Source organism: Thamnophis sirtalis, unplaced genomic scaffold (genome assembly GCF_051295495.1).
Source record: "Thamnophis sirtalis isolate CommonGarterSnake01/CBP01778 unplaced genomic scaffold, rThaSir2_p1.2 scaffold_15, whole genome shotgun sequence".
NCBI lineage: Eukaryota > Metazoa > Chordata > Lepidosauria > Squamata > Natricidae > Thamnophis > Thamnophis sirtalis.
In genome coordinates, this window is record NW_028261395.1 from 15,644,825 (window position 1) to 15,710,007 (window position 65,183).

At 42.1% G+C, this 65,183-nt stretch overlaps 1 protein-coding gene and 1 long non-coding RNA gene across 2 annotated transcripts; both read right to left on the minus strand.

Annotated features, from left to right (window-relative positions):
- Positions 1 to 2,959: 2,959 nt before the first annotated feature.
- CDHR1 (cadherin related family member 1) lies at positions 2,960 to 47,757 on the minus strand. Its single transcript, XM_014060069.2, has 17 exons — positions 47,647 to 47,757; positions 46,799 to 46,894; positions 40,588 to 40,733; positions 39,087 to 39,137; positions 37,211 to 37,300; positions 36,408 to 36,494; positions 33,983 to 34,099; positions 33,670 to 33,813; positions 29,311 to 29,389; positions 26,766 to 26,866; positions 25,031 to 25,234; positions 22,221 to 22,373; positions 21,070 to 21,234; positions 20,062 to 20,129; positions 16,992 to 17,220; positions 15,551 to 15,805; positions 2,960 to 5,245 (listed from the first exon to the last, which is right to left on the minus strand). Exons 1-17 carry the CDS (start codon positions 47,705 to 47,707, stop codon positions 4,685 to 4,687), a joined length of 2,607 nt encoding a protein of 868 aa, XP_013915544.2. The 5' UTR covers positions 47,708 to 47,757; the 3' UTR covers positions 2,960 to 4,684.
- Positions 47,758 to 51,489: 3,732 nt separating this feature from the next.
- On the minus strand, positions 51,490 to 56,423 carry LOC148042507 (uncharacterized). The gene is made up of 3 exons (XR_015695132.1): positions 56,233 to 56,423; positions 53,457 to 53,519; positions 51,490 to 51,628 (listed from the first exon to the last, which is right to left on the minus strand). It is a non-coding gene; the product is annotated as an uncharacterized LOC148042507 (long non-coding RNA).
- Between the last annotated feature and the right edge of the window lie 8,760 nt (positions 56,424 to 65,183).

The window sequence follows — 65,183 nt, forward strand, 5'->3', positions numbered from 1 at the left end:
GCACAATACCCGTCTGATAGAGAGTTGATTCAAGAAATAGCTGACAGGATGAATGAAGGGAGGGGGGCTGCACAATGGAAAGTGGAGCTTTATGAGGAGGAGGCTCCTGAGCTAGATGATGCAAGTGGGTTCATCCAACTGATGCGCATCCGATTTAGCGATGTGGCCCAACACGTGGACACAGAAGAGCAGATCCAGGGATTGTGACAGTCTGGTCGCCCCGTGAAGAAGTTAGTTTGGGAGTTCTGGAGAATAGTTGGAAGACTACGATACTGGCCAGAAAGATTCTTGGTCTACATGTTCAAAAATGCCTTAGATCCCAAACTGAGAGAAGATTGCGGCATAAGGGGGTTCCCAGAACGTATCCAAGATTGATACACCACTGCAATCATATTGGACCATGAGATTAACCCTCACCGGAAGTCTGCTGCTAGAACTCCTGCTAGGAAACCACTGAATGCAGATGCAGTGAGCTGAGAAGCCTCCACCCCCCCATCCCTTGGGGGCCCCAATAAAATGATACCGATGTGATCAGCTTGGCCACAGAGCATCAGAATGCCTGGCTCCAGCCCCTGTTCCTCAACTGCATCAACCACCCGTCACCACAATGAAAAAACCCCAAAAGCCACCAGAAAAAGAGTCATCTGGTACATCAGCCAATGGAGTCAGAGAGTCCTGCCATTGGGGAAGCCCCTGCCACTACAGAGGAGGAGGAAAAGGCCAAAGACGAGCCAATGGTGAGTGCACCCATCCACCCCTTTATGATAAAATTCATCTCCAAGTGCCAGAAACGGGGTGGAAGGGGAAGTTGGGGCAATTGTGGACACCAAATATATACACAGCATATATTTGGCACAGCAGGAGCTTTGACGATGCCAAGCACTTGGATTGTCAGTGAAGTCAGTGGAGCCTTTCACTGGTGCCACTTTCTTCTTCTTCTTCTTCAACCTGCAACAAAATTGTATGGAAAAACATATTTTCTTCTTCTTCTCAGATATACAGATTTTAACTGCATGGCTTAGTAAGACCACATTTGGAATGTTGCATCCAGTTTTGGTCAGCACAATATAAGAAAGTTGTTGAGACTCTGGAAAGAGTGCAGAGAAGAATGAAGGGTGGGCTGAAGGCTAAAAACATATGGAGAACAATTGCAGGAACTGGGCATGGCTAGTCTAGTGAAGAGAAGGACCAGGGGAGACATGATAGCAGTCTTTCAATATCTCAGGGGCTTCCACAAAGAAGAGAGGGGGAGGAGTCAACTATTCTCCAAAGCACCTGAAGAAACAACAGATGGAAATTAATCAAGGAGAGAAGCAAACTGAAACTAAGGAGAAATTTTCTGACAGTTACAACAATTAATCAGTGAAACAACTTGTCTCCAGAAGTTGTGAATATTCCAACACTGGAAGTTTTAAAGAAGAGATTGGACAACCATTTGTCTGAAATGGTGTAGGGTGTCTTGCCTGAGCAGAGGATAGGACTAGAAGACCTCCAAGGTCCCTTCCAACTCTGTATTTAAGACTCCACTCTAAGTCAACCACTTCTACTAATGCTTTTCCAACAGAACTGCCCCATTTGTAGTGGTTTAGCATTAGAGAACCTTTTGAGCCCTTTCTGTAAAATACCTTAAATTTCTACTTCCAGGCCCAATTAATAAAATAAATTGAATAATTCCCTAAGTAGGATTTTAATAAAAACTATTCATAGCTGGTTTTCTGACACAGACATTTGTGGGTGGGAAGTTGGAACGACTACTGTTCTTTCAATGGGTTGGGCTATAATCTCCCTTTTGCTGATATGTACGGGGAAGAAGCATTTTTTTTTTTAAAGAAAGACAAAGAATTTGGTTTTGCAAACACTTTATGTCACTTGTTTGGAGCAACACTATGGATAGAAACAAGTCTGCACTGAAATGTTTGGAGTACATCAGCCAAAACAGAATTTTCTTTGGCAATAATCTGTGATCCACCCAGAGTCACTTTCTTGGGGTGGGCATATAAATTTAATCCATAAATAACATTGTTTATGAACAAGTAGCTAAGGACTCTGCTGAAAATGTATACTACCTCTACCAATGAATAACAAGTCCCTGTCTCTCCCCAGGGAGTAACAGTGGAGAGAGGGGGGGGGGAAGAGAGGGGAGAGAGGGAAGGAGAAGGGAGGGGGGAGAGAGGGATCGAGGGAGAGAGGGGGAGGGGGAGAGAGGGGGAGAAAGAGGGAGGGAGAGAGAGGGAGGGAGGAGGGAGGGAGATCAATCTAAGGAAGTTCACTTAGGATGGCAGATAAATCATCTGCTAAATCCACTTTAGTAGAACCTGCAACACCAGCCGCCATTTATGGAAATACTGCCATTTCTCTAGGATTATAGACCCATCTCTTTGGCAGGTTATCTTTTCTTGCACTGAAATGACAGTCTTGCTTTGAAATGGAGGTTTTTTTCTCATCTGGTCACCTCCCGATGAACTCTAGTCCTCCTGTCCCTTTAATGTGAGCAGATACAGATGGTCTAGAATACAGTGGTGTGGTTGTTTCAATGGTGGAGATGCCTTGTGATGAGACACTACCGCTCTGGGATTTGTTCTGTTTACTGTTTAGTTTTCTGGTGCAGTTCATAGTATAAAGTCCTTTGTGGCATAAAGCCTTGTTTTAATTTGAGGGATCATCTCTCTCCAAATATCCCTGCCCATCTGGTGAGATCGGACACATCTCACATGAGCATGTTTTGGGTCCCAATAATGAAACAGGTGCATCTTGTCAGACCCAGGATGAAGGCCTCAGTTGGGATCCCTGCTTTCTCCTTCCAGAGGTCTGGATGGTTCTCACCCTGAGGATGTTCAGGAAGTTCCAAGAGAAGAGAATATAGTTTCAGCTGTGGAGCCTTTGTGTTGTCTGAGCTTGTTTGCTTGCTTTAGATTATATTGTTTAGGACTTTGTTTTCAACCAAGAAACAATGGTTTTCAACCAAGAAACAATCAAGAACCTACCAAGGATGCCCCAAAGCAATTAGGCAATTAGACTTTCTGGTTTTTCTTTGAAGATGAGCTGAAGAAGCTTCTTGGATGAGAAACAAAACATCTTCAAAGAAAAACCAGAAAGTCCACTTGCCTCTTGAAAAGTCACCTTTGGAACAACCAGTGGTGGGATTCAAATAATTTAACAACCGGTTCTCTGCCCTAATGATTTCTTCCAACACTAGTCCATCAAACTGCTCAGAAAGTTAACAACCGGTTTTCCCAAAGTGGTGCGAACTAGCTGAAGCCCACCACTGGGAACAACCATGACCTGGATGATTCAGAATCTCCATAGAAACCTACCAGGAAGTTATGAAAGACCTGGCTATTGTCCAAGACTTTGGGGCAGATTGAAGGTTGCATCTGGATGGATTTATTTTTAATCTTTGGGCTGCTTATGGTTTCTTGTATGTTTTCTTTCTTTCCATTTTACTTTTGAACCATAAGCTGCCCAAAGCCATTAGGGGTCAGGTGGCTTCTGAGCTGTATAAATCATCACCATCTTCATCTTCTTCACCATTTCTGTAAACACCACCATCTCCTGCTCTTCAAATCATCATCACATCCTATTCCATTTTATATGGTCCATGATGATGTATCTCGTGGCTTTTATTCTGGCTCTATCACTGCTTCTCACTTTCTGTAGTGGTTCCTCACCTTCTACATTCAAAACTTATCTTAGAGAACTTGGGGGAAAGCAGATCACCCCAGAGCTGCTTTTTCCAAAAGGCAACTGGACTTGGTTTTTCCCCCTTTAAAAACCTTTTTGCTTTTCATCCAAGAAGCTTCTTCTGCAAATGTTTTCAAAGAAAAAAATCAAGGAAGTCCAGTTGCCTTTTGGAAAAAACACCTATGGAAGAAGCATAACAATTGAGAATCTATACAGATGTTCACACTTTACTATGTGGTAAATTAAACACACAAACAAACCCACACACCTTTGATGTAGTCATTAGGCTAGAAACTTGGAAATCATGACTTGTTGTAGCTCTGTTTTAGGCATAAAGCTAAGTCAGGTGACCTTGGGCCAGTCATTTTCCCTCAGACCTAGGAAGTAGGCAATGGGGAATCACTTCTGAAAAACCTTGTCAAGAAAACTTCAGGGACTTTTCCAGGCAGTCTCTGAGAATTGTGTGAACAGAAAAAATAAATGTATGGTGTATGCAAGTATATTTCTTGACATGCACATAATTATGGATAGTGCCAAATCATGCCCCAATCTGACTGGGTCAGGCCAATCACACAAAGGGACTCAGGAGTCACCAAATTTCAGAGGAAGTCAACTAGCATGCAAGACATTCTTAAGATGAAATTAGTTTTTATGCATCTTTAAAATTGATTTTTTTACATCACTGGAAAATCCTAAACACGATTGGCCAGAATCTGCATACATTTCTCTGGGTGCAGCAAAAAAAAAAAACTTTTTTTATTGGATAATTTGGATTGAAAAAGGTAACAAGTCTGCATGAGACACTATCACAACGTTAAAAAGGAGAAACAATTGCAAAGCAAAAAGGATAAGGCATGGCATGCAATCCAATAAGATCAAAGTGAAACATCACCAGGGCTTAGAGCTTCCAGGTCAGTGGGAAAACAGTACAGAATACAAAGTAACAGGTCACACCATGGTCTTGGAATAATACACAAAGTTGTATGTCCCACACCACTTTGTGTTAAATGTGAGGCTGGCTGATCACTGAATTTCTCATCTCCAATCTCTGCTTGAGCTCAGATACCAGAGCTGTGTCAGCTGCGTGGAGAGCTCCCTTTTTCCTTGCCTGCTTATTTAAGAACTTAGGGCTCAGGGATCCTGAAACTGTGGACAATTTCCAGGTGGGTTCCTGGATCTTGAAGAGAGAGGCTTGCGATGGGATTGGCACGGAGGGTGGTGGGGGCGGCAGAGACGGAATCTGCGAACTGTTATTGCTGTTCTCATTCTGCAAGCTGATGTTGTCTTCATTGACTGTAAATTTCTCTGCCGCATGGCTAGAGGACTTCTTGAAGCTCAACCACTGCATCCTAAAGGTACGAGGTTGATAATTCGGCCTCTTTTTGATGATCCGTCGTGCTGGCATGATCCTGGGGGACCTTTTATTGCGCCAGAACATGGCAGTGGAGATGAAAAGGATGACCATCACCATGATCCCAATCAGGCCTGCCAGGACTCCTATGGCCTTCATTGGGTTGTCTTTGGTCTTCATCAGAAAGGCAGCCATTGGGCCTGTGTGAAGAGTCTGCAAAAAAGCACAAAGGGAAGAAATGACATCCTCCAGACCAGGATGGAGATTCCACTTTCATTGGTCCTAAACATCTGACAACTAGAATGGACCAACAATCAAAACCAGGAGTGTCAAACTGGTGGCCCGCGGGCTGAATGTCTCATGACCCACATCCACCCCAGCTCTGTGAAGGGAAGAATGTTGTAATATGTTATGTGGCAAAGTGACGTGGCGAGTTTGACAGCTATGATCTAAACCATTTTGATTTTTGACAGTCAGATTTAAAGATTTAAAAGCCTGTCAGAAGAATTAATTTGGGTTTCCAACTTGAGCTGGAAAAACTAAAAATGAAATCCAGACAGCTGTGAGGAAAGGTGAAATATTCCTTCCCTAAAGCCAAGAGTTTGCCTTTAGGGGCAGCTGCAAAGATCATGAGGATGGAGACATCATTTCATAGGGGAGCTTGTCCTGCATGTGGAAGTGATAGAAAACTTCCCACAAGCCCACAGAGAATCCTGACAGCATTAGAGTAGCAATTATACAATGAAGCAATTCATCCAGGATGCAATTGTAGCGCTCTGTTCTTTGCCATGCAATGCTGGTAGGTTTTGTTAATTGCAAATGGAAATATTCCAGGGAAATTCTTGAAAGGGGTGACCACCTGGCCACTTATGGTACTCTGCACATTAGCCTAAAGAAGCTGGAATTTTGAGGGGCAGGGGAATGATATTCCACAAAAATGGTTCAATATCAATCCATTATATTTCCTTGGACTCTTGGTGGAATTCCATCACAAACCAGGCTCAAAGTGAGATAATTTTATATCTAGAAGGTACTCATCCTCTCAAAAGTTTTAAATCTCCAGAAAACAAAATAATGTTTTAAAAGCAACAGTGAAGAGGATTTGCTAAGCACATTGCTGAATTTTCTGTATCAATTATACTTAGAGAGTCTCAAATCAATTTTCAGTGGCTGAAATTGAGCATGTTCTGTTTTCCTAGCAGTCTTTTATAGATCCTGACAAATCTAAAACAATGCACCTTCACACTGAGATAATCCATTTTAGTTGAAGAGGCAGAGCTTTTTCCTATGGCAAACACCCAAGTCAAGTAATAGGCACTACAGTCTCTCAAGATATTGTATTAAACACAAATGAATGAACTGTTTGTTTAGCAATTTAACACAGACAGTGTTGTGGTGCTCTCTGAATCATTTCCTGGATTTGGCTCTCAGGATGTAGCCTGGAGGCTTTCAGTCTTTTCCTGTAGATGGCAGCAGAGATCATCACGATTTGAGAAACGGTAGAAAGGAAGTCATTCATGCAGATTGCACACGCTCCCTCCACAGACATTTCTACAGGTCTAAAATTTAGATTTTATGCTTCATTTGGTTTGAGAGCAAAACACAGGTAGTCCTCAATTTATGACCACAACTGAGCCCCAAATTTCTGTTACTAAATAAAACATTTGCCCCATTTTATGACTTTTCTTGTCTCAGTTGTTAAGTGAATCACTGCAATTGTTAAGTTATAACCAGGTTGTTAAGTGAATCTGGCTTCCCCATTGACTTTGCTGGTCAGAAGGTTGCAAAAGGGGATCACATGACCCTTTTGCAATCATCATAAATAAGAGTCAATTGCCAAGCGTCCAAATCTTGACCATGTGACCATTGGGATGCTGCAATGGTTGTAAGTGTCAAAAATGGTCATTTTTTTCAGTGCTGCTGTAACTTCAAATGGTCACTAAACTAATTGTTGTAAGTTGAGGATTACCTGTAAGATGGTTCAGTGTATAAAGTCTGGGCATATTCACAAATGGGATAAAGTCTCACCATAGAAATAAGGATATAAACAAGAGAAAATAAATCCTTATCAGCAATAGTGGAGATAAAGGTTGAAGGTTCCCAGCCCCAGAAATGGCCCAAATAGGAATAAGAAAATCCCTTAGACTTATCACAAAGCCATTTCACAGGGCTTTGCAGCCCCCACTAAGCAGTTTTCAGAGACATTGCCCCCAACAATCTGGGTCCTCGTTTTACTGACCTCAGAAGGATGGAAGGCTGAGTCAACCCTTGAGCCAGTCAGCATCATCAAAAAAAAAAGAAAGGGGAAAAAAAACAGACCCAGGAAACTACAGACCAATCAGCCTAACATCAATACCAGGGAAGATACTGGAAAAGTTAATAAAAAAATAGATCTGCCAACATCTAGAAACAAGTAAAGTAATAACTAGCAGCCAGCATGGGTGTGAAGTTCCCAAAAGATGCCCTAATTAATTTACGAGACTCGAGACAAAGAAACATACCTGTGTCTCCCCTCCCCTCAGTCTGTGTCATAAATCATATCCACTAACGAGGTTCTGCAGCAGGCTGTGAACTTTTGCACTTCACACATTTGCTGTAGAAATCTGAGATCTGACCCTGGTCGAAGGTATGCATGGAATTCTCCCTCCCTTTTCCATGTCAACTTGATAATAGTCATGGAAACATTTTATAAGTTGACCATAGGCTCCCCTCACTTCCTGAAAATGACCTGTGTGAAAACAATTTTTTTTGAGTGCAGGTATATAATTTAGGGATGCATCCCTCCCCCAGGCTTGCCTGGATTTTCTGCATGGAATTTTGCTATAAGGTGATCAGCCTGGATATTTCTACTTTTTACCCAAGTGCTAAGGGGTAGCACTTCCACTTGAATAAGTATTGGAGTCTCCTGTGCCACCTTGAATCAAGGACTCATTGAACCTCATAATGGTTTGGCCCCCTATGACCACAGGCCTGGGGGCTCCTGGGGTAGTGGTCTCAGAGTGGATCCGATCACAAGTTTTAAGAGGCTACTATGGAATGCCAGGTGTATCTTCCCCAGCAATCAAGGCAGTTTCAATTGCACTGTGACTGGGTTGATGATCTTTGCTATGGTGAATGGTCCCATAAACTTTGGCCCAAGTTTCTTGCTAGGCAGTTTTAATCTCAAATATTTTGTGGAGAGGTAAACCTTCTCACCCACCTGGAATGGCCATTGCGGAGCCTGGTGTTTATCTGCCTGTTTCTTGTAGGTTTGTGCCACTTTAGCTAGCACTTTTTTGACATTTTCCTAGGTTGATTTCAGCATCGACATCCAATCAGTCAACTGAGGAGGAGGGATCCCTTGGATACTCAGGCATTGGGACAAAGTCCATGCCACTCACTAATACTGTGAACAGCATTATTTTATGTGACTTCAGCAAAAGATAAGAGGTCTGCCCAATTGGATTGCTGATAGTTCAAGTAGAGCTCAGGTACTGCTCTACCATAGCGTTCAGTCTCTCTGCTGCCCCATTGGTGCTCGGATGAAAATCTGAGCTAAGACCCTGGGATGACCCAATGGCCCGCAGGAACTCCCTCCAGAACTTAGCTGTGAACTGGACCCCTCTGTCTGAGATAATTCTTTGAGGTACTCCATGAAAGCAATAGATGTGCTTCATGAACAGTTTGGCCAGCTTGTGAGTTGAGGGTAGTCCGCTGCAGGGTAGGAAGTGTGCCTGTTTGGAGAACAGGTCTACTACAGCCCAAATCACCATGTTTCCCCAACTTTTCGGCAACTCTACTATAAAGTCCATTGCAATCTCCTCCCAAGGCCTTGTTGGTTCTGCTACTGGTTGCAGCAGTCCGGGGGATGGGTGGGTTCCTGGTCATCGTTTCATTGTGGCACAGATGGTGCAACTTTTCACATAACTATCCACATCTTTCTTTATGCCAGGCCACCAGAACTGCCTTTGGGCTAAGTGTAAAGTCTTTAGGAACCCAAAGTGGCCTGCTGGTTTGGCATCGTAGCTTTTCTGGAGAGTTAGGGTGTGTAGGGATAACAGGACATAGAGTTTCATCCCCTTCCATGTGAGGTCATCTCTTTTTGTCAAGTTGCGTTAGTTGTTTTGGAACCAGGGGTCTGCTAGCAGTTTGGTTTTGAGTTTTGTGGTTAGGTTGTTTGTGGTTTGGTCTTGCCGATCACGTCATTGCCACCTGGTGGTCACTTGGGCAGCTATTTGAGTAGAGGGAATAACGCTGTCCACCACCTGCTCCTGTTTGCATTTGTACTGGGGCATGCGGGAGGGGGTGTCAGCTAGAAAGTTCCTCCCCTCTGGGATGTGCTTTAAAATAAAATTGAAATGGTTGAAGTATTGAGCCCATCGGACTTGTTTGGGTTAGCGCCTCTAGATTTTTGTGGTCGGTCCAGACTTCGAACGGTTTCTGGCTCCCTTCCAACAGGTGTCTCCAGGTTAGCAGTGCCCATCTCACTGCAAAAGCCTCTTTTTCTCATGTGGCCCATTGTCTCTCTGTGTCTGTGAGCTTGCAGGTGGGGGAGGTACAGGGTTGTAAGTTTCCTTGGTTGTTTCTTTGGAGTAGTTCCACTCCCACTGCCATATCGCTGGCATCTGCCTGGATCATGAAGGATTGCTCGGGGTCGGGATGCTTCAGTACCGTCTCCTTTGCAAACATTTCTTTTAGTGTTTCAAATGCCTCTTGGCAGATTAGGTCCCACTATAGAGGTTGTCCCAGGCTAGGTTTCATTCCTGGGCTCCCTGTTTTCAGGAGGTCTGTCAGGAGTTTGGCAATCTTCACAAAGGAAGGAATGAATTGCCTATAAAAGTTTGTGAACCCTAGGAAGTTTTGTAGCTGTCTGCAGGTGCGAGGGGGTTGCCAGCCTAAGATGGCTTGTACTTTGTCTGGGTCCATCTCTATTCCCTCATTTGACACTCTGTAACCCAGGCAGTCTAATTGTGCATGGTGGAATTCATATTTTGATACCTTGACGTACAGGTTGGCTTCCAGAAGTTTTTCCAGTACTTGGTGAACAAGGGGTATGTGGTCGTTCATGGTCTCGGTGTAGATAAGAAAGTCATTCAGGTAGACAAGGACCCCCTTGTAGAGGTGCTCATGCAGCACCTCGTCTATTAGCTGCATGAATATTGCTGGGGGGCCCTGCAGTCCAAAAGGCGCTTTGAATTGAAAGTTCCCTAGGGAGCAGTTGAATGCTGTTTTACACTCATCTCCCTCTCTGATACGGTAGTATGCTTCTCTGAGGTCTAGTTTGGTGAAGACTTTTCCCTTGGCTAGATGAGATAGCATGTCCTTCATGAGGGGGAGTAGGTATAGGTTGTGTATGCATACCCATTTATCCCTTGAAGGTCCACCCATAATTTCATAGTTCAATCTTTTTTCTCTTGAAGAGGACTGGCTTGGCTGGCTCAATGAACCCCCTTGATAGGTTTTTGTCTATGTATTTGTGCATCTCTTGCATTTCCCAGGGCATCATGGTGTACAGTTTGGGCTTGGGTAGTTTTGCCCCGGGGATGATTTTGATGGCACAGTCTGCCTCACAGTGGGGAAGCAGAATATCGCACTCAGTCTCACTGAATACTTCTGCGAGGTCCTGATATTCCCTCAGAATCTGTTCAGTCTTTGGGGTTTTGTCGGATATGGTTGCCAGTTGTTCTGGTGGGCTCTTTTGGGGGGTTTCCTGTGTGGGTAGTATTTCTGCTTGCTGGCATGGGAGGGGTTGTGGGCCCCTTGCTATCCTAAGTCTGTGGGTACTCCCTTGCCACCAGATGGTCGGTCCCCACTTGTCTAGCCATGAAAGTCCCAGTACGACTGCGTCTGTCATTTTGGGGGCTATTATGAATTGAATTACTTCCCAGTGATCCGCTAGCTCTAACATCACTGGTTCAGTCAGGTGGGTGGCATAGGCTCCTCCCATTAGGGACCCGTTGACCTGTTTGAACTAAATCAGGTGGGCCAGTCTTTTTGTTCTGATCCCCAGTTTCAGGACCGTGGTTAGGTTGATCAAGCAGCTAGTGCAGCCTGAGTATATTAAGGCTTGAAAATCCTCCTGGTTTCCTGTTTTTGGGGCTGTGAGGCGTATTGGGAAAAGGAAAGGCTGAATTGGTTCACTCACCATTGGGTTATTTTGTCCCTCATAGGTCATTGTTGCCTGGGATTCCACCCCTTTTGCCTGAGGAGGAAGGGGCCTCTGCAGCCTAAAGGGCTTTCTGGGATGTGTTGGTGACCCGTTTGGGGCCTCGTTCTGGTCGTGCCCTGGGTGGTGGGTCTGGCCTTGGTTTTGGGGTTGGGGTTGAGCACACAGATGCCATATGGCCCATCCCCTCCCATCTGTAGCATCTCAGTGGACTTCGAGGGAGGCCTGGTCTCAGGGCCTGCTGTGATGCTATGGTTCCCTGTCAGCTGGGTGGTTTCAGGTCAGGTTGACCTCTCTCTTTCATGTCCGGTTGCTTTCTCATGTTGTTGGCATGCAGCTCATTGTCGACTTTTGTTGCTTCTTGGAACCCTTCAGAGAGTCAATTTGGGATGTTGCGGTATTTGGTTACATGGGCAATTTGCTTGCCAAGGCTTATTCTGAAAAAAATGCACCAGCAGCCACTCTGATAAAGGGGGTAGCCTTCCAATGACCTTCCTAAATTCATCTATGTGCTCTTTGATGGGGCAGCCCCTCTGCTTTAGGTTGCTGAGTTCTTCTTCCACATATGGGTCCTCCTCCACTTCCTCAAATCTGGCCTCTAGCAGTGGCAAGAAGTCATCTATGTCTTGCAGTTGGGGGGCTCTCCTCCTTCTATTGGGTGGAGGAGGGGGGCTGCGCTCCAATCTGCATCTCCTCCCTTCAACAGGATCAGATGTCCCTCCCCTCTCTTTTAGGTGGCATGATGGCCCCTCATCATGAAGATTGGTCAGGTCAAAATCCTCCCTCAGATGCTCTATTGCACTCCCCAGGGATTCCATCTGGGGCTTTGGGAGCCTGGCTTGTGCCCAGTCCCACATCCAGTCCACCCTTGCCAGCTCGCTCGAGACCCTTTCCATTATCTGGGAATTGGGGTAAGGGACTCAACTTCAGCTGCCTTAGGGGCTAATTTCCACCAGTACTCATCTTTTCTTGCTTCTGCCACTGGGAAAGGCATTGCAGCTTTGATGTCTGTAGCTTTGATGTCTGTAGCTTTGATGTCTGTAGCTTTGATGTCTGTAGCTTTGATGTCTGGAGCTGGCCGCACTCCTTCAGCTGCAATCAGGCTTTCTTCGGATAATCCGCCTTCTGCCATGGTTGCCTGATTTTCCCTCCAAGCACCCCAAATATCGGGAAGTGATTGGATTCAGGAAACCCGGAAATCTTGATAGATTTTTAAAGTCAGATTTGGCTCTCTGTGAAGTTCCCAAAAGGTGTCCTAATTAATTTACGAGCCTTGAGACAAAGTTCAAAAGAAATACAGTCATTTATTAGGAGCAACATTTTGGCATATTCTTCTGTGGAGCCAAATCTGATTTCCAGTTAATGGTATCTGAACTTTACCCCTATGTCTCCCCTCCCCTCAGTCTGTGTCATAAATCATATCCACCAACAAAGTTCTGCAGCAGGCTGTGAACTTTTGCACCTTGATCATGTCAAATCAATCTTCTTTCATTCTTCAACATAGTGACTAAATTAGTAGACCAATGAAGTACTGTGACAAAATATACTTAGTTTTCAGCAAGGCACTTGACAAAGTAGACCACAACCTACTTCTTGGTAAGCTAGAAAAAAGTGGGATAGATAGCTTCACCACCAGATGGATTTGCAACTGGCTGACAAATTATACTCAACGAGTAATCTTTAATGGGTTTAAGTCTACACGGAGAGAAATAAGCAGTGGAGTACCACAAGGTTCTGTCTTAGGCCCAGTACTCTTCAATATCTTCATAAACAACTTAGATGAGGGAATAGAAGGGGAACTTACCAAATTTGCAGATGATACTAAGCTGGCAGGAATAGCTAAAACCCTAGAACTGTGATGGCTAACCCTTTTCTAAAGGTGTGCCAAAATTGTGTGTGCTTGCACTATTGCATATGCACATGTGCCCCTCCCCCTGCGCATGCACATGTGATCCCCTGCACATGTGCATGTGACCCACCCACATGGGGGGGAGTTTTCACCCTCCCCAGGCTCCGGAGGCTTTCCTGAAGCCTGGGGAGGGAGAAAACGGCCTCCCCCAGCCCTCTGGAAGGCCAAAAATCAGTTGGCCATCATGCACATGCACGCTGGAGCAGAGGGATGCCATGTTGGCAAATATGGCTCCATATGCCACCTGTGGCATGTGTGCCATAGGTTCACCATCACGGCCCTAGAAGATAGGCTCAAGATCCAGAGAGATTTGAACACTGGGCCCTATCTAAGAAAATGAAATTCAATGGAGAGAAAAGTGAAGTCTTACACGTAAGCAAGAAAAAGCCAAACGTACAAATACAAACTGGGTGAAACCAGGCTTAATAGCAGTGGTTGTGAGAGGGATCTTGGAGTCTTAGTGGACAACCAGCTAAATATGAGGGAGCAGTGTGGAGCAACAGCCAAAAAAGCCAATGCAATCCTAAACTGCATTAACAGGGGGAAACAATCAAGATCACGTGAGCTACTAATACCACTCTATAAAGCCTTAGTAAGACCACACGTAGGGTACTGCATCCAGTTTTGATCACCATACTATAAAAAAGATGTTGAGACTCTAGAAAAAGTGCAAAGAAGAGCAACCAGGATGATTAAGGAACTGGAGACTAAAACATACGAAGAATGGTTACAAGAGCTAGGTATGGCTAGTCTGATGAAGAGAAGGACCAGGGGAGACATGATAGCCATCTTCCAATATTTTAGGGATTGCCACAGAGAGGAAGGGGTCAAGCTATTTTCCAAAGCACCCAAAGGTCAGACAAGGAATAATGGATGGAAACTGACCAAGGAGAGATTCAACCTAGAAATAAGGAGGAACTTTCTGACAGAACAATCAACCCATGGAACAACTTTCCTTTAGAAGTTGTGGGAACTCCATCACTTGAGACTTTCAAGAAGAGATTGGACTGCCATTTGTCAGAAATGGTGTAGTCTAACCCCCTGCTTGAGCGAGGAGTTGGACTGATGACCTATAAGGTCCTTTCCAACTCTGTTAATCTGTTAAAGTTCTAAAATATCTACAGTTTTATATGTTTTCTGCTAGGAGGAATGAAAAGGCTATTTTGTATAAACCAAGGATCAGAGAGAGAGAGGTAGCCCCTTCCTACTGAAATCTCTTTCAAATGTTCTCTGTCATTCATCTTCGTTACTTTGGTTGTTGGGAATGTCAGACTGCAGATATATGAGAGAGATCTTCTCAGGTACCTTCACATTTGCTGTATCAACACATTTTTGAAAAAACTGACAGGTTTTTTTTACCCACCACAAAGAAACTGTGGCCTATGGATCCCTTATAGGATGAAAACTTACATATAACTTAAATGCATTTCAACAAACACCCACATATTACCTAGCCTTTTTGGTGTCCATTCAAAATTCTTGTCTATATTGTAATTATCCTATTTTATCTACATTAATGTGTTGGTTACTTAATAAGATTAATAAGCTACTTCTTCAATTAAAAACAACTATTAGAGATGCAAAAATGTAATACTGAATAAACGGAGAGAAAGGAAACAAACAGAGAACCAGTTTTAAAAATCAGATTATAGAAAAAATTAAGATAGAAAATAAGTTCATAACCCAAATTTTGCTCCTGGAGTGTGTATTTCTAGTTTTTACTCCAGAATTAGTGAGGAAAGAGAAGAGTTTAGTTGGACTCAAGAGAGGGAATTTATAGTTCTGATGGCCCCAATGTTTTTAAGAGTCTTCAATCAGCCATTTTCAGCCATCTTTCAAACTGAAGCAGTTTGGGTTTCCCTTGCAATATTTTAATGGGTGGCTTAGAGGAAGTCAGTCTTTCAGTTACTTTGGGTTTACAACATTTTAGGGGTTTCAAGGCCATAATAGAAGCACTAATAGGTAGAGTTTGTAATTAGGTGTAAACATGTGAAGCAAGACAGAAAGGATGGGGCTGGAACCACAATTTCACACTGAGAAACTGTTATCCGCAGTCGGGTGATGGCATTGCTAGCATCAAAACAGGAGGGCTAGTCCAGGTTCTAGTTTTGTGAACCAACTAAATCTAAGCAAAGGCCTACCTAGTTAGAGCAATCATGTGTCCAGGAACAGAGCTGATTCCAGTTCTCCTCCCCAAAGAGAACCCCCAATTCAAGAGAGCCAATGGTCAAGATAAGAAAGGCATTCAAGGTGGGCTGGGCTCAGATCTCTTGTGGGCATACAGGAACTCATGACTGATGATGCATTTGACCTCCTCCCTTGGGCTTAGCTTGGTTGTCCCCTATAAAAAGTTTCCATTGGATTATACTACAAGGTGTTGCCCAACTGCAGTTAATAGACACTCTGTTGTTTTTCAGCCATCTCCCATAATTGCCCACTTGTTTCATCAATTTTCTCTTCTTACCTCTTCTCTGATGCCAAGTTTCAGAACAGCTGTGGTGCTAAACGATGGAGACCCTCGATCCTTCGCTTGGATGATCACTGACCAAATGCAATCTTTGTTCTTGGTGATGTTGTGAATGACGTCCAAGGATCGTATGTAAGATTTCAATTTAATTTCTCCAGAGCTTTGATCAATATCAAACACATCGGCCGGATCAGTCTGCATAATGGCGTAGTCCACAATGTTATTGGGTTCTTCTGCATCTTGATCTATTGCCTGTTTTAGTGGGAGGGGGGGTTCAGATCAATGAAAAATCATTATTTAATAAATGTTCATCTATTTTAAAGAAGGCAAGAAAAATTCACTAAATGTCTATTTACTGTGTCCCCAATATGGGCCCTGGATTTCAGATTATACAGTGAAATATAGTATAACATAGATTATGGATCAAATTGGTTTCTGGAAGTAAGCTTAACTATTAGAATTTTGAAATCACATTTTCTTTTCAAAATGTAGCTACTGTATTCCTGCCATTTTTTTCTGTCACAAAATTGGATGGTGATGGCAATGGTGAAGAATCATTATGGTGAAATGGAACCATTCCATCATTATAAATTTGAGGAGATGGGGGAGCGAGTCTGGAAGGAACGTAAAGCTTTAAAAAATAAATACTATTTGATTTATATTTCATGATAAACCAATCCCACCAAATAAGGTCCATCAGATATATCTCAAAATTCTAAGAGAAAAAGTGTGATAGGTGGGTGGGTGGGTGGGTAGGTAGGTAGACAGACAGACAGACAGACAGACAGATAGATCTAGCGACAGAGATTTCTCAACTATTTCTTCACTGTTGAGTTGCAGAACTTTCTCAATGCTCTGCTGTGTCCTTTATTCCTTTCTAGAAAGCATTTTTTAAAAAAAATCTTTTTGCACTCCTTTTTAGATATGGCCTTTTGTTTTTCTTTCCACCTTCATGCTTAGTATTTTCCATTTTCATAAGTATTTTCCAATGTATTCACGTCTATACGAAAGTACAAACTATCCTTTTAAGTATTTTTAGGAGTGAAGTGACACTTGACCTGGGCTCTCACTGATATGACTCATTGAAAAGAATGACTTCCATTCTCATCCAGCTAATTCCATAGTTTAAAAAATAATATCGCCTTTGGGAAATATGATAATATTTAGCTGAGCTGCAGAGTACTTTGGATTCATTTCCAAAAAAGTGCATTTGAAAGTCATCTCATTTTTTTCTCCTCAGGATCATGGATAAATGGTGATCCTAGGAAAAGATGTTGCTGCTTTCAAGAGTTGCAGAGAAGTTACTTCCATGTTGTTCTCCAAACCACCGGCTTCCGAGGAGGAACCCAAAGCCCCACACAGCCCCTATTATTTAGCTTTTCATCTTATTATTATCACAAACCATCACATCTCAGACAGCAACAATATTTGGACCCACCTCAACTTTTACTGGGGATCCAATAATCATGGTTTTTTCCTGAATGTTCTCACTGAACTCTGGAGAATGATCATTGACATCAAGGACAGTGATGAAGACTTCGGCCAAACTATGCTTTCCTTCTATATCTTCTGCCTTCACGAAAAAATGGTACTTAGAGCTGATTTCTGCATCTAGGTTGGCCCACGGCTGAGTGTAGATAATCCCAGTAGATGGATGAATCAGAAAGCTGGGGAGGAAATGAGGGAGATTTATTCTGCTCAACTATATAGACAAAGGAGCATTATAACCTCTCCTAACTTAAGAAAGTGAAGAGTCTTGAAATAGACTATTTCAAAAGGAACCTTTTATTAAGAAGAATGGAAGCCATTAAAGTCAAAGCAACATCTGAGTCCCCTTAGACGATGCAAGTAGAATTAAAGCAGTAGAGACCCCTCCCATTTGTTAGAATGCAGATTCTAGCCAATACACAGGTGTGAAGATGTTTCCTTCATCATCTGCCCTGAGAGCCGAATAAACATACCTTCCCATGGCTATCTTCCATTACACAGTAAAGTGCAATGTCCCAGATGGCCATCATAAACGTTCCCCCAAAAGGTGATGGGATCACAGGCATTTCGGTGCCAGGAAATGAGTTGTAAAATATCGGTTGTCACAGGCACTGTCAATAAATTGACTCCAAGGCCCGCCCCCTCCTCCCAATTGAATGGCAGTATCACTTTTAGGGATCTGACAAGCATCCTATAGCTCAGAATCACTACTGTCAACATTATTATAGGTTAGAGATGATATATTACCTAATTTAGTTGCATAACCCATTAATTATTTTTCAGCATATTCAAAACAACATACCATTAAACTTTTTTTACAGGATTTCCTATTCTACAAATCCTTCAGGACCACTACAATAAAGTTACTTTTTCAGATTTGAGACTCACTGAGGCTATTTTTAGGAATTACAAAATCCATTTTTAAAATGGAAAGACACAGGATAGTCCAGTTGAAGAGCTGAATTTCCTGACTTGAGGAGAAAAACTTCATAATATGGTGGAGTTGGGAAGGACCACAGGGACAATCTAGTCCATAATCTACTCAGATTTGGTTACCAGTTAAATAGTATGATCCTGGATAGAATAATTCTATTCTATTCTATTCTATTCTTATTCCAATTCCATTCCATTCTATTTGTCTCCTCTGTCTATCTATTTATCTAATTTATCTTCTATATCTATGTAACAGTTCAGTTCAGTTCAGTTCAGTTTATTTCATTTATATGCCGCCCTTTTCCCCTGAAGGGGACTCAGGGCGGCTCACAACTCAACCAGGGAAGGGGAATACAGACAAAAAGAAATGTAAAAAAACAGAGCATAACAATGCATAATTTAAAAACATACAACAGCCATATCATTCGAGACGGGGGCAACAGCTCTTTAGCCGCAGGCCTGTCGGAACAGCCAGGTTTTAAGGGCCTTGCGGAAGGCCTGGAGGGTGGTGAGGGTTCGAATCTCCACGGGGAGTTCGTTCCAGAGGGTCGGAGCAGCCACAGAGAAGGCTCTCCTCCAAGTAGTCGCCAGTCGACACTGGCCGGCGGATGGAATTCGGAGGAGGCCTAATCTGTGGGATCTGATTGGTCTAGTGGAGGTAATTGGCAGCATAACTATATGGTAACTATATGTGTCTGCCTATATATCTTTCTCTCTCTCTCCCTTCCTCCCCCCCCCTCTGTCTCTGATAGTTTATGGGAAGCAATGCTGTCACAGAAATGTCATGTGCATCAAGTCTTCACACAACAAACACATCTTGAGTTGCATGTTAAGGAGCTCTCTCTCTCTCTCCCCTCTCCCCCCTCTCTTTATAGCAATAGCAATAGCAGTTAGACTTATATACTGCTTCATAGGGCTTTCAGCCCTCTCTAAGCGGTTTACAGAGTCAGCATATTGGGTTCCACCACAAAAGCGCGTAGGACAAAATCGCGCTCGACAAAAGCGCGCTGTGACGTCATCACAGCGCGACGAAAAAGTTCAAAAAATGTAAAAATAAAGCGAAAACCTTACCCTAAGCCCCCCAAACCTAACCCTAAACCTAACCCTAAACCTAACTCTTAACCTAACCCTAAACCTAACCCTAAACCTAACCGTTAAAGTAACGAAAAACCTAACGCTAACCCTTAACCTAACGCTAACGCTAACGCTCTAAAGCTAACCCTAACCCTTAACCTAACCCTAACCCTAAACCTAACCCTTACCTTTATGTGAATCGGCTTGGTTTAATTTAATTTTTATTAATTTTTATTTGAATTTTTTGATCTTTTTCGCCGCGCTGTGATGACGTCAAAGGCGCGATTTTGTCGATCGCGCTTTTGACGGGTCACGGCATATTGCCCCCAACAATCCGGGTCCTCATTTTACCCACCTCGGAAGGATGGAAGGCTGAGTCAACCTTGAGCAGGTGAGATTTGAACAGCCGAACTGCTGAACTGCAGTCAGCTGAAGTAGCCTGCAGTGCTGCATTTAACCACTGCGCCTCTACACTTTCTTTCTACTCCAAATGGAGACCTTCAGAATGGTAGCAAGAAATACTGAAAATTGCAGCATGAAGCATGAAGTTCATCAGATCTACAGATTACAGAATGAAAGGGCGAAGAAGACTATTTTTTACTGATTGTTCTCGCTCTAGGATTGAACAAGCAGGTTTTGCATTTAATGTCTTTCAGACTCTTCTCCGTATCTGCTCCACTCTGGAGATTGCAGTTCAGAAAAACTCTTTCAGCAGTTCACCCTTTCATTTCAAATAATAGGTTTATAATAGACTTTGATATAGACATTTGATCTGAGCAGGAGAAGGGAATCAGGAAACTTTGTTCCTTCCTTGTACCTTGCCCAAATTAGAATAAGATTGGAAAGAAAGAGAGATGCAAATTATCCTGCTGGAATATGATGAGCCATTTTCTTTCCTTTTAGTACTCCTCACATATGCATTGATGTATTTCCCCTTAAAATATCCTGTTTATATTAAAATTGTATATATTTATATGAGTGTATGCTGGCAAACAGGCATATTGCAAACTTACAGATCTGCTCCTGTTCCATAAATTGAGTATTTTAATTCACCCCAGAGGCCTGAATCTGGATCAATTGCCTGAGGAAGAAAATAAAATGATTGTGATGGGAAGTTCATGAGATTCATATTATACAGTTCTGAAAATTGTTTCATACCTTGCTGCGGAACAGATCATACTAAAGATTCAATATCAGTTTACATGTAAGTGTAAGGTATTAAAATGGCTATTTTTTCAGGGATGAACAAATTTGGGGGAGGAATTTTTCTTTCTGCTACTTCTTAAACCAAATCATCACTATAATATATCCTCGGGAAAAGAGGAGGAGTCTGCTTAATGTATCTGCTTCTTTTTGCAATTTTTGGAAGGTTACCACGCCTTCTAAAATATAGGAGGTACTGGATTTGATTAATGCTCATTGATTTCGATGTGTTGATAAATATAACAAAGGATGACATTTTTGAAGAGAATGATGCCAAACAGCTACACTACCAAGTAGGTTAGAACACAGAAATCAAAATGATAGGGTAGGAAGGGACCTTGGAGGTCTTCTAGTCCAATCCCCTGCTCAAGCAGGAGACCCTAGACCATTCTGCCTAGTCTTAAAAACCTCCACTGATGGAGCACCCACAACTTCTGGAGGCAAGCTGTTCCACTGATTAATTGTTCTCACTGCGAGGAAATTTCTCCTTATTTCCAGGTTGGCTCTCTCTTTAATAATCTTCAATCAATTATTTCTTGTCCTGTCTTCAGGAGAATAGGTGGACCCCTAGTTTTCCATGACAGCCCCTCAAATATTGGAAGACTGCTATGATGTCATCCCTTGTCATTCTCTTTGTTAGTCTAGACATACCCAGTTCCTTCGATAGTTCATAATATGGTTTGGCCTCCAGACCCCTCATCATCTTTATTGCTCCACTCAGCACACTTTCTAGGGTCTTAACATCTATTGTGTATTGTGCATTAATAGGTAGAGTATTAAGGAAGTTGTAAGGCTTTTAAAGAATGGCATGTACTTACAGTTACAGCAACTACATTGGAACCCCCGGGAGAATTCTCTGGGATCTTGGCGATGTAGTAATCAGATGAAAATTGGGGGATGTTATCATTTGTGTCCAAGAGATGGATCACAATATCGGCCGTTGAACTAAATTTCTCAGGTGTGTCCACTTCTACTGCAAGAAGCTAAGGCCGTAAACAGAGAAGTAAGAATTTGCTCTTTTAAAATATATGAAAGGCTTTCCTTTCTAAGAGATTAACATTGGTGTTCAAATGGTTATAGGGAAAAGCCATAATTCATTGTCATGTTTTGGATCATTTTCCTCCATAAATAAATGGACCTCTATAATGTTTTTGACTCATACTGGGACCTCATTTATTCAGCTGTAGGACTTGTGAGCAAAGCAGGTCACATTTTAGGCCACATTTATGCAGAACTATTGAAAATATCAAAAGATGGTGCCAGCTTTTAAGCATTATCATGTATATGGTAAAAGAAACAGATAAAGGTTTCCAAGAGTTGTTAAAAAAGAAGTTTGAAAGTGCAGGTGTGTAGTAGCATGTAAAAGTGCATCAAAAGTCACCTAATGTCTGGCCTGCTTCTATTTGGGAAGTTTGCCTTCTCAACTGATCAAATCAATTCTGTTCCTCAGAGAAATCCAAAGTAAAATGTCCTTGCAATAGTCTCTCCCTATGAAACTGGTCATGAATTACCTTGGCATTCTCTGATGAAAACTTACAGGTTAAGCGTATTAGAAATACGAGATCCTACCATTTCAGAGATATCCATATTTTCCATGTAAAATTTAACATGTGGATCTGGTCAGTGAGCATTTCAGAATCTTTCAAGTGTTTTAATCTTTGTTTTTCCTGTTGTTCTTCTCTAAAAGGTTTGAAGTTCTGAGCTCAAGGCAGTCCCTAAAGTCCTTTCCCAATTGACAATTCCATTCGGTTTTTTCCTTGACAGTGTTTCACTTCTTATCCAAGAAGCTTCAAAATGGAAGAAGATTCTTAGATGGGAAGCGAAATGTTTTCAAGGGGAAAAAAAAGTCCAGGGGAAAAGCATCTTTGGGACAACCGTGACCTGGATGAAGTTAGAAGAGCAAAAACAGAGTCCATTCCCTCTTTTTAATTCAAGCGTGAACTGAAGAAAGTAAAAGTCATTACAATACCTTGAAGGTTAACTCCTGGAACTTTTCGTAATCGATGGCAGCAGAATTTTCCACTATTATTGTGACTTGGGCTTCATTTAGAACTGTCTGAGGGACAACACGGAAAATTCCTCCGAGCCCAACAAGGTGGAGGTTAAATTTAGCATTTGCTCCCTGTGAAGAAAAGCCATGAAAAGAATTTAGTTCTGGTTATGGTGGCATGAAAGAGCATTGCTCCACTTCTCATGCAGTATTTGTCCATAAACAAGGTGTGCTCTCTTTATACTTCATTCCCATGTGCAATGGCCACCTCACCCAAATTTCTTTCCATCAGGATTTCTGTACGACCCCCAAGACAGGTACTTTAAAGTGACACAGTGGGATCCTTGCTGTTCTCTGAGCTTGGTGATTTCCTTGCAGACATTTTATTACCAAACTAGAAAACATCATCAGTGTTAGTAAGGAGTGGGTTTTGCAGAGTGGAGGAGGAGAAGGAGAAGAAGGGGGGAGAAGACGAAGAAAGGGAGGAGAAAGAAAAAGAAAGAAAAAGGAAAGAAGGAAGGAAGGAAGAAAGAAAAAAAGAAAGAGACTATGATGTTATTGGTGCTCTGAGCTTGGTGGTTTTCTTGCAGACATTTCATTACCAAACTAGGCATTATCAACAGTGCTAGGTGCATCATCAGTGCTAAAGTAACACAGTCAAGTGCTAAATAACTTCTCCACACTCTGAAGTGCATTTTCAAGACTGAACCCAAAGCACTGGATCACTTGTTGTTTCATAAGGTGCAGGATGAGACCAGCTTGGCATCAGCAATAAACAAATCAGGCAAAAATGCATCAAGAATAATGATGTTTTGTAGCCTCCGCTTCAGGATGCAGTTCTATTTCCATTGGACTGCTTTTTGTCACAGGAGCACCAACTGTTTATTTATTAAATGTATTTATTTATTTATTTATTCATTTTACCGGCCACTTCTTACCTCTGGTGCTTTACAATAACAGTTGTGAGATTCTGTCCCAAAAGTTATTATTTTTCACTTCAGGAAGGACACTAAGTTTTCCATTATTTAGTTATCACACTTCTCTTGCTGTCCATCTCATGAGGGCCACTCTGAGTGGCATGCAGTGAAATAACGGAGACCATAGATAGCCAGTTGATGTAGTGGTTAAAGTATTGGGCTAGAAACTGTGAGTTCCAGTCTTCCTTTAGCCCTGGAAGTTGAATTATTTTGAGTGGCCCAAAATAAAGAGAGAATATAAGTCTACTAAAAAAAAAAATAGTGTCATGTTGGCCCAAAGTTTAATTATGAACTCCTTGTCCAAAGACTAGATTTGATTTTCAGTCACTGCAAATAGTACACGTAGATTAAGTAAGCAAATCTGAAGTTTTCTTCTGGGGTTAGTTCAGGTTGAAGCTACTCTTGAAGGTTTCCATGGCAACCCTTATCACTTTTTCTGGGGGGAAGCTGCAGAACACTGGGAGACCTTCAGTAAATTATTATGCAAATGAATCTTAAAGGAAGCAGCACTTAACCCAGCTATGATTATTTTTCAAAGTCACAATCTGGGATGGGTTTCCTGCAGAAGGATTTGGACAAGAAAATGAAAGAAGGAACCAGATAGTGGATATATTTCACCAAGCAATGGAGCAAATTAGTGATGCTATCATCAAGAGAGGGCAACCTCGACCCAAAGAAAGGCCATCAGGCTTCCTGGACACTATTAAGTCCAATATTTGTTTTCAAAACCAACCTAGAAACACAGAAATCTATAGAAAGCTCAAATCTCCTCCCCACGACTGAATGTGCATGACAACATCCTGATGGTATAGGGAGTCAACAGTCAGCTCTATCTGAATTCCTTGGTGAACACCGGAATGTGACATCAACCTCTTCTCCAAAGAGCCTGAAGGCAGGACAAGAAGCCATGGATGTAAACCAAACAAGGAGAGAACCAATCTAGATCTAAGGAGAAATTTCCTGACCATGAGAACAATTAACCAGCGGAATGACTTGCCTCCAGAGGTTGTGGGTACTCCATCACTGGAGGTTTTCATGAAGAGACTGGAGAGCCATTTGTCTCAAATGTTTTAGGGTTTCCTGCTTGAGCAATAGCAATAGCAGTAGACTTATATACCGCTTCATAGGGCTTTCAGCCCTCTCTAAGCGCTTTACAGAGAGTCAGCATATTGCCCCCAACAATCTGGGTCCTCATTTTACCCACCTCGGAAGGATGGAAGGCTGAGTCAACCCTGAGCCAGTGAGATTTGAACCGCTGAACTGCTGATCTAGCAGTAGCCTGCAGTGCTGCATTTAACCACTGCGCCACCTTGGCTCTTAGGAGCAGGGGGTTGGATTAGAAGACCTCCAAGGTCCCTTCCACCTCTGTTATTCTGCTATTCCATCCTATAGCCTGTGATATTGCCATGCAAAAATGCAAGGGGTGGAGCTTGTACAGTGATGTCTTAATGTGTTTTTAGTAACCTGATTATCATCCCATGGATGGTCATGTTTGGAAAGCAAGCAATGGCCTTAAACAGTGGTTTAAGTATGGTGGTATGTTTTTTTCAAGTTGCATTTTTTTTTCATTTGCTAAAATGGTTTTGATGATTTCAGATTCTACATGCTTGATAGCCTGTTTATTTAACTGATTTTCTTGTGCTTTTGGACCCAGATAGCATCTTAGGACTGTGTGAATCACAGCATTATGTTCACATGCTTATATGAGATGGGATCCTTTGGTTTTGCAAACCAGGCTTTAGCATGTAGCATGTTGTGTGAACCCAGTCCTGATACTAGGAGCAGGAAGATAGAAGTTGGATACCTACTGACCTGATCTGAATCATTGACCATAATTTTGAGGCCCCTCAAGGTTTCACCTTCCAGTGGGTGCTCATAGATGGTCAGCTCAAATTGGTTCTGTGGCCCACTTTCTCCATAGAAGGTTGGTGGGTGATTGTTAAGGTCTACCATTCTGATGATGACCGTGGTGGACGAAAGAGCAGTTTCGTTGTCTTCTGAACCAATTTCGGAAGCCTATGGCAAACAGGAAAGAAAAAAGATGAGGAATCTTGCCCTCTCTACGTCCCTTGTGGTCTTGTGTTACCTTGTGGATGCTGTTCCTTCTGCAAGACTTCTGTGACAATAGTAATAGCAATAGTAGAATTTATTTGGGAAGCCAAGTAGGAAATGATGCAGCTGTTAGAACCCACAATAATGTTAAATGTATCATTTTTGCAATGGTGTCATAACATGCATAAGATTGGATAGTGGGACAGGCGGCATATACATTTAATAAATATATAAAGGCTGCTTTCTGCCACTTGCAGATGCCATGAAACCAGATAAATTTGGATGAGAGCAGATTAATTACTCAAAAAACACATGAAGATAGCTTTGTGCCGAGGTGGCGCAGTGGTTAAATGCAGCACTGCAGGCTACTTCAGCTGACTGCAGTTCTGCAGTTCGGCTGTTCAAATCTCACCGGCTCAAGGTTGACTCAGCCTTCCATCCTTCCAAGGTGGGTAAAATGAGGACCTGGATTGTTGTTGGGGGCAATATGCTGACTCTGTAAACCGCTTAGAGAGGGCTGAAAGCCCTATGAAGCGGTATATAAGTCTAACTGCTTTCTTTAAAAAATAAAGCTCTAATGTTCAAACAAGTGATAAGATGAAATAGTTATTTACTAAAATCTTTAGTATAATGAGATCTTTCTTCTGCTTTTGGTTAACCCCCTTTCTTTTTAAAATAATTATTAAAATTTTAAGCCAGAAAGATAAAAACTATAGAATATAATAATTAAGAAAGTGAGGAGGGAGGGAGGGAGGGAAGAAGGAAGGAAGAAGGAAAGAAAGAAAAATAGAGAAGGGAGGGAGGGAAGGAAGGAAGCTGAGAATGCAGAAAAAAATAAACAAGAAATGACTTCCAGTTTTCTTCTGTAATATTGTAAGTAGAAATTTAATTTGACCTCTTACACTATGGTTAGAAGATAACTTTCATTTTTCCCATCTGCTGTTTTTTTTCTAATAATCACACCCATTATTATTTTCTGTTTCACACACAAAGTCTCTTTCATGTTCTTTCCTCTTCTTTTGACTCAAAATCACACATGCTGTTTAAGTTGAAAGTTGTTAAAGATGCAAAATAGATATCTCATTACCTCAACGTGTGCTCTGACTACACATTCCCTTAGAACTGGGGTCTTGAAAACAGATATTTTTTTGTCCTGGAGTGATCTCATCATCTTTAACATGCTGTATTTTTTTTTTGCTTGTGCTGCTTCCTAAAACCTAGTTGAAACACTTTCCTGACCTACTTTAGTTGCATATGAACAAATTTAGCTATTTATTCCATAATTTTTTTTGGGGGGGTCATGATTAAATAACATCAGGGTTCTGTTGTGTCAATGATCTTTATGGTAGATGCAGTACAGACTGATGTTCTTGATGCTTCAGTTCTCTGGGGAAAAGTGTGTGCTATTTTTACAGATGTTGAAATCTGCACAGTATAAATCCAGCATAATCATGGCAAGACTAGAGGTTTATGGTGAGAAAGTAAGACAAAGTACCTGGACCTTCAGTTCATATACTTCTTTCTTCAGTTTAGTTGGGTTTTTAACAACAGAAATAGCTCCCGTTGCATTATTTATTTCAAATGAACCTTCACTTCCTGTGAAAAACAGAGATATGCAAGGTTAGCCCTGGAAATTTTAGTTCTCTGGAAAGAAGAGCCACACAATCCTGTTGTCATGATGCAACTAGTTGAATCCAGCAGTGAATGACCTTGGATGGGGTCCTACCACAGAACAATGAAGTTACGTGGATTTCCCCAAAGGCCTTCCTGTCTGGAGAATTTGACGGGATCCCAGAAATTATCTAATGTCTGTGCCAAGGGAGAAGATCATCCCTCTATTAAATCTGAAAGGTGAGCAGAATCCAAGAGGTACCGGTAATCTGTACTCAGATAGTTTTCTTGGTTCCTGAAGACAGGCATGAAAGCAGTCTTAGATTTTTAAGAAATATTGGTTTGGACGTAACATAGAGATCATTTGAGCATATCTGCTAAAATAAATAGGCTTCAAGATGGCTACAAATGAATTAGATTGTGTTCCTTTCAGCCTGTGCTAAACAGAATTGCATCCTCATTCAGCTTATTGTGATGAAATGGTCATTCCTTCTTCTTTCAAAAACATTTTTCTGCTCAATGTCTTTCTGAGAAAAGCAGAAGATATGTGTATTTTTAAATTTCAGTAAGTCGAAGGGAAGAGATTTCAGGACCCTGAAGAGCAATAAGCAAAACTATCTCTAAAAACCCAATTTAGGATAGAAATAATACTTTTTCTCAAACAAAATGGAGACTATGAATAATAAACCCTGTTTCCTTCCCTCCTAGAGAGCTTCGGCTGGGTTGGAGGAGAGATGGACCCAGGCCCTAAATCAGCAAGAGACAGTGGCTTTTGCTCAGAAGGGGAAATCAAGAATGTTCTTATTCTTCCTAGAGAAAGGGCCCAAAAACAGAATAACACAGCTGGAAGGGACCTTGGAGGTCTTCTAATCCAACTCTTTGCTCAAAAAGGAGTCCCTACACCATCTTAGACAAATGGTTGTCCAATCTTTTCCTAAAAACCTGCAGTATTGGAGCACCCACAACTTCTTGAGGGAAATCGTTCCATTGGTTGATTATTCTCATTGTCAGGAATTTTCTCCTCGGTTCTAGGTAGCTTCTCACCTTGATTACTTTCCATCCATTGTTTTATCTCCTGCCTTCAAGTGCTTTGGATAATAGGTTGACCTCCCCACTCTTATTTGTGGCAGCCCTTCAAATATTGGAGACCTTGGAGGTCTTCTAGTCCAACCCCTGCTTAGGCAGGAAACCCTACATCACTTCAGTCTTTCTTTTCATTAAACTAGACATAGTTGTTTTTTACATTTTCATGCAAGAATACCAAATTGGTAGTAGGGAGGTGATGTAGCATCAACTATAAGTTAGAAAATGTGCCAATGTGTTTGGAGGAGAATTGGGAAATGTATTTTTGTGCCTAGCAGAGTCCCCAAAGAATCAGCAGTCTGGTGGACAGAGACTGAATTAACTGTTTTGGGAAAATGGGAGCAGCAATGAGACAAAATAAACTTGACTGATTCACACACAGGAAGAGCTGTGATTTTCCATCTCTTCACCGGCCCAGTTGGGGCTGGAGTTGGGGAGTGGTTATAGTTTTGATGATGTTAAGTTCATTTTTAAATGAAACACATTTTTCTAGTGAGTCAAGCTTAAAAAGGCACGGATGGTTTTCAGGAACTGGGCCATTCAGTGGCAAGGTTTCTGAGGGGAAACCTGAAATGTGGGAATTAGGCATATTCCTAGCATTGAAGATTGTCCAATTTTTAGTGAAGGATGAAAAATCACAAATCACCTGCTCCTCCTGAACAGTAACAACAGAAGTCTGGAAAAGCAGAATTTGTGGATAAAGCTGTCCTGGATCTCTCTCTAAAGCCACTCTAAGGATCCAGGCCCTACCTTGGAATGCCAAAGTATCGGCTATATGAAGCTTAAGCTGATTAAAAAGAGAGAACATTTTTAATTAGCAGATGTATAATTATACCTCCCAGCCATGAGAACATCTCTCATAATAATGATAAGTGAGAAGATTTAACTTTCACAAGTTTCATTTGTTGTGCACATTTCTGGAGGGGGAAAAACACACACTCTGTTACACACTTTTTGCAACAACTTGAAATCATCCTTATGTCAAGTATGAATGTCTTCTAATTTGCCCCAAACCAACCAACATGTGAAGGGATAGGAGTCAGAAAGTTAAACCCTCTTGCAAACAACAGTTGCTTTTAGGAGCAAGTGGTTTCATTTTTCCAGGCCGATGGCTGAGTTTGTGATTCAACAACAAGCCTAAAGCAACACAACCACCAACGCAGGGGATTTGGTGAATCATATGAGGTCACACGTTGGGCAAGTGCAAATTGGAAGTGCATACACAAACATTTTCAGAATATTTTACAGCAGTTGCCCTAGGAAATCATTCTGGTAGGTATCGTCAAGGTTCTCTTCTTTCCTCTACCTAGCTCAGTTATGTCTTCCCAGTTACACCAACCACTTACCATTCATAATGCTGTAATATATGTCATTAGGTATTCCCCTGTCTCCGTCAATGGCAACAACAGTTATAACTTCCGATCCCTAGGGAGAAAAAGGAAGAAAAAAATCTTTATATCGAGAGGCCTAATTGTCAGGATTTCCTTTGTCAGCCTGGTACTTTCCTGGCATCCCTCCATCAAAGGGGAAGGGAGGGGGAGGCATTTGGGAAAATCCACACATGTGTATCTATTAGTGGAAAATGGGGTCCTGACATGTGAAGAAGTCCAGAGCTGTTTATACTGGTTATGCTGGGCATCTTCAAGGCCACTTACCCTGGGTGTGAAATTCCACCAGCCTAAACAACCCAGAGTTTCCCACAACATTGCAGGGATTGGGTGGCCATGGGCCAGACATTTGGGGGTGGGTGGGAAAGGAGAATGATGGGTTTGGCTCTTTGTGTCAGTGAGCAGGAACTTCAGATTCTGCCTTCACTTTCCTGCAACCAAAATCTTTGGTAAAAGTTCTTTTTCACTTCATCAACTGGAGTAAAGAGTTTGCTTTCCTAAACGATGGTTTGGGGGCGGGTCTGACACTAGTGAAGTAAAAAGAATGTGAAGTGTTACTCTGAGGAGATGAGATGGGACATCATAGTGGTAGGGGAAACTTGCAAACGTTTTTTGGAAGGAGACTAGACTAGACTAGACCAGACTAGACTTTTTTATTGGCGAAGTGTGATTGGATACCCAAGGACTTTGTCTCTGGTGCATAAGCTCTCAGTGTTCATACAAGCAACATAGTGATAAGTCATAAATCATAAACCACAAAATACAATTATAATCATAAGATACAAACAGCAAGTGAAAAATAAGAAGATGAGAATGATGAGAAGATGACAAAGATAATAACAACACAGCGTGCTACATGGTTAAATATCCTTTGGTATAAGACAGTACTGTGGGATCTAGGTGTTCAGCAGAATGATGGCACGTGGCGGGGGGGAGCTATCTTTGTGCATGTTGTTTTGGCATGCAATGCCCTGTAGCAGTGTCCAGTTTATGTCCAGAAAATGTCTGTAAATATTTTCTCAACCCTCTTTTTGGCTCGTGCAGTATACAGGTCCTCCATGGAAGGCAGGCTGATAGCCATTGTTTTTTCTGCAGTTCTAACTATCCCTTGAAGCCTGTGCCTGTCCTGTTTGGTTGCTGTGTCAAACCAGACAGTTACAGAGGCACAAATGACAGACTCAATGATTCCTTTGTAGAACTGTCTCAGGAAATCCTTGGGCAGTCTGAGCTCTATGAGTTATATTGTACTGAAGCCCAAAAGTCAATGTCCTGATCTTTGGGTTTCAAGATGACTATCAATATTTCTATATATGTCTAGGCTACTTTTAACTCAGTTGAGATGTTAGCTTTCAATGTTCAGTCCAACATGGGACCATCAGAGCTCCAGTTGAGACATCTGAAGGTCCAGGATCATGTAGAAGGGTCTATGTGGACATAAAACCTCTGCTTTGTCTTGAAGACCTAACCATGAAATCCTGGAAACTTTAAGATTCCTGAAATGCTTAGGCAACTGAATTACTTTTGTCTAAAAACCATTTGTCTAAAAAGAAACGTGGATGGCTTCTGGTGTCTCCTTGCCTGATTATGTTTTAATATGGAAACTATCCAAATACTGAATTGGAAACTGGAGATGGTTTAGTCCTTCTGCCTAGGCTGGAGATGAGATTGATCTAAGGACCACACAGCTGCGTGAACACCACACTTCAAGAAAGAACAGATCAACACTGGAAATGGTGTGTTTTTGTAGGGGTTATTCTTCTCTAAATAGTCAATCCTTGATTCTCATGTATGTTCAGCCTGCATCTGATTAACTGCTCTTCACTACACACATGATGATGACTTATATGTTTCTGAAATATGTGACAAGGAAACATGACTGCCTATCTTGCTTGTCCTGGAGGTATCAGCACCTGGTATTCACATCTTATCAATAGATAATAAATATATTTTCCCTCAGAGCTCATTAATGCTTAATTGCATTGTTTTCTTCAGTGGTTTCCATGTCAAAGTCCTCTATTTCATTGTTAGGGTGTTTCCAGATCACTGGTTAATGGTTATATTAAGTTAATTATTATCTTTCAACATTTTATTGCCACAATTACAAAGTGAAAGAAAGACACCTCCAGTATTCCCAGAAATTTGCCATCTGATTGGGAAAACTATGTAAATATGTACAGTAAAATATAGTGCTACAAAACAGAAATGTCTGCAACACAAGATTTAAAAAAGTAGGAAGAGGAATCAGCTATAAATAAAAGTTGGGTGGCAAACTCCAGAGCCAATTCACACACTGGCCTGGACTCTTGGTTGATTTTAAATCCATTTGTAGTCTTGCAAATTAAAACAGGATTAACCAAAATCTCATAGGCAGTGATAAATTGGACTTGTATCTCTGCTGAGACTAAATCCTGCAGTTGGACTGGATTATTTGTTCTCTTTTCCAGTTTGCCAGATTGTAGTAGCATGGAGGAGTGTCCTTAGAACTAAACATAAAATTACATTCTTGCATTGTATCCATGTATAGAGCCGAGGTGGCGCAGTGGTTAAATGCAGCACTGCAGGCTACTGCTAGATCAGCAGTTCAGCGGTTCAAATCTCACCGGCTCAGGGTTGACTCAGCCTTCCATCCTTCCGAGGTGGGTAAAATGAGGACCCGGATTGTTGGGGGCAATATGCTGACTCTCTGTAAACCGCTTAGAGAGGGCTGAAAGCCCTATGAAGCGGTATATAAGTCTACTGCTATTGCTATTGCTATGTATATTGCATGTATTATAGCAATGTGAATTCATTGCAGAAAGAGGCAACTTTTTAAATACCATTTTTATCCTCTCCCTTCTATTTCTATTGTCTAGCTGAGAGTTCTTTCAAACTTGGCAAGTTTAAGAGTTCAACTCCCAGAATTCCCCAGTAGCATTAAAGCCTTAGTAAGACCACACTTGGAATATTGCATCCAGTTTTGGTCACTACATTATAAAAAAAGATGTTGAGGCTTTGGAAAGAGTGGAGAGAAGATCAACCAAGATGATTAAGGGCCTGGAGACTAAAACAGATGACAATCGATTGCAGAAATTGGGTCTGGCTACTCTAGAGAAAAGAAAGACTATGGGTGACATGATAGCAGCCTTCCAATATTTGAGGGGCTGCCCCAAAGAAGAGGGAGTCAACTTATTTTCTAAAGCACCCAAAGGCAAGACAAGAAAGAACAGACGGAAACTGATCAAAGAGGGAAGCAACCTGGAACTAAGGAGAAACTTCCTAACTGGGAGGACAATTAACAGGTGGAAGAGAAATTGCCTTCAGAAGTTATGGATACTCCATCACTGGAGCCTTTTAAGAAGAGACTGGACAATCACTTGTGTGAAACCCTATAGGGTCTCCTGCTTGAGCAAGGGGATCGACTAGAAGACCTCCACGGTCTCTTCCAACTCTGTTATTCTGTATACTTGTCTCTTTTTCATGCGTGGGACAACCATGGATTATATACCGTAATAGCTTCCCCAAGTCCCTCTTCAATGGTTCTTTCATATCAAGGTCATTTCTGAATTGCAATACAATGGCTCAATGGTTTTCCATCTCCTGTTTTAGCAGAATCTCCCTGTGCTCTTCTGTTGTTTCTACAGATCTGCTGAAGCAGCAGGCTGAAAGAAGTGGTGGGAGTTTTAGTTTACTTTATTGTCATTGCACATGGTACAATGGAATTAAAGGGACGTCAGCTGGCATTGTGTGGACATTCTGCAAATACAGACCTCTTTACATCTCAGCCATTTTGCTTTGAGTTCCCCTTCCAGAATCCAAACAGACAAGAATATTTGTAGTTCAGAGTTGAACTGTGGGGTTCTTTTCGCTCTCTGAGTTTGGTGGTTTTTCTTGCTGACATTTCATTACCAAACTAAGTAACATCATCAGTGCTCAATGGGAATGGGATTTATTCTCTGTTTATGTACAAGTGGCTTGCCCTGTCAGTATTGGTGGGAGTGGTCTTAGCAGTTGCTGAATTAGGCTATGGTTAGCTTGTTTGTCTCAGTTGATAAATCTTTGTTTCTTCTACCCCACTTCCCTCTAGCATTGATGCTATTACCTAGTTGGATAATGAAATGTCTGTAAGAAAACAACAAAGCTCATGGAGCATCAAGGACCCACAATCCTCCTCCTCCCTCCCTCCACCTCCTCCCTCCTCCCAAACTCCCCTCCCCTCTAGCACTGTTCATGTTACCTAGTTTGGTAATGAAACGTCTGCAAGAAAACCATCAAGCTCAGAGAGCACCAAGGGACTCCATACTGTTTGGGTGGGGTAAACAGGACCCCCATAATACTCACCACCAGTGTGTCCTCATACACATACCCATAGTAGGGTGTGCCCACAAAAATTGGTGGCGTGTCTTGAATATCCTCAACATTGATTGTGATGGTAGTTGTGGCTGAAAATACCTTGTGATTTCCACGAAGCTTTCCCCCACCATCCTGGGAGTCAAAAATAATTCCAAGATTGTTATAAACCACTGGATCAACCCACAATTGATATAGGATCACTAAGTGATCACCAGTTTATCATTAGAAATTGTACCATTTCCCATGATCTGCACACCTGGTTTGGCATTACAAGTTTACCCTTTTGAGGAATCTATTTTACCTTAGCCACTGCAGTCACGAAAAAAGTTCTTGCTTTTTCGTAGTCGAGGCTGGTCCCTGTTTTGATGCGAAGGACACCACTGTGACGATCTATGGTAAATTTATTTGTATGGATATTCTGGAAGAAAGAAAGAAAGGAAATAAGAAAGGGAAGGAAGGAAGAAAGAAAGGGAAGGAAGGAAGGAAAGGTGGGAGGAAGGAAGGAATAAAGAAAGAAGGAAGGAACAGGAAGGAAGGAAGGAAGGAAGGAAGAAAGAAAGAAAGAAAGAAAGAAAGAAAGAAAGAAAGAAAGAAAGGCAACATTGCACTGGCTATAATCAACTGGTTTTTCAAGATAAGACTCTCTCAAGTTGAACTTGGCTTTCAAAGACATCATTAAGACAGTCATTTTGGGCAGACAAAGGGAAAGGATCTGGCAAAGACCTTTAGGAGGAAACGTTGACCATCTCTACCCTGCCCATCTTCTATTTGGCAAAAACAAATCCCAAAGACCAGGAAGCGGGACATGTCCCACCACCTTTTCACTGCTCTCCACTACATTAGATGCAAGACATGTTCTTTCCTTCTGCAGGAGAGAGAAAAGGACATTGAGAGTTCAAGGACCTTTTATAAACAGCATTGATTGGTGATATTTCAGAGAGAGCCTTCTATTTATGGAACCAGCTGAAGGACTCAAAGGTGCTTTTTCAAAAGTTTTTCCTTGAAGACATTTTGCTTCTTCAGTTCTTCAGAACAATGGTTGTTCTTTGGGACAACCATGAGTTGGATGACCAAGAACCTTTGTAGATACCGGTTCTTTTTGCTGTCCCTTTCCTAATGCTTGTGTGCAGCCCTAACACCCTGGCCAAATTTTCTAAGATCTACAGTAGGAAGAAAGGATTGGTGACCTCTAACAACGTTAGTGGCTCTAACAATGTAAAGAAGGCTGTGTAGCCCTCAGTGTTCTCCAAGCACCCTGAGATTCAAAAGGGACCATTTTCAGTTGCATGAATTTTCTTTTATTTTCTTTCAAATATAATCGAAGAAACAGTAGAAGGTGGGAAATGCTTGCATATCTAATCTAACCCTGAATCCCTAATCCTTTCTTAAATGACAAGTTCACCCCAAAGCTCCTTTTAACATCCATGGTTATTTATGGAGAACATTAGGGAGAGAACAATGGTTTAGATTCCTTACCCCCACAAGATAATTTCTCACGTCCAAGGACTTTTGGATGGCAGAGGACTGTGGGCTATTTTTTTATGTATTAAAACATGGATTTCCTAATTTTATAATTTTCCCCTTCTATTCCTGTTCAGCTCATCAAAACCAAAGCAAGATAAAACACAACATAGTAATTCAGATTTTAAATTTAACTTACAATACAACCAGTAAGAAAGAGAAAAAATCCAAGTCAGTGTTAAGCAAAAACAAACAACATTTTTCAAAAAAATTCAAAGAAGCAGAGATCTCCTAAGGTGGTAATAGAGACCTTGGAAAATAAATATGAATTTAAACATCAGGATGAACCTGTGAGGAGGACTCTGTTTCAACAGAAGAAGAATAAAAACCCAGAACCCCTGAAGACTCCTTCGAGAAGGAATGAATTGTCTTCCTCTCTATCTCGGTCATGAACAAAATAGGGCTTGGCTTGCGTGTTGCTCCTATTAAGCAGATTACATTTAATCCTCCTTAATCCTCTGTGTGCTTTCAAAAGAAGCTACTCGATCAGTTGCCCTAGATCTGCTCCCATGCTACAATAATTGGTTTCTTGACATTTCCTAAGTCTTTAAATTAGGCAAGAAACAACATTATTCTGCCATGATATTTTCTTTTTATCTTGTAAATTGTACTGGTTTAGATAACAACCAACTTTATTTTATTTGGATGTTTAGTTTTGGCAATGAATAAACTCATATCTGTGGTCCCTCCTTCAAAAATGAACTCCCCCACCACTAAAAACAATAAATGTGAGGTAAATCCATTAGGGTCCAAAATGGGGAGTGGGGAAGGCTACCTCTAACCTCCATGCATTCCCAATATATTCCTGTGTTTTCAGACACATTGCTCTTAAGTCAGAATCAGAGGAAATCAGCTCCTGATCAGAAATCTCAATGTTTCTGATCTCTCTCTCTCTCTCTCTCTCTCTCCCTCCCTCTCTCTCTCTCACAGCCCTTCCTCTCTAGAACAGCATCTCTCTGGTTTCCCCCCTGATCATCTTCTAACCACCTTTCAAAACCTGACTGTTCTCCCAGGTCCCGGGTGGAGCATCATGAGCCCAAAGTTGTGCATCTGTTTCTTCCAGAGCTGCAGAATCCGTTTCTTTTTTATCTTTTTGTTCTTTACTTTTTAAAACCCGCAAGCCATCTGGAATGGTTGGTCCCCTTCTAAGTTGAATAAAAGCCAAACGGCCCAAAGACTCTGTGTCTTTTAAGCTTTAGCTTTACCTGCAGGAAATAGTTAATGCTGCCTCCTGAGCCTGTGTCTCTGTCCACTGCTTCGATTTTGAAGATGCTGCTCCCAACCGGCATGTTCTGAAAATCCAGAAAAGAGTTGAATTGGGCTTGAAAGCAAGAACGGCAATAGCAAGAGATGGGATGCAAGAATAGAGTGGCCGAAGGTGGCCAGGTTGGAGAAAAAGTAGGTGAGAAGAAACAAGTAATAAAGGAGAAGACCCCACTGCCTAAATGAGAGTGCACTGGAGAAGGAAACCATGAGAGGTCCTACTGAGATGAAACCAACAAACAAATGCAAGGAATGTATCGTCTTCTCCATCCCCACTAGCTTCACAGTGATGAAAGGAGGAAATAGGAAAGCAATCTGTTAGTTGTAGATTTCCCAAGAAAAATCACATATGATAATTATGTAATATTTGACAGACATGACTTGTAGAACTGGACTTTCTCAAATACATGTATATGTTGGTTAATACAAACCCAATCACACAGCTCCCCCCCTCCCCTCCATCCCTACCTCTATCCCCTCCCCCACTTTTGTTCTATATAATTCAAGATAGTGGACATACCTAATAACCAGGTGAGGTGGGTTGGGCTGAGAGAGCGAGAGCAACTGCTCCAATGCTACCCAGCTGGCTTTCATTGCTATCACAAGGCTAGAGCTTACAATCTCCTGGTTTCTAGAGCAGCATCTTACCACTAACCAAAGTGGCTACCATATGAGTGTGAAAGCTTTGTCCTTCATGCAGCTTCATCATTCCAGCCATCCAAGAGCCCAAGCAAAACCCACCAACCTCTTGGACTTGAACGATGTAAGGCGTGTTGATGAATTCTGGTCTCTCATCATTTGCGTCTGTTATAACGATTCTGACCTTTTCCGCCACCTAAAATTGAACATGTGAACAGTTCAGGCAGGCAGGCAGGCAGTGTGAGTGACACACAGTCCTGTGCATGCTTGCTTGCTTATTGCATCCTAGTCTACTGGTAATGGAAGAAAGAAATATGGCGGTAACAAAGGACTACAGTATAAAGATGGAAAAATACAGCCTGGAGATTTAAGCAATTGGGATAGTAACAGCAGTGAGTCTTCCGAAGATCTTATTGGTTACATTCAAGGAAATTAATTATGTTCAGAACAAAAGAGAAAAATGCAAATCAATGGCTTTTTTTAAAAAAACCTGAACATTTCCTTTTAAAGGAGAGAATAGCTGAAAAGCAAACGTCTTAGAGGAGTTTCAGATCAAGCAGCAAAGTCTGAAAGATTTCTGAGATTTTAGACAATTCAGTGCAAAAATACCTCAGCTAAATTCCATGTGAGAGACCTTTCAATTTCTCCCAATATGTGAAACCATAGAGTTGTATTGATCATGCTGAGCTATAGCTGGTTTTAACTAGACTATTGTCAAAGCCATCAGAGCATAGATCACACCCAATACTAAGCTAGAAATCACAACTGGAAAATGGCAATGGCTGACTTCACAGCTCATAGCGAAGCCAAAATTAAACCAACCACATGATACCTTGTGTGACATTTATTTGAACAAGAATGTAAGGACACAGCCCTGTTAGTACTGGTTTTTCTGGGTGAAGTCAGAGAATAGCTCAATAAGGATTTGGGAAAACTCCAGGTTGGGACCCATGGTCCACACACTCCAATTAGCATATATGCAAAAAATAAATTTAGATTCGTAATAGTTTTGAAGACCAAATGAATGAGTGGATTAAAGAGCCCGAGATCGGATGGACATAAAGTTGAAGTCAAAGCACTGAATTTTCAGGATAGTCTCACGTTCACCCAAAGAGATAAGTATCAACAAATGCAAAGAATTTTGGATCATGTGGAGACATTGCCTGAACCATGTTACCCTCTAATGATCTTCTTTCATTCCTTGAGTAAAACAGCTTCTTGTCACAAAGATCTTCTAATGTGAATGTTTGGCTTCTGTCTGATAATCAGAAGCTGGACTGAATTTATAACTATGGAATCGGCTTTTAAGTTATTTATCCTGGCAATGATCCAGGTAGCAACACAAGGATTCATTGTCACCCAGATTTGAAAATAGATACGGGATGATTCAATTTGCAGTTTGAGAACAGCAGCCCAAGCAGGGATGTGTGACCCAGTGAAGATGGAGCGAGGCATCTTAGAACAGGGCTTAAGATCAATCAATCAGGGTAGAGCTGGAAGGGACCTTGGAGGTCTTCTAGTCCAACCTCCTGCTCAAGCAGGAATACCATTCTGAACAAATGTCTGTCCAGTCTCTTTTTAAAAACCTCCAGTGATGGAGCAGCCACAACTTCTGAAGGGAAGCTATTCTACTCATTAATCGTCCTCACTGTTAGGAAGTTTCTCCTCAGTTCCAGGTTGCTTCTCTCCCTGATTCATTTCCATCCATTGTTTCTTGTCCTGCCTTCAGATGCTTTGGAAAATAAGTTGAGCTCCTTTGTGGCAACCCCTCAAATACTGGAATACCTGCTATCATGTCCCCCCTGGCCCTTCTTTTCTCCAGACTAGCTAGACCGAATTCATGCAACTGTTCTTCCTGTGTTTTAATCTCCAGGCCTTTAATCATCTTGGTTGTTTATTTGCTTAGGTGTGAAGCAGACTTTCATCTCTACGAAATGGAACGTCTGTAATGATTGAAAGCCCGTTTCTCTTGATATACTCACTGTGCTTAATCCATCAGAAATATTAACAACCACTTCGATCTCGTCTTGTGTCTGAGGATGTAAAGAAGGGTATATTTTAGCAATTGTTCATAACGTACAAACACCTGATTTCTCTTCGCTTTGGATTTAATAAAAAATAGGCAACGCAATCCCGCAACATAAATGCTACAGTGCAAATTTACAACAGGAGTGTCTGAATGACTCCCCAGAACCAAGCCCTGGAAGTTCAACAGGGCTCTCAGATCCCTGACTTGATCCTGCTATACAGATGGAGAGGGGGGGGGAGCATGGGGATAAGCTGTATTTTTAAACTCTTTTCCTGGCGCCTGAGCTCCCTGCAGGGTTCTCACTTTCTTTGGAATGTAATAAGGAGAGGGAGGCATGTGGATTGTTTAAGGCTCCTTATCTGTTTCTCAGGACGGCCATTACAAAAACATCTTTACACCTGTGGATTGGCTGAATCCCCATCCGGACTGGAGGGAGGGATTCTAAGGCCCTATTTCTGCAGTTTGCAAGGGAATTTAGAGTCTGCTTCGCCTGTCCTGCTATCCCGTCTTCTTAATAAAAGGTTCCTTCTGAAATACCACGTTTTCAAGAGTCTACTCTTTCTTGGGAAAGGAGGAGAAGCAGGTCCTGACAGAAAACAGAAAAATCCATCTAATCTTACTTCAAGGCAAATATCTCCATGGGGTAGTCCTCAACTTACAACCACGATTGAGCCTGAAATTTCTGTTGTTAAGTGAGATATTGGTTAAGTGAGTTTTGCCCCATTTTGTGACCTTTCTTGCCCCAGTTATTAAAGGAATCATTGCAGTTGTTAAGTTAAGATAAGATGGTTAAATGAATCTGATTTCCCCTTTAAGGTTGTAAAAGGGGATCATACAATCCCAGGACATAGCAACCGTCATAAATATGAGTCAGTTGCCCAACATCTGAATTTTGATCACGTGGCCCTGGGGATTCTGCAAGGGTTGTAACTGGGAACTTCTGTCCTGTCCCTTTTTTTAGGGCTGTTGTGACTTCCAACAGTCACTAACCAAACTAAAAGGACTCCCTGTATCCAAATTACCCCACAAAAGGAGGCGGCCATGAAAAATAGCACAAATATTTGTCATAAGGAGGATCTGAGGATGCTGGGGGTATCATTACCATAGATTCAGCTGTGGATAGCAGTATAAGTGAGGATGCCCAGTGCTCAATAATGGGGAAAAGACATTTGAGTATTTATTTTAGCAACCAAGGTACATTTGGCTCAAACCCCTCGAGACAGGAGATGCACTGAGCATTCCTCTCCTCCAGCAAGGATGATGCCTGTGAATGTAACAGGGAGAAGAGTTCTAGACTGCAGCTCTGGAACTTCTTTCAAACAATAGGAAATCTCTAATCATCTGATTTCCTCAGCACCATCCCTTTTTGAATGTTAAATAGCCTAATTCACACCAAGATCCCTACCGCAGCCATGGGAAAATAAGATTTCGAAAAAGATTCTTCTGGGTCATACCTCCCGATCAAGCTCTGCAATCAGGGTAACATTTCCAAAGTTTTCATCCACGGAGAAGTATTTTCTTGCTCCGGCATCAAAGGTAATGCCATAGGTTACTGGATCTCCTTCCGGATCTGTTCCATTTAGTGTATAAACATGCGTGCCTACAACAGGAACAGTTTTTGATTGTTATTTTCATTGTACAGCTTCTCAAAGGTTTTTCAAATCTTTTGGTTATGAATTGATGTTATTATTGTTAAAACAGCTATTATGGAAATTATGCTAATCACTAATTTGTAATGTCCATCACTCTGGAAAGTCAGTTCTGAAGTTCTCCATCTATTTTGGATTATTTCTGTAGCACTTAATTGACCAGGTGCATCTTTCTGTGCCATCGAGTCTGATTTGACTCCTGTCAACTCTCTGAAAAGATCTCTGCAGGGTTTTTTGGCAAGATCTCAGAAGTGATTGGCCATTTCCTCCTTCCTAGGGCTGAAAGAGTGTGGCCGGTTCAAGGCCACCCAGCTGGCTTTCTGTCTAGGATGGGACTAGAACTCACGGTGTCCCAGTTTTTAGCCTGACACCTTAGTCACTGCACCAAACTGCCTTCACTGGTTCCATCGACCGACTGAACTTGACTGACCACAGAAAAGCTAAGCAAGACCAGGACTGGTTAGTATTTGGATGGAACTCAAGGTGGAACTCATTCCTCAGAGTTTTACTTGCAACAATCGTTATCTGAGATAGGTTGGACTGAGAGAGAGAGAGCTTCCATATCTAAGAGTAGGTTTCAACTCTCTGGGGTGACAGTCCGAATCTTGATCACTACACCACACTGATTCTCCTGCTCTCGTCTTCTAATGGCTCAGTCTGGAATTACTCATTATTTTTTTTAAAAAAAAACAATGAGTAAAAATAAAGCTGGATTAGAACATTTAAAATGAGAGGAATGGTGTCTTCATAAGAAATTATCTCCCAGATAATTGAGGCCAGTTGAAATGGTTCATCAATTATTTGTGGTCAACTGGTTCTTTGGAGAAAGACACTTCCGTCCAAATTATCCAAGCATAATTTCCTTGACTAAGGAAGGTTTCAGAACCTCATTGTTATGGGGCAGAAAAATGCTGTAGGAGACAAGTCGAGGTATGTATCGAAAAGTGTAATTCAAGCATTGTGAGAAGCCTTTTAGACTCAGTCTCAGTTTGACGCTCATGGAGATTAATTGAGCTGTTCAATCATATAGAGATGAAGGAAAAAATAATAATGTGAAATGCAAAGTCTTATCTCCAAGACAAATGATGGACATGGCTCTATAAAATCCTAATCCTAATGTGATGATCCTAATCCTAACTAACTCCGATGATGTTACCTAGTTGGGTAATGAAACGTCTGCAAGAAAACAACCAAGCTCAAAGAGAACCAAGGAGCCCTCATGCCAACCCTCAGCTACAAATATTCTCTTTAATTGATACCCAATCCTCACCTTCAGCACGTTTCCTGACCCCAAGCAGGAAAGAACATTATGGGGTGAAAAATGTGAACCCCTCATAACCATGGATTGTTATGGATTTTTTAAAAAACAGTGTTATAAGTCTGACTTATAGAAATAAGATTTTTTTAAAAAAGAATTGAATTTGTCCATTTATTGGGAAATTCAAGGACCTTTCAATACTTACACCTGACCACACCACAAAAATGTCCTCCCAAAACGTCTTTTTTCCTGCTACGTTCCCAAGAAGTCACTTTCAATCTGTTTCTAGTTAAAGAATCAGGCAGGGTTAAGCCATTCAGCCCTGGGCTGGTGTTAAATTTGTCCTTCCTTCCCTATTCTGACACCATCCAAGAGTGCATGAATCATTGGGTAATATTTATATTCCCAAAAAGAGAGGTGATAAAAAAACAAAACAAAACTGGAAATGGCAACAGGGATAGCACATTTTGTGCTTGTCAGAGGTTTTTGGAAAATTGTGGATGGCTAGAGAGGCCTTTAACACCACAGTGGGGAAAGACAGAAGCATAGAATCAAAATCATGTAAAGTATTAGTACCTCTTTATAAAGTCTTAGTAAGATCACATCTGGCATATTGCATCTAATTTTGGTCACCACATTACAAAAAAGATGTTGAGACTTCAGAGAAAGTGCAGAGAAGAGCAACTAGAATGATTAAAGGCCTGGAGGCTAAAACATAAGAAGAATGGTTGCAGGAATTGGGCATGGCTAGTCTAGTGAAAAGAAGCATCAGGGGAGACATGATTGCAGTCTTCCAGCATTTGAGGGGCTGCCACAAAGAAGAAATGGTCAAATTATTCTCCAAAGTACCAGAGGGCAGGACAAGAAACAATGAATAGAAACTAACCAAGGAGAGAAGCAACCTTTAACTAAGGAGTAATTTCCTGACAGTGAGAACATTTAACCAGTGGAACACGTTGTCTCCACACGTTGTGGGTGCTTCATCACTGGAGGTTTTTAATAAGAAACTGGACAATCGCTTGTCTGAAATAGTATAGGATCTCCTGCTTGAGGAGGAGGTTGGATTAGAAGACCTCCAAGATCTCTTCCAGCTCTATTCTGATTATTGATTGATTGATTGAATGACCCTAATACTCACAGGGAAGCAGAAATATTTTACCTTCACTGCATTGAAGGGGTTTGCTTAGCAATGTGATGAAAACTATGGGAGCATATGAAAGGTTAATCTGTGTGACCTCTTTCACACACAAAAAAGGAAATTGTTCTTCAGTAACAGCCCAAAGAAATCCACTGGTTTTGCTGAAGTGACCTCCTGCAGATAATTTGATGCTAGACTTGCTGCATGCAATCAGAACGTTAATAAAACTGGAAAGGTTGATTTCTCTATTTCTAGATCAGACGTGTCTTGCTGATAATTTTTACACCCTCTCAGCACTGACTCTCCATATCATTAACACTCTGAGAACATTTTCCTGCATGGAATTAACACCAATTAAAATCTATCTTAGCAACTCTTGCTGAAAAGAAGAGAAAATTAAAATTAAGGCTTATCTTTATGAGTCCAAGTGAGACTCCTGGAGAAAAATGTTCACGAAAAAGTCTGCACCAATGGACCAGAGAACTTTTCTCCCTTGTCCATCAATGAAGATTTAATGGTGTAAATTCACCCACATTCCCAATGTAGCAAGCTATAAAAGAACCAATAAAGGGTGGAAGAAATGCATGAAGTGTTTTTAGAAACCACATGTCCTTCCATCTTGGAAAAAAAATGTAGACTGCCACAGGCTAAGAAACTGGTAGCTTTGCACCATCTACATCTGTTCCCAGAAGCCGTCTGCCTGGCTTGAAAATTCCTAAACTCAAAAAGATTTTTCTCCTACTACATTAAAGGATATCAAAACTGGGTTGTCAAACCTCGTTCGGATGAGTTTATTTTTCTAGGAGATGTAGAACATGTATATCTTCCTGCCTTTTTGGGGGGGGGGGGGAAACATTCTATGTTATCTCAAAGGTGCTTTTTTTAAAGGCAGCTGGACTTTGTTTTTTCCTTGAAGACATTTCACTTCTTATCCAAGAAGCTTCTTCAGTTCTGATTGAATGGTGGAGGATGGAAGGATTTATGTTCCTTGCAGTCTTCTCATCATTAGCTTTCTTTCTGAGAGTCGTTGAGGCAACCTGGAGGTTTATCTGTCCCCTCAGGGTCACCTGAATAGTGCAAATGGGTGAGGGATCTTCTTGGATCAGCTAGACAAACCGTGTTGTAAACAGGAGAATCATTGTATTGTATTGTATTGTATTATTTGTATGCCGCCCTTCTCCGGGAGGACTCAGGACGGTGAACAATTCAAGGGGGGGAAAAAGGGGAACATAAAAGACAAAATACAAATAATAAAAGTAGACAACAGTCACACAACCATACATGTCGAGAGGGGAGGGAACTCATCACCCCCAGGCCTGCCGGCAAAGCCAGGTTTTGATGGCTTTTCGGAAGGCCTGGAGAGAGGTGAGGGTCCGAATCCCTGTGGGGAGTTCATTCCAGAGGGGCGGAGCTGCCACAGAGAAGGCCCTCCCCCAGGTAATAGCCAGGTGGCATTGGCTGGTAGATGGCACCCAGAGGAGGCCAACCCTGTGAGATCTAATGGGTCTGTGGGAGGTAAGAACAATCATATCCCTGCCCCTCTGTTGAGAGAGAGGGGGGCTTTTCAGTCTTAATGTAGATGGCCTCTTTGACCCCTCTTTCAAACCAGAATGGTCCTCTAGGTCCAGAATGTGGACGTAGAATCCTTCTATCTTCTGGTACCAGACACTAGCAAATGGTAACAGAGATTGACAGCAGCTAATGGCTAGGCATGGCTTTGAAGCTCAGACGAAGGTAAAGGCTAGCAAAAGGAACAGAAGCCATTTGGTGTAATAGTTAAAGGTGTCAGGTTAGAAGCCAGGAGAGCAGAAATTCTAGTTCTACCTTAGGGACAAACCCAACTGAGTGTCTTTGGGTCAATCATTCTTTCTCAGCCTCAAGAAGGAGGTAAGAACAAGCCACTTCCAAAAAGGTTCATACAATGTGGTCATGAAAGCCAAATATCCATGTACACAACTGGATTTTAGCTTGACTTGAAGACGACTTTTACTACTGCAAGAAAATCCTTTGCTTTGTTCCAGAATCAACTGCATGGCAAAAATCACTGCATTCTCTGTGAATTTACACCTGTATGAAATTACACTTCACTAAAGCAATTTGGATGGATTGAAGAAACTTTTTGGATGAGAAGCAAAAGGTTTTCAAAGAAAAAAATCACACAAGAAAGTCCAGTTGCCTTTTGGAAAAGCACCTTTGGGACAACCGTGATGTGGGTTATTGAAAATCTCTATACATGTTTGGACCCTGATTTACTTTGTTGACATGAACCGGGCATCGAATTCACTGCGACAAAGCCACGTGGATTCCTCAGAGTCCTATGGACCAATGTTAGGAGACATCAGGAGAGCAAACTGACTTCACTTGGATGTCCTTCATGCTAAAGGATTCCAGGCTGAGCGATCTCCAGGCTGGGAAATCTTTACAATCTTTCAGCCTAGAAGCACTTTCGCTAACTCTGTTGGAAAATGATCTCTCCCATTTTTTCCCCTTGCAGCACTCCCTAAAAAAGTTATCTTATTCCTTTCCCACACCTGACCTCCTGATAATAGGTGGTCACTGAGAGAGAGAAGAAAATGTCCTTCTCCACCCATGTCCTCTAAATGAGGGCAGTGGAGAAGAGTTAGAAGAACTCAGGGGCATGGAAGAAGCTTTTCCATAAAACTGCCGAGCCTCAGGTGAGTGAGCTGTCCAGGGGTGTCTAAGCTTCATAGCTGGACCCTCCAAGCCTGGAAGATGCCTTCTGAATGGGAAGAAAAATGATTGCTTTGCTCTAAAAAAAGCCAAGAAACAGCTGGTGCTTCATGGAGTACATTTGAAAAAAATGCTTTGCTTGAATAATTTTTATCTAAATGAAGCCCTCCTCTGAAACTTCACACAGCGCTAATATTTAGCAAAAACACCCTTAAATTTTTCTCTAATATATCGATCCAGAAGAAATACAGAAAGACTAGGTTCATGTATGAGGTTAAGATGATTAGTTGTGTTTTAGCACTGTATCTGAAGTCACCTGTTCTGATGTGAAAACCGAAAAAGAGTTCTAGAATAATTTATCCAGATCAGGATGGGTTGTTCCACAAAAGAATGTGTGAATCCCAGCAATAACTTTATCCAGAAATCACAAACCTATTAATTACCACATTGAAAGGTAATGTAAACCTACTGGTTTTGCATAGAGATAGAATAATAGGCTACCTAAATTGGCCACCATCAAGTGATCTTCAGTATAGAAGGCAAGAGGATCAATAACTCTACAGATCTTCTCTAGATTGGCACCAACTCTCTTGGAAGATATAATCTTTGAATTCTGGAAACTGTTAGCAACCCAGTATTGGGTAGATGTTAAAGGATTGGAGTAGGACCAGGGAGTTGTATCTTCAGTCCACCCTGGAAACTTCTGGTGTGAATTTCAGTCCAATCTAACTCAGAGGTGTTGTTGTGGAGATAAAATGAAGGAAAATCTTCATATGAATGAGTTCCCAAAGGATAGTCAGGATGAATTGATAAAACAGCATCAAATACCCAGAGGATCCCAACTTGGAGAGGATGCCATTACAGCCCCAACAAAATCTCAACATTTCTGTTTTTAAACACTCAGAGAGGCACAAGATCACAACACTGACCCACAGCTGTATCTTCTGAGAGGCTGAAGAGGGCCATATTCCCATTATTGCTGCTGGCTCCATTGTCAAAGAAATAGGGTGCATAATTTGCTTGAACTGTAAGTTAAGAGAAAGCAGAATTCAAGGGAGAAGCATTTAATAAGTGGAAAGTTAGTGAATGGACTTCTTTTTGTCTGTATACAAAGCCCAGTTCAACCCCTCAGGTCTGTAAGTCCAATTCACCTCTTCGAATCTGAGAAATCTCTGAACATTTCAAAAAATCACTATGCCATTAACAATACAAATTGTATTGCCATTATAATACAAATTGCTACAAATCTGGCAATGTTTTAAATTTAAACAGAATTTAATTTAGGCACAGGAAAGGAAATAAGGGAGACCTAATCTATCCCCCAAAAATGTTTGCTAATTAAAATTCATCAAATCCCCCGGAATTGCACCAGGGACCCATATTCCATTCAACCTCCAAGGAATTCCTAAGCGATTTAAAAGACGCATCCTGAATTTTGAAAGGGACGCCTTCCCCCCAAATCTTTAAGAAAACAATTACTTACTTGCTACAAGAGAAGAGCAGAACCCAAGGAGGGGTTGGGAAGAAAACAAGGAAAGACCCATTAGATATCATTCTATCCTTAAGTTTTTTTTAAAAAAATAGCCCATTTGAGGTTGCAAACACATCAACAGCCAAAAGGTAGAAAAGAAAAAATAGGAATGAGTAAATCATCTTCTATTTATGCCATTCTTGAGTTGAAAGTCGTATTAGCAGGAAGACACCCACACACCCCGAAATCTTAAACATTTGCCTCAGTCACAACCTGCATAGTTTTGAGAGATTTGGCTCTACTTACCCAGGCAAACGTGCACCAGATTGAGAAACAACGAGGTTGGCAAATGTCGTTTTCGCTTCATCCCCCCTCAGAGAGAGAATCCGTTTCTTCTTAATTTTGGGGAAAGGGGGGGTAGGAGAAATACCCTTCCAATTCCCTGCTTGAAACCTTCTTCAGAAGTTGGGGGGGGGGATGAGGAATCTGGCAGAGTGGCAGGAATAGCTGCTAAGATGTTAAGCGGATGACCAGACTTAATTTTGGAAGCATTGAAAGGCGTTCCTGCCTTCCACTTAATTAGTCCAATTATTCTGCCAGCAATGGGAGATTTATTTGCAAGCATTCAGGATCTCTGTTGCTTGGAGCAAGGTCTGCTCAGCAGCGTGCTTGCAATTGTCCAAAGAAACCCTTCCAGACCCAAAAGGCAAGTTGGTTTATCCTTAACTTCTCTTTTTCCCCCTGATGCTTTTGCTTTTCTTCTTCCCAACGCCACTCATACCCCTTCTAAATAAATTTAAAAAATGTTAACAACTCCCAGGATGTTCTGCCTTTTTTTTCCTCACCAAAACACCTAAGGAGTCATTTCTCAGGACTAAATGAATTTCATCTTGATATTCTTGAATTAGCAGCTGTACATAATATTTTGTTTTCTAGGATCAGGAAATTAATACATTGAACGTGGAGTAAAGGCAGCCAATTCGGAATTGATAAAGAAGCTCACTATTTAGAATTATTTTGTTAATAAGGAGATCCTTTTTTAACTTTAATCCTTCATTGAAAAGACAACAAAGAATTCCATTAGGACAGAGAACTGTAAGAATACAAATCAAAATTGATCTCTTCAATGATGATTTAAGCAAGGCTTTTATTCCTAAATTCATTTTTGGCTTTCTATTTTTTCTTTTTAAAAAATGGATATTTTGGAATCAGTCATGATTGAGATAAATCCATTTTTTAAAATGGGGAATTCATCGTCACAAAGTCAACTTATTCTGGAATTTATAGTTTGGAGAGAAAATATCTTTGCAAATGACTAAATAGATTTTATTTTTCCTATTTAATCACAATTTTATATTGAATCAGGGGAATCACAGATAAACAGAGCAGTCTAAACTGTATTTTTATTTTGAAAATATAACCGATAAACTATTAATCTAAATATGTATTTATTGGAAATCATTGGAAAGATTCTTAAATAAATCTTTTTTTTAAATCAAAGACTTTCTGGAATGTGTTTTGCCCTAAGATAAATACTTTTTAATGGATGGAAGTCAAACATGAGACACTCAGCGATCTCAGCACCAACCTCAAATTAGAAACCATATTAGTAGAATAATTGTAATGGTCTGTAGTCCTATCATTAGAAAGTGTGGTTTGTATCAAGAAAACATTGTGCTGTCATGAAGAATAAATCCATCAGCTCCAGTCACTTCAGGAGAAATGTTCTGGGCCATACATTTCTCTAAATTCTCTACAGTTCAGTAACAAATTAGGACAAAAAATGATATTTCAGGGAAATTGAGATAGAAAAATGCATATTTGAGAAAGAAACTTGTTATGAAAATAAATGTGGAATAGTAGTTGCTATTTTTACAATAATAATAACTCAACTAATGCAGGAATGAGTTAGAAAGGATGTCAACGTTGGAAGTTGAAGTAAACACACCTCTTAAAGTTGTCGCGATTGAGAAATATTGATCTAGAGGCAAGCTATGAAGAAGAGGAGAACACGGTCCTCCATCAGCAATTGTTAAAAAGACAGATCTAAAGTAATGATCTAAAATAAGAAATTCAGAGTAGATGTTGTCCCTTACCCCACTGTTCAACTTCTATTTCCTTATTGCACTTAACGATAATATTGTCAGGTGCGAAAGATTAGTGTTCCTATTTTTTTTAAATGTAAATACCTCTTCTGGGTTGGACTGGATAAGAACCTTCCGTGATGCCTGCTAATCCTCCTCAGAAGCCCAGCACCATCTGTCCCCCTGGCCAAAGTGTCAATAGAGGAATTAGGTCGTTCTTGTCACGGAGTGACTCTTGACTTTGGGGTTGCTGGAGATGGATGCTGAATTGAGTGGAGATGGGGTGGACCCAGGGCAGGGGAGGGGAAGGGAGGGTTTCTTACAAAGCTTTGACAGTTGCATTTAATAGCGAAAACAGATGCTGAGGTATTAAAGCCCCTCAGGTTGGATGGACACATATACCCTGTTCTTGATAGAAGGTTCACTCTGTCTGAATCACCTCAATTTATTACATTGAATGATAGATGCAAATTGGATCAGATCTTAACAGAATAACAAAGTTGGAAGGGACCTTGGAAGCTTCTAGTCCAAGCCCTCTGCTACACCAGAGACCCTAGGCCATTTCAGACAGATGGTTGACCAATCTATTCTTAAAAATCTCCAATGTTGTAACGCCTACAATTTCCAGAGGCCAGTCGTTTCATTGATTAATTGTTCTCAATGTCAGGAAATTACTCTTTTATAGTTCTAGGTTGCTTCTCTCCTTGGTTAGTTTCCATCCATTGTTTCTTGTCCTGCCTTCAGGTACTTTGGAGTGACTCCCTTTTCTTTGTGGCATCCACTGAGATATTGGAACACTGCTAGCATGTCTCCCCTGGTCCTTCTTTTCATTAAACTAGACCTATCCAATTCAAAATTCCCAAAGCACTCCTCCCCCCCCCCCAAAAAAATCAGGTCAGAAAACAAGTGTGGGCTTAAACAAAATTGTGAATGATCCAAACCAGAAACTTTCAGAGAAAAAGATGAATACAGAAGGTTGAATCTTTTCTTCCAATTATGTACTTCTGGTCACTCTGAGGAATTCTGGAAGAGAGAAAATTTCACTCGAAAAGGATGCAATGACCTGAAGTGAATGAACGAAGAGCTATTGCTTTTAACATTTGTCAGAACGCAAGAGTTCACCCCTTTTTTTATAATGCTATTGAAAAAATCAGGCTACTTCTGCTGCCGGCTGCCTGCAATTTGGCAGTTTGATTCTCACCAGCAAAAGGTTGACTCAGCCTTCCATCCGTCTGAGGTGGGTAAATTGAAGGCCCAAATTGTTGGACAATAGGCTGACTCTGTAAATTGCTTAGCGAGGGCTGTAAAGCACTGTGTTATATAAGTCTAAGGGCTATTGCTATATATGTATATATGTATCCACACAGACACACACACAGAGTGCAAGAAACTGCAAATTTAACATTATGATAGCAGGTAGAATTTATCTAGTTCTAAGTTGAGAATCTTTTATGATGTTGATGTATGTTTTGAATTTTGAATGTCTTTCTGCCAATGATTCTTAGTCCAATTTAAACTTTCCCCACCGCTCACAGGAGCCCCCATCAAAATGTGTATGGGGGAGCAGGGGAAGGGTCCCTTTCCCAGCATTGAAGGCAGGACTGATCCTGAGAAACCAGCCTTGCATCTTTCTCCCTCCCCCGAAGGGAAACCGGGTTCAAGGCTTCCAAGTTAAAGAAGAGTCAGGTAGCTCAGCTTGGAGTCAGACTTAACTTACAACCATTCATTTAGTGACCATCCAAAGTTATGACAGGGCTGAAACAAGCAACCTACGATCAGTTCTTGCACATATATGATGACGATCATCACATCACCCCAGGGGGTCATATGATCAGAATCCATGAGCTTGGCAACCAGATTATATTTAGGAGCATTGCAGCATCTCTCTCTCTCTCTTTCTTTCTCCCTCTCTCTCTCCCTCCCGCCTTCTCCCTCCCTCCCTCCCTCCCCCCCCTCTCTCTCTCGGCACAGTTTTCCCCAAAGTGATACCCTTCAGAAGGACCGAACTCTTGACGGAAACCAAAAATCATGACAGACCAGAATAATGACAACAACAACAACAGGCTAATTTGCAGCTGATACTGTGTATTTGTCTAAGCCTTCCCTTCACACTTGAGGCAGCGGTCCAGGAACAAAAAAATTATTGGGAAGTTTTCTTGTTTTGTGAGGTTTACAGAAACATTTCTTGTGTTGTCCGACAATCTCTGTAAGACAAAATGGGGAAAAAGAGAGAATAAACTTAATTGAAATAATATTAGGTGCACAAATATCTACCAGTTAACAGCTTTTAAGAATCATATTAAAAAATCTCTCTCTCTCTCCCTCCCTCTCTCTTTCCTTCCCTCCCTCCCTCCAGCTATCTACTCACCTAGTTATACATTCTTCTCTTCCTTTTTATTTATAGCTCTATAACTCAAGGCAGGATACAAAATGTTCTTCTTCCTATTTTATCATCTCAACAAATCTGTAAGGCAGGCTAGACTGAGAGGGACATCTCCACCCAGGAAATTCACAAATGAACGATGCCCAGGATGCCCCAAGTGCTGGTCTAGCATTTGGCTCTGTTGGTGGAGGATAACAGACTAAAACGTCCAGACAACCTCAACCTGAGCAAAACTAGGCTGAACTGCAGAACCATCAAACAAGAAATCTGGATGGAGATTATGGCCATTTTTCAGAGTAAGACAGTCATCCCCTTCAAAGGAAAATTTGTAGATAAGCTTAGTTCAGCTTGGGCTTCTACCATCTGACATCTGACAACACAGACAAAAGCTTTGGCAAATAACACTAATCTCAGGATAGACTGTGGTTTCAAATACCAGGGACAGAACACGGGGCAGAGTTAAAAGAGGGATCAGCCTAGAATCCCTATGCAGGTACACAGCCAGACTAAAAGCAACCCCCTTGCCTCCCCCAAATGCCATTAACCCATATCTAACCCCAAGCAACTGGTTGAGAAGATTCCTGCCCATAGGCTGTTAGCAATAAATCAGTTTGACTGGACCTTCATGTATGGATCGTCTAACACCTTTTTGCTGCTCATTAAAACAGGCCCTCTTTCCCCCTGAGATTGACACCAAGCAGAAGAAATATCCAGCTCTTTTAAGAAGAGAGACTGGACAGCCACTTGTCTGAAATGGCTACATGGAATGAAATGAAACAGTGGATGGAAACTAATCAAGGAGAGAAGCAACCTTGAGGAACTAAGGAGAAATAGTGAGGACAATTAATCAGTGTGTTGTGGCCTGCCAGCGGCCAGCAAAGCTGGCAGCAGATTCGGACAGTGAAGAGGTTGGGGAGGAACATGGGCCAGTCCAGGAGTCTGAGGAAGGCTCAGATGAGGGCTCTGTGTCGGAGACAGAGAGGAAGCCAGAGCCATCTGACTTGGGAGTAAGGCCACAGATGGATGATGAATGGCCCCTCCTGAGGAAATAAAAGAGGAGCGAAAGGGGAGTGGAGTTTGCAGGAGACAATTAGTTCGCTTCATTGGTTTGTGACTCTCAGAGACTCCTTGCCAAGTTTTGCAGATATCGGCCTGTCAGCCCTCCAAGCCAGATAAGGTCTCTGACTGTAAATCCTCTCTTAAAAGACTTGACGAGAATGAGAAGAATTTACAGCACATTAATAAAAGGGTTTTTTGTCAGGACAAGGAATTCGCTTCATGCTCTTGGGAAGCCTTGGTCAGAACACAGTGAAACAGAAGTTGCCTTCAGAAGTTGAAGGTGCTCCATCACTGGAGGCTTTTAAAAAGAAACTGGACACCCACCTGTCTGAAATGCTATAAGGTCACCTGTTTGAGCAGAGGGTTGGATTAGAAGACCTCCAAGGTCTTTTCTAACTCTGCTTTGGGAAATCAATGCATTAAAAATATTGTGCCTCTTAAAGCAGTTGTATCTTTTCTCAGACTTGCTTGGAAGCTTTAATGATTGGGAGGGGGAGGTACTGAGGTCACCTGAGGTCCAAAGCAATTATTTCAAAAAATACTCAAAGCATTCAAAGTTCTAACACAAGGAGATTTGACAGCAAACATACTTCCGTCCATCACAGGCAGGTGTTTCTTCATTTTGCACAAGCATTTTCTTCTCATTCTTGACCCTAAGTAATAATAATAATAATAATAATAATAATAATAATAATAGTAGTAGTAGTAGTAGTAGTAGTAGTAGTAGTAGTAGTAGTAGTAATAACCAACAACATCTTGCCAGTAAAGCAAAAAGGCAACAAAAGAAGGAGCAGGGGCACAAAAGATCAGCTCCTAATTGATAAAATGATATTAGAAAATTGTAAGAACAGAAAAACGAACTTGAATATGGTCTGGATTGATTACAAAAAGGCATTTGACTCACTGCCACATAGTTGCATCATAAAATGCTTAGAAACAACTGGTATTAGCAAAAATATTACATCCTTTACTGAAAAGGCGATGAAACAATGGAGAACTGAGTTGGCAGTAGGGAATGAGATCTATGGAATGGTTAATATCAAGCAAGGAATTTTCCAGGGTGATTCACTTTCACCTCTTCTCTTCATCATCGCAATGATCCCGCTATCAGTAATCTTTAAAAAAATGAAATTAGGTTACCAAACAGCCAAAGAAGCTGAAAAAATTTCGCATTTACTACATATGGATGATTTGAAACTCTATGGAAAGTCAGAAATAGAAATCCAATCATTGACAAACACAGTCCGAGTATTCAGCACCGATATTTCAATGCAGTTTGGCATGGAAAAATGCGCCACTGTATCCACAAAATGAGGCAAAATCACTGCATGTGAGGGAATTGAAATGCCCAATGGCCAACTAATTAAATGCAAAGAAAATGAAGCCTACAAATACTTAGGCATTCTGCAGGTGGATAACATCAAGCATGGAGAAGTAAAAGCTATTGTCAGGTGAGAGTACACCAACAGAGTTAGGAAAATTTTGAAATCTAAATTGAATGGTGGAAATACAATCAAGGGCATAAATACCTGGGCAATACTAGTTATAAGATACACAGCTGGTATAGTTAACTGGACACAAGCTGATTTGGACATTTTGGACCGAAAAACCAGGAAACTAATGACAATACACTACAGTTTACATCCACGTGGTGATACTGATAGACTGTACCTGCCCCGAAAATCAGGTGGCAGAGGATTATTACAAGTGAAGCAAACAGTTGAAGAAGAAAAACATGCACTGGCTGATTATTTAAAAGAAAGTCAAGAACATCTATTAATCGAAGTGAAGAACAAAAAACTACTGAAGGCCCAACAGACGAAACAAGAATACAGAAAAGATGTGATAAAATCAAGAATGGAGAGTTGGCAGAACAAAGCACTGCATGGCCAATTTCTGGAAAAAATAAAAGATAAAGTGGACAGTGAACAAACTTGGTTATGGTTAACAACAGATACATTAAAGAAAGAAACAGAGTCACTAATCCTGGCTGCGCAAGAACAAGCTATCCGCACAAATGCCATTAAGGCCAAAATTGAAAAATCCTCTGATGATGCCAAATGCAGACTTTGCAAAGAAGCTGTTGAAACTGTTGATCACATACTCAGCTGCTGTAAAAAAATCGCGCAGACTGATTATAAATTGCGGCACAATTCAGTAGCACAAGTGATCCATTGGAATTTGTGCAAAAATTATAATATTAAACAGCAACAAACTGGTGGGAACATCAGCCTGAAAAAGTCACCGAAAATCAGATGGTCAAGATCTTGTGGGATTTCCGTATACAAACCGACAAAATACTGGCGCATAATACACCAGACATCACACTGGTTGAGAAAAATAAGGTCACAATCATAGACATTGCAATACCAGGTGATAGCAGGGTCGCCGAGAAGGAACATGAAAAAATCGCAAAATACCAGGACTTAAAAATCAAAATTCAACGACTATGGCACAAACCAGCAGTGGTAATTCCAGTGGTAATTGGCACACTGGGTGCTATTCCAAAAGCACTGGAATTACATTTAAAACAGTTAAAAATTGACAAAATCACCATCAGTCAAATGCAAAAAGCCGCACTGCTTGGATCTGCACGCATATTACGAAAATACGTTACGACGTCCTAGGCCTCTGGGTGGGGCCCGACTAGTAACCAATGCCAAATCCGGCGAAACAACTGGCCGCTGTGATACAATTGTATAATATAATCCTATAAAGAAGAAGAGGAGGAGGAGAAAGGAAAAGGATGTGTTTTATTTAACAATCAGAGTGATTTGCTTACAACAAAAGATGGTAGAATTGGGTGCAACTCACTTAACAATCAGCTCGCTTAGTGACTAAAGTCTCAGTCCCAATTGTGGTTGTAAATATACGTTCCTGTATATGTGTTTTCTCTTGCTTGATATTGCAAGCCACAATTAAGACACAGATCTTTGATACCCATTAATGCCCATTGTACTTGATTTAAAAATGTTGCTTATTTTATAAATGAATTTCTTGTGCTCCAAAGGTTTTCTAACACATCAAAGTTGCAACAAAAGATATATTAATTCAAAGTGCAATAAAAACATTTAACAGCACCAATAACACAATAAATTACAAACAGAAATTAATCTCTAGTTGTGTATAACTAACACAATTGTGTGCAACTGAAATCTGGATTTTTGAATACTTTTTTTCTAACAAAGTTTTCAAACCTCGAGTACATAATTTCTGATGTGAAGTGATAAAGTTCCCATTTGGAGGAATTGTCCCGTGATTGGAACCAGCATGCCAAAGGAATCCAATTCATTTCTCAATTTGGCTTGCCAGACCTCTGGGAAATCAAAAGTTTATGAAGGAAATGTGGCGGAGGCCAAAGCTTACCGGCACCATCAGCTGAGAAAGACCCAAAGCAAAGGATCAGGATGAACAGCCAGGCAAAAGCATTCCAAATCCTCATGATTTCAGCTAATGTGGGAATGTCTGTCCCTTAGAAGAAATCTGAGGGCCTCAACACAAGGCTTTGTTTATCTTTATGGCCTATAAAACCTCCTTGCGTGACTGCAAGTTGGGGAAAGAATCTTTCTTTTTATATTGGGGTATAGAACAGGAAGAGGGCCAACCCATCCTTCTATTCAGAGCTGGAGATCTGCCAAAAATGTCATTGCGAAGGGAACTTTGGAGCTGATAGCTACTGTTTGATCGTGTCCAACTCTACTTTAATGACTCACAACTTTATAGAATTTATGACTTGGAAAAGAACTTACAGACATCAACTGTAAACCCTTCATGCAAAACAAACACTGCAATCCCCATGGAGATCCGGACCCTTACTACTCTCCCGGCCTTCTGCAAAGCCACTAAGTCCTGGCTGCTCCGGCAGGCCGGGGGGGCTGTTGAAATATCCAGCCCCACGGTAACTATGAATGTTGTGTATTTTAAATTGTTGTTTCGTCTATTTATCCCCTTTCCCTTTTTATTGTACGCCGTCCGGAGTCCTTCGGGAGTGGGCGGCATACAAGACCAATAAACTGAACTGAACTGAACTGAACTGAAAAATTGGGGAACAAACTTAAAAATGAAACTATCAGTTGCATACAAGGAAAACCAGTACAAAATGTTTTACAGATGGCACCTGGCACCAACAGGGTTAGCTAAAATCTCAACAAATACCTCTCCAAAATGCTGGAAATATGAATCAATACATGGTGGACCTGTGAAGAGGCTAAAATTTTTTGGAAAAGGATCAAAAAGTGGCTAGAGGTAATAACAGGTGTTAAAATAGAATGGAAACTTGAAGGTTTTTTATTAGGAATAATGACTGTGAAATATATAAAAAAATCAGTATTTAATATTACACATAATTACGGCGGCGAGGATTGCCTTTGCCCAGAAATGGAAAAACAAATTAATTCCAAGTGAAGATGAAATAATAAGAAAGGTTATGGACTGTGCTGAAATGGACAAATTAACATAAGAAATCCAGGGAAAAGAAGAAACAGAATACTACCAGATATGGTATAGGTGGATGGAGGAAAGAAACAAGGAACAATGAAGGAAGGTAACAAAGCCCAAAAATAGTAGTTAAGGAAAATTAACACACACACACACATATATATATGTATCCAAGTGATTTAAATTTACTAGAGGTAATCAGCCAATATAGCAGACAGATGAGTAAGATAAGAGGGTTAAGAATGGTGAAATGCAAATGAAATATAATAGAAGGGGAAACAATATAAGGTGAGCGATATCGATTGGCAATTGCTATTAGAAAGAGCAGGAAGCGCCTGTTTGTATTGTATTGTGTAAATGTGGTGTACGACTAAGTTTTGTATGTGTATATTTTACATGTTTGTAAATAAAATGTATTTTTTTTTAAAAAAAGAAGCAACGGATGGAAACTAATCCAAGGAAAGAAGGAATCTGGAATTAAGGAGAAATTGCCTGACAGGGAGAACGATTAACCAGTGGAACAGCTTGTGAAGGATAGAATATATGCATAGATGAGGCCCTGGGGACCAGAGGAAGGGTCATATGTGGCGATAGGACCCAGGTGTGGATGGAATGGACATGAGAGTGAGGAATATGAATTCTGATAAAACATTTTCTTTTGTCTTCATTTCTTTGACTTGGCAATTAAGAACTTTGCTCCTTTCCTGTCTCTCTCACTGCAGAGGGCGTAGGGGTCATGGGGTAGCTGCCTCAGATAAAACTGTTGGTTCTTTTACTCTGCTCTACAATAGGAAGGAGGCGGGCTGCATATGAACAATGAGACAAAATTTAGCACCTTAAAACCACTAGCCAGGATGTTAGGAACAAGAATAACTTGCTTATAAGAAAGCCCCGAAAACCCACATAGAGGTGGCACACTTTGCAAGATACCTGTGACCTGGGGTACAAAACAAGTGATGTGAAATTCCAAATAACCAATCAATATTATCTGTTATGCATGCATTATTAGGGGAAGGGCAAAGGGTTGAACGCGACCATCCCTTGACTATAAAAACTGCCATAAGATTCTACTCTTGGCCCTTGGTTAGCTTTTCAAACCGGGGTCCTTATATTTTGGTACCAAAATAAAAGTATGATTCTATATCACACCTTGTGTCCGGTGACTTATCGACTTTGACACCAAGAGCCCAGTTTTGGGGACAATTGCCTCCAGAAGTTGTGGGTTCTTAAGAGACTGGACAGCCACTTGTCTGGAATGGTGTAGGCTCACCTGCTTGAGCAGGGGGTCAGACTAGATGACTTTGGCTTTCTGGTGAGAACCTCCATTGATGCCAAGATTTGGGCTTTTTTCACCATTTAGAGTTTGTCCCAGCAGTTTTGGCCCATGTTCCCATGATGACGGCCGACAGACATTTTGTTGCTCTCAAATAATTATCCTCTCCGTCCCTTTGACTGGAATCTTTTTCCACAGAGAAAAAGGGAAGTAATCCATCTTTGATAAGCCTGTGATGTTACATTAAGGTGGCTAATCTCTTGGTATTTCTGTTAACATTTTTATTGAATTATAAAATAAGATGCAAAATACAAAACAAAATAGGAAAACAGTGGGGAGGAAGAAGGGAAAGAAAAGTGAGTATTAGGAAAAAGAAGTGTTGACTTCTGACTCTCTGTTGCAGTAAAATAAGGCATTAACATCAAATCACAACTTTTTGTTTTTCATAATAATATGAAAGTAGCCATTTCTATAAGGATCTATCAGTCTAATTGGTAAAACCCAAAATCAATGTTTCATTCTTTTCCACTTCAAGCAGAGTTCAGAAGGGATCTCTGGGTGGAAACAAAAGCATTTATATTCTATTCCAAGAGTCAGGAATCTGTTCCAAGGGCGAGTGGTTGACTGGGTTGAGGCATTCATTCTATGTGAGAAGATCCCTATGTAGCCACAGGAGACGTTTCTGGCTCCTATGGAAGGGAACCTTTGTAAATCCTTGGAGGCAAAGAAAAGGGGGGAAAAGTAAAGGGTAGGCAGTGAGGCCGAGGGTCAAAGTATGAGACTCACACACAAACCCGTCCTTGAGAACACCACGGTTGGGCAGTGTGACAAAGTCAGCCCTTTATGGATTTGGAGGAGGGTAGGCCCTGGCAGAAGACAGCCTGCTCCTCAGGACCTCCTGGGAGTTTCCACTTCCTCATTGTCCATGAAGCTCTTTATGCTCACAAGGTCTACGTTGTTTCCAAAGCAAGTTGAAGGCCAGTCTAAAAGGGGCGGGGCCAATGAGATGGGTGGGGCCAAGAGGTTGGATTCCTCCCAGGGGCAGAGGATGGAAGGGGGGAGGCCTTGTGGGGTCAAAGCTGCTCCTTTCCCATCCTTACTTAAGACACAAAACCCTAATTTTATAACAGTGAGTCGATTTACAACAGTTTGTTTAGTGACCATTTGAAATTACGATGGCACTGAAAAAAGGGACTGAGGACCATTTTTCACTTCTGACTATTGCAGCCATCAAAATCCAGACACTACTGACTCAATGGTTGCACTGTCGGGGGGGGGGGGTGTTCACGTTATCCCCTTTTGCAATCTTCTGACAAGCAAAGTCAAGAGGGTAGCCTGGATTCATTCCTGTTTCTAACTTAACAACTGCAGTGATTCACTTAACAAGGCTGTAAAATGAGGCAAAATCAATGTCTCACTTAGTAACGTATATTTTGGGCTCAAGCTGCATTCCTATTCCTGAACTCTTGCATTGCTGTCTTAACTGTAGGCTATTATTCTCTTTATAGCAAGGCAGAAAAACCACACCCACCAGCCATTTTGTGGTGTGTCAAAAGGGCCAAGACACAAATCCTGCTTCCACAATGGAGGGAGGGAGGTCCCGTTGTTGATTCTGTTCTGGAGGAAGAACGAGGCAGACAGGAACTGAGACAAGGCAGGTTGAAGCTAACACAACCTTTTATTACATACAGCCCAATGTAAGGCAAACCTCGAACCGGCAAACAGCAAAACATTTGACAGCTGACAGCCCTTTTATACTGGAGCTGTCAAATGCTTAACCAATAGAAAGGCTGGATTCTCCTGTCAACTGGCTGCTCGCTAAAATTGTAGCCAATCAGGAGCTGGCAATACAAATCAATGGTGTTGTAGCCTCGAGGACTTAACACCCTTCTCTTCCCAGTGGGACACAAGTGTAGTCAGCCAAATACGCCGGCTGGCATTGGCTCCGCCCAGATCGTCTTAGTTCAGGGATGGTGGCCAAAGGAGGAGCCACTGGTGGAGAGTCCTGTGGAACCTCTGGAGACTGCGCAGCCGAGTCAGCAGGAAACATGACCGCCGCGGGACTGACCGGATTCCCAGGTGGGTCAGGCGACGAGAACGCATCGGAGAGGGGTGCTGTGTGCGACTCTGCTTGTGCTGGAGTGGCTTCTGATGGTGTTAGTTCCCCAGGGCAGGATTGGGCCTGCCCTGGGTGTTGGTCTGCTGCGCTGGTGGCTCTCTGTCAGAGCTGGTTGATGTGCCGGCGCCACACTCGCCCATCATCAAGCTGGACCCTATAAGAGTAGGGTCCAGTTAGTTGAGTAATTTGTCCAGGAAGCCACCTTGGTTTAGCCCCATAGTTTTGGGCATAGACGAGGTCTCCCACATTAAAGGCCAGTGTGGTGTCGCCTGCAAGGGGGATTTTTTCTGCTGCATAGCAGGGGTGCAGCTGGTCCAGGGTTTTCCGGAGCCAGTGGCCCATAAATTGTTCTGCAGGACTTTGCTTGGTGACCAGGCACGGGTTTGTATGCTGCGCCAGGAGATATTGGGACAGTTTGTTATGCCAATTCCCTGGCCCCAGGCGGCCCAATGCCTCTTTAGCCGACCGGACGGTTCATTCTGCCAGGCCGTTTCTGGCCGGGTGGAACAGAGCCGTTGGTGCGTGTCGTATGCCATGCTGGCCTAAAAACATTTGGAAAGGCACCGACGTGAACTGGGGCCTGTTGTCAGTCACCACCACATCAGGCAGTCCATGGGTTGCAAAAAGCCTTCCTAACACCCTAATTATGGCCTCTGAAGTGGTGGATGGAGTGTCAGTTCCACCCACTTCAAGTAGGCATCTACTATGACTAAGAAGTTCTGCCCTAAGAACGCACCAGCGAAGTCCAAATGGACTCGTGTCCATGGAGCCTGGGGCATGTCCCATTCCCTGATGGGCACCAATGGGGGAGCCGGTCTAGATTGCCAGGTGGCTACCCAGTGTTCTATTTCTTGGTCAATTTTGGGCCACCACATGTAGCTTCGACCCAAAGATTTCATGTGCACAATGCCTGGGTGAGCAGTGTGCAGGCAACTTAAAATTGGCTGAGGTAAAAAGTCAGTCTGAGTTCTTTTCCTGGTGGCCAGTTTGAGGCGGCTGACCTCTTCTTCATTGCCTGAGAAGTCTTCATCGTCATCTTCTTTGTGGTGGACAGTGTAGCCCCTGCTGGCATGGGTGGCCGGTGGCAGAAATCTTTGAATTTCTGCAGTGGATTTGTCATCCACGGCTGCCTGAAGGCTCAGCTCTTTTCGCACCAGCAAATGTCACTGAAGTCTGAGGCCTTTGATACCACAGACCAGCTGTTCTAACAGGGCATCATGCAGCACAGGAAAGTCACAGTTTAGAGTCGCTGTCCTGAGGGAAGCCATGTAATCGGTCACGAATTTCCCTTCTCTCTCGGTCCTCTGCCTAAACGCATCTGGCTATGCGCTAGGGAGTTGGAGAGTAGTGATTTTTAAGTTTCTCCAAAGGTGTCTGCCAAGGCATCGAATCTACGGACTGAGGGGCTGCTAAAGCCGTAGCTGTTTCAAACATCTCGTGGCCACAAGCGCTATGAAAATAGCCTCTTTTACGGCCATTAGACAAACCGGTGAAGTCATTTGCCTCCAGGAAACATTCGAACCGCTCGAGGTAGGCATCCCATGTTTCAGTGGCTGGGCTGAATGCCGCGAATGCCAATAGGTTAGCCATCCTTAGAAGGACGGAACGTAATGAATTAGCCTTGGAGCGATGTCTCGTCGCCAGTGACTTGAGACAGCTCTAACAGTGACTTCACTTCTTTCCTTTACCTCAGACCTGATCCCACCTTTGTCACCAGTGTTCTCTGCAACTTGGGAGTCCTCCTGGACCCACAGCTGACTTTTGACCATCATTTGTCAGCTGTGACCAGGGGGGCATTTGCCCAGGTTCGCCTGGTACGCCAGTTGCGGCCCTACCTGAATCGGGAGGCCCTCACAACAGTCACTCGAGCCCTTGTGATCTCCAGGCTGGAATACTGCAATGTGCTCTACATGGGGCTGCCCTTGAAGAGCATCCGGCGATTTCAGCTAGTCCAGAATGCGGCCGCGCGAGTGATTGTGGGCGCACCACGGTTCGCCCACATAACACCGATCCTCCGTGAGCTGCGCTGGCTACCTGTTGATCTCCGGGTGCGCTTCAAGGTGCTACTCACCATTCATAAAGCCCTCCATGGTAGTGGATCTGACTATTTGAGAGACCGCCTTCTGCCAATGACCTCCTTTCGTCCCATCAGATCGCATAGAGTAGGCCTCCTCCGAATTCCATCCGCCAGTCAGTGCCGACTGGCGACTACGCGGAGGAGAGCCTTCTCAGTTGCAGCTCCGACGCTTTGGAGCGATCTCCCCGTGGAGATTCGCACCCTCACCACCGTCCAGACCTTCCGCACAGCCCTCAAGACCTGGCTATCCCGTCAGGCCTGGGGATAAGACCCTAACTTCGCCCCACCCGAATGCTGAATGAATGTTGTGTTTTACTGGTTTATTTTTTTTTTATTCACACGGTGTTTTTTTTTCCCTTGTGTTTTGTCTTGCACCCCCTTCCTATTTATTGTAAGCCGCCCTGATTCCCCTCAGGGAAAAGGGTGGCTTATAAATGTCATTAAAATGAAATGAAAAAAAAAAGAAAAGAAAAATGTAGGGAGAACAAGGCAGACAGGAACTGAGGCAAGGCAGGTTGAAGCTAACACAACCTTTTATTACAGTAACATACAGCTCAATGTAAGGCAAACCTCGAACCGGCAAACAGCAAAACATTTAACAGCTGACAGCCCTTTTATACTGGAGCTGTCAGATGCTTAACCAATAGAAAGGCTAGATTCTCCCACCAGCTGGCTGCTCACATTTTAGCCAATCAGGAACTGGCAATACAAGTCAATGGTGTCGTAGCCTCGAGGACTTAACAGATTCCATTTGGAGACTGCTCATTTTGTAAGCCAACTTAAATCATCCGATTCAAATGGCCATGGAAATTTTATCAGAGTGAGTGTCAGTTGGTCTTACCTGAACTGCATGTCTCGAAGGATGGCATGGGAGCAGTCACAGCTGGGTATTGTCATGGCCCATCTGCCCGGAGACTGAGGTAAATCTTGAGGCCACTCCCTCTACTCCTCCTCTGACTCTCCAGATTAACTGATGGTCCAGTCAAGTCGAACCTGGAAGGAAGGGAACAGGGCAATTCCCCCACTCCCCCTCTGGTCTCTGACTGACCAGGAACTATCCGAACTTAGGCCCAACCTGCGTGGGGCGCACTGCGGGCGGGAAGTGACTGCTCCCATGCCATCCTTCGAGACATACAGTTCAGGTAAGATGAACTGACAGTCTTTGCAGTGGAGCATGGGAGGAGTCACAGCTGGGACATACCAAAGCCTGAGTCCCCCTGAGTGTCTAACACTTTCTGGAGAACTCTCTTCCCAAAGAATGCTTCCGTGGAGGCGAAGGCGTCCAACCGATAGTGTCTGATGAAGGGAGAGGGCGAAGCCAATGCTGCCACCGTGCAAATGTCCTCGATGGGAGCCTTGGTGGCCCAGGCCACGGAGGTGGCTGCACTCCTGATGGAGTGTGCGGTGATGCCTTCAGGCACTGGGAGGCCTCGCGCCTCGTAGACCTTGGAGATAGCCAGCCTGTTCCATCTACTGATGGTGGCTGAAGAGACCTTCGCTCCCCTGGTTGCAGGTGAAAGGAAACGAAGAGGGCCTCCGACCGCTTAATGACAGACGTGCACTTCAGATAGATGCGCAATGCCCTAACATAAAAACGATCCCAGGACCTCTCCCTTCCTCTAGAACAGAAGTCTGGGAGAACTATGAAAGGGGGAATTAATCTTAGGCATGGTCGAGCCTGAGTACAACCCTGTTGCTGTGAAAGGTGCAGAGATCCGCCCTAGCCAACAGTGCGTTGATCTCTGACACCCTCCTGGTGGAGGTGGTGGCTATGAGGAACATCACCTTAAGGGTAAGAAGCTGAAGACTCACCTCCCTCAGGGGCTCGAATGGTGCTTCTAGGAGTGCCTGGAGCACTCTGGGTAGGTCCCATGAAGGAAAGCGGTGGATCACCAGGGGCCGAAGGTTGGTTGCTCCCCTGAGGAACTGCTTAATGATGGGAAGTTGGGACAAGGATTGTGTACCAACTCCTCCCAGGACAATGACAAGGGCTGAAACCTGCCTTCTGAGGGTGCTGGGGCCCAGACCTTTCTCCAGTCCATCCTGGAGAATATCCAGTATCTGCGGGACTGTGGCTGATTCCAGTTCTACCTGAGCAGATTGGCACCAGGACGCAAAGGAGACCCAGGTCACATTGTAGATGCGAGTGGTGGATCTTCTCCTGGCAGCCTCGATGGTCCCGATGACCTTGGGGGAAATCTGGGCTTCCCTTAATTGTTCCTGCTCAAGCGCCAGACGGTCAATTGGAGCCAGTCTGGGTCTGGGTGGACCAGACTCCCCTGAAGGGTCACCTCCCCTCGAGGGATTTTCCAATGGGGAAAGGTTGATATCTCTATCAGATCTGCGAACTAGGGATGGGGCCAGTAGGGAACCACCAGGATGACTCTGCCCTCTCTAGCACTAGCTTCCTC

Bases quoted from the DNA above. Each gene is read 5' to 3' on its own strand.
- CDHR1 (XM_014060069.2), bottom strand. From the start codon at position 47,707: ATGAAGCGAAAACGACATTTGCCAACCTCGTTGTTTCTCAATCTGGTG. The intron at 33,814-33,982 runs GTAAAATAGATT...TTTGACTCCCAG, and splicing joins TCGTGACTGCAGTGGCTAAG to GATGGTGGGGGAAAGCTTCG. The intron at 22,374-25,030 runs GTCAGTAGGTAT...TTTTCTTCACAG, and splicing joins TGGTCAATGATTCAGATCAG to GGAGCAAATGCTAAATTTAA.